Source organism: Genypterus blacodes, unplaced genomic scaffold (assembly GCF_046128005.1).
Source record: "Genypterus blacodes isolate CSIRO-AG114 ecotype Tasmania unplaced genomic scaffold, CSIRO-AGI_Gbla_v1 ptg000057l_1, whole genome shotgun sequence".
Lineage (NCBI taxonomy): Eukaryota > Metazoa > Chordata > Actinopteri > Ophidiiformes > Ophidiidae > Genypterus > Genypterus blacodes.
This window is the reverse complement of record NW_027466869.1, coordinates 2,475,768-2,547,856: the sequence shown is the minus strand read 5'-3', so window position 1 is coordinate 2,547,856 and position 72,089 is coordinate 2,475,768. Positions and strand designations below refer to the sequence as shown.

Here is a 72,089-nt window from a genome sequence, read left to right as displayed (position 1 = left end):
TACCTTTGATATGACCTGTAATGCATGAATGTAGACCGGATGTAACTGTAGTAAGAAAGCTTTGGAAGCTTAACGCCTAAGCTTTTGAGACAACAGTGACTAAAGCCTGTGCCACTAACAACCCCAAAGATGCTGCCTGCTTGGAAAACAACCTGTAAAGCAGCGTGCCCCCTGAGCCAGATGATGATTTTAGACAGATTCTTTTTCTCTTCTTACACGTGCCTGGAATGCTGCTTTCAGGTGAAACACTGAATACACTCTCAAACACACTGCGTTCAGCTTTTTGGGTGTTGCCTGAAGGTGTGTGACCCATGCGCTTGTGGCTGCGGCATCACAGCTCTCTGCTACCATTGTGTGGCCTAAAGATATTATTGAATCATCAGATGACAGCCGGCATGTGTGTTCTATGCTATGTACTCACTGAGCCCTGCAGAGTTTCTGCCAGGCCTCGTGGTATTTGACGGGCTCCTCCATTAGAGTGTTGTCCTCCAGGTCTGCTGAGTCTATGTACTGTAACAGGAATAAGCAGTATTACAGGAAGCAGGCTCGATCAGTGTCAGGACTGACAGGCTGACAAATATATCAATGTATGGCACTGTGTCGATGCTACTAGTTTAAACTTGGGAAACAATGCATGATGTCACAGTGAGGGAGAGATGACATACCTTGACTTCTAGTTTGTGATTAATGGCGAGGGCGGAGTGCTCCAGAGCCTTGATAACTGAGGTGTAGGCGTCTGATAACTTGGTGTATTTCCCCACCAGGGCGATGGAAACGCACTCCAGGAGACGGTCAGATCTGAGGAAGTAGATACATCACATCAACCCTCTGGAGTTCAGTTCAGTGATGTTACCTATGGTGCATATGAAGCAACACCAATATGCAGCACAGAAATAGCCCAGAAGATTTTTTGTTACCTTTCAGAAAAACAACATTTCTGATTTTCTACTCAAACTTTTACCGTCCACAAACAAGACGTCACAGCAGAAAATGGCAGAGGGCAAGACGATGTTTCTCACCTATCAGACATCTCCTTCCACTTGGACAGCATCCTCTTGGCCCTCACCTCCACAGGCAGGTTGAGCCGCTGGCAGAAGTAGCTCACCACCCCCTGGTTCTCCAGCAGCAGGGGAACTCTGTAGACTGTCGAGACATCGTGGACGCAGATCACCTGGGGAAAAAAACACAGACAACAGATGTTACTGTCTAATTCCATTATCTCCAGAGCTGTCTACTGTAGGCAGGCAAGCCATTTTGTAAATCATTGCACTTCACCTGTGTGGGCTCCACATGACAGAACATGGAGATCTTCTCCTTGACAGCTGTTTCGAGAGGCGTCACACAGCGGCACATAATCTAAGAAAAATAGTCCAAAGTGAGACAACAGGAAGGAGTAATGACTTATCTATCAAAGGAAAGATGAGAGGCACTACTACAGGATAATGTGCTTCATATTGAAATCTCAGGTGAATGTAAAGCTTGAGAAGAAGCAGCAGTGTGCCGAGTCTGACTCACCAAATCTGGAGACAGGCCCAGTCCTCTGAGTTCTCTCACGCTGTTCTGGGTGGGTTTGGTTTTCTGTTCCCCTGTGGTGCCGGGCTGAGGTCACAGTAAAGTCAATTCACTTTAACATGTGTAAATGTGAATGTGTTGGAAACATACATCACTAATCAAACTGCTTTAAATCTACAAACCTGAGTACATGTACGTGCATGTGTGTGTGTGTGTGTGTGTGTGTGTCCCGTACCTGTGGAACGAGGCTGACGTGGATGTTGCAGAAGTTCTCTTTCTTCACTTTGAACTGAAACTGCCTGAAGGCCTCGATGAAGGGCATGCTCTCGATGTCGCCCACCGTGCCTCCCAGCTGTTGACACAAAACAACCGCTCAGACCACAGCAGGGCCACGCAAGAGTCCTCGGCCCCCTGCAGCCCCCTGATCCAGCCTCGGAAAGGGCAGAAGTTCATCCTCTGAACTGGTTGAGATTTATGCTAAAGGTACTGAGGCGGAGTAATTCACCTTTGTTTACAAACACGCTTTACCAAGAGGCTGGTGCTATTTCAAGGTTCCCTCTACTGGCTGCTGTGTGCCAATATCTGCTGCTGTAGGTTGAATTCTCGTTTTGAGTTTGGATCAAAAACCTGCTCCGTCTTTCTCATATGCAGCAACACAAGATAGTCAAGTCACGTTCATAAGACCATATTTGAAATTGTAATTGACCACCAAGGGTAAACACCAGACTATGGCTGCCTTGATTATTTGTGTTTCTTTTTAAATTTTCAGGAGCATTTGGTATGAAATAATGCAGTCGGGCTCTGACCTTCCATGGAGTCCAGGCATGCGGAGGCGGCATAATCCAATAAAACCACTTACATGCCTTAATAAATCATTTTACAATCTAGGTCTGTTACGCGGCGTAGGCGGACTTCAACCGCATCAAGGAGCTTACATGCCGTTTGAAAAAGACGATTTTCTAACAATCTATTTTCAAGAGCATGTAAAAGTACTGACTGACAAGAAGTGAGTCCAGTTTACCTCTATGACACAGACTTGAGGCTCCACACTGTCACCATCTACTGGGATCCTGGCCTGCTTCATCACCCAGTCCTGGATGGCATCAGTGATGTGGGGCACAACTGCAAGTACAGACAGAAAAGGCAATTTAATGTGTTTGAAAGTTACAAGTTCAGTAAGTCAATGACGTGACGCCTTGAGCTCTTGCTCACCCTGTACAGTCTTGCCCAGGTAGTCTCCCTTTCTCTCTTTATTGATGACCGACTGATAGATCTTTCCCGTAGTAAGGTTGTTGTCTTTGGTGAGACGAATGTCCAGGAAACGCTCATAGTTGCCCAGGTCCAGATCCACCTCCCCACCGTCGTCCAGGACAAACACCTCACCTGCGCACACATATACTATTAATTTAGCAAATGACGATTCTGTGTGTGATGGTTCTTAATCAAACACTGTAGGCCTCAAACACACAGCCAAACAAAGCTGCGGCTGATAAAAGGCCAAAGTAAACAAGAGGCTGACTCAGGTGCTCACCGTGTTCATAAGGTGAAAAGGTGCCGGCATCGATGTTGATGTAAGGGTCTATTTTGATGGCTGTGACACGAAGGCCGCAGGCTTTGAGGATTGTTCCCACACTACTGGCAATGATGCCCTTACCAATCCCAGATATGACACCACCGGTGACCAGGATGTACTTCATCATGACAGGTGAGGACTGAAAATAAAACAAAGGTACATCAAAGTCAATCCAAACTGTTCCCTCCCAAATGATGTAGGAAATCTATAAGTCCTAAAAGAGCAGTGAGATTATGTTGTAACGACGGTAAACAATGTATAGGAGTCAAATGAGAGGCAACTGAAAAATGATCTATGACTGAGCAAAGTCTTCTTCACACAGACCTGCCCAAGGGTGGCAGGGTTTAAGGATACGACGGTGCAGCCTGGAGGATGCACATGGTGGCAGAACAGGTCCTACCAGGCCAGTATACAAGTACACGCTCTATAAACAGAACATGGACGCGTCAACTCCCCTGGTGTAGTCAAGCACATTTCCTTCAGTCTTTTCTTTTCAGTATGCTGATGATGCAAATCTATTTTGCAGGCAGGACATTTTTGGCTTGTGTAAATCATTCCCATACTCCACCCACCTGTGACACAACAGCATACCAAACTGAAAACACTGTTTGCACCCCTGTACATCACATTCTTGGAATACACTAACAAACAAATACAGTATGTGTCCAACTCAACTTGCTTTACTGACGTCTTACCTTGCGATGGATGTGTCACAATTTCAAGTTAATAAACTTCTAAATGTTCCCGATCTCTCTCTTAAAACCTATTATTAATACATCATTTGGACTTGGGCTCATTTCCCTCTTAGTACGAGTGTATCAGCAGGTCTGAACAAAGCAATCACACTCAGATATGAAACATAATATGAACTAGTTATGCACCAATTCCAATCATTTTCAATCTGATTCATGTAGAATCACAGATTATATGCTCACTAATATGCTCACTGTACCTTTGATTGCCATGTGAAAGGATGCTATGAAAAGCTAATATATCTGCCAACTGCTTAACTTCCTGTCAAACTAAATCAGATATACAGCAAAAGGAAATATCAACAGACAAATTGACAACACTGATAAACGTTAAAACGGCCCTGGTGATCTAACCAACCCACAGCAAGGCATATGGGTGTTTACATCATCATGTCTTCACTTGGGTCACCCACACGTCACCTTACGCGCGCAAAACAAATGGCGGGAAATAACATACGCGGACATGGACAAACACAGGAAGACTTTCTGTGAGCTGTGGCGCCATCATGGTGCTACATTTGGACATTGTGGCCAAAATGCATCATGACACACAGAAACACGTGTGCTGAAGTTTTAAGGACGGGAGTTCGGTGTCATTACGTCTAGTTTTTATCCAGCACATCAACACCATTGTGTTTACATGAACGTTTGTCAATAAGGCGATACGTTGACGTGTTGCTTCTGTTGCACACATAAAACGACACATGTTGATGAAGATGTAAGCAACAACAACAAAGGACGTCTTCGCTGTGTCGTAGTTACACGCATCACTTATGCTGTGCACAAACAACAGACACTTACCTGGCAGCTAGAGACAAATTGACTCCTTCTGGCTGGACTTGTGCGTGTTTTTTATGTCAGTGGTGGCGTTTGTCTTCTATTTACGGACCATTGGTGCTCGCCACGTTGTTCTTCGGTAATCGCACGTACAGCAAAACTCAACCGTCCTAGCTGCTGCTTCCTTCCGTTACAGCTGGTGGGTATTTCCTGCCCTATGTTTAGTCTCCCAGGCTTTATGTTTGTTATCTCTACACCGTATCTACCGTATCTCTACACTATACGAGACAACAGCAACCACGCCTTAATCATTTTGTATACTTATAGCGGCATTGTCTTCTGTTATAATTGTTGTGTGGAATGGGGAATACTTTAATTTTAATTTTATTTCCACAAACCACTTGTACCTTACATTTTTGTCATGTTTTTTAGTATTCTTTCATAAATATTACTTTGTCTCCTCGCACTAAATTAATATTACCAATAATAGTGTTTTTACACTCTCTGGGGTCCTCGGGGGTTGACCTGGAAGTCTAAACTCGGGACATTAAAGATCGTGGAATGTTTTAACCGTCATATGACATCACATGGAAAGAGCAATTTCAAGGTCGATGTAACTGCAAATAATGTTGTGGTACTGCAAGCAATTAATAAATCAATTACTCTCACGACATGTATCAGATAATCATACTCTCCTTCCCTCGTACAGCAGGTTGTTTGTCTGCCATTAATGTTACAGAGACCTGATATTAATCTGCCATCAAATCACCAGGACTCGCTTTTTATAGATTAAACTATAAATGTTGTCGTTTAATCTAGATATGTTAATGAGTTATCATCTTCAGAATTTAGCCACTCACAAGTTTTATACTCGTGACTTCAAACATCAATCACACCACTAGATGGCGTATGGGATCTACAATTTGGTGCCTTAGTAGTCAACACGTTATGTAGGCTGGATGGAGCTATCAATGAAGCTGTTCACATATAACAGATCTAAGGACATCATAGAAGGAGATAATGCACCAGATAGTGTTACACTGAGATCACATTAGGCATACTTATTACTGCTGGTATATGTAAACATACTGGTTACCTTGAGGTCTCGTTTGTTTTAGTCAGGCACCTCAAAATAGAGCAATGGTCCCTCAAAATCCCATTTGCGACACTGTCTCCAAGATATTAAAGTTTTCCTTCGTGTCTTGCTGCTCCAGTTTTGCCGTGGGTAATGAGAGTGGTGATTCTAATTCATTTCTGTCCATGATCTTGATCTAATTAAAGACCTCATCCCTGCCACCTCATTTTCATAAGCTGCTCCCTTCAATTACATCTGACAAGTGAGGACAGACACACATTAACCTCCTGCATGAAGAGGTACTATGCTTCTCTCATCTCTCGGCAATTTTTTAAATGACAGAGGGCAATTCAAAGGTAATTCAGCCAACAGGAATAAACCTTTTTGCTTTGGTTCACACATCAGTGTTACGCAACCACAGAATGTTCCCATTTTCTGGTAAAGATGACAGTTTGTCAGTGAACCACAGGAATACACAGTATTATGTTTTGCAGTGTGTTTTAGGTCAGATGCCTGATTGTGGCAAAAGTCAAACATGACTGTTCATGCTTTTCCGTTAATGATTACCTTTAAATGTGTGTGTGTGTGTGTGTGTGTTTAGAGTGAAGAGACACAGGTCAAGTCAGGAGAAATCTGAAATGGATGATGCCTTTCTCAAAATAATACTTGGACCTGATTGAAACACTGAAATCATACTGAGGAGATGACTTTGCCATAAGGTCATAAAATATTCAGCATTGCTCACCGGTTATACTGGCACCATCCTATCAGTGACTTTGAAAGATAAAATAGAGAGAAACAGGTTCATGGACACCAAGCAGTGTTTCAGTTTGATTCCTACTCTTCATAACTAAATTCAGTGTCCTTGTAAATGTGTGATTTTGTTTTAATTATGAAAGTGAAAAATAAACAGCAGATTTGAAAAAAGCTTCTTTCTGTGTCAATAATTTCACTTTCCAAGATGTTATTTTTCCCTCATGGTGATTATTGGCAACATACTCAGGTGGAAAAGGGCTGGTTGATAAATGATTCATCGGCCAATATGGAGGATGCCTATTAACAGACTCAACAAAATACTCAAGGTTTTAGAAATATAATCAGAATTGTGTGGGTCAGTGCCTTAAGTTGCTTTGAGAAATCCAAACCTAACTGCCCAGTGAAATGACATATCACTTGAAGCCGACGCTGTTTGCTTTACCTTCACCCTCTTCAGCTGTATTTCACTAGGGTCAGATGTCGCAAACTACGTCTCACTCTCCCAGAACTCCTGGAGGCAGGAGAGGCCCGGCTCCTGTTCAAAGGGATGAACACCTCAGACAGACAGTAGCCCACCTCCCCCACACACACACCCATGCACGTTATTTATGAATGGGAGTGGCGCCTTTCCTCTGTCCTGTTGTAGTTTTGGAATGTGTAGGATAGGCTGATTTAAGGTGGGAGCACAGATGGTTCTCGAGGCACAACACAGCACAGAAGTGTGCTCTCTGGCAGTAAGTGTCATTATGGCGGCTCCTGTGCTTGGTGGCCTGGAAGAAGAGTTGTGGTGGCTGCCAAGTATTTAGGCATATGGGTAGGTTGCATAATGATGATCACTTCTCTAACAAAGAGACCTAAGAACACACACTTGGAGTTAAACCAGGGGCTAAAAATCATTAAGTGAAGAACAGCGTTGAACTCTGCACATCATGTCTGGATATATTTTAATGAATTCACCAGGAAGAAGCTGTCAATGTCAGAATTCTATTTGTATTACGTGCAATAGTTTGAGGATATTTTATGAACACATTTACCAGTATGAGAATGGAGATATGAATGCTGAAAAGGCACAGTCACACACTTATCACACAAACACACACATGCATGAGCACATACATATGCAGTAAACACCCTGACAGCTACAATGACACACAATGTGACAACAAGGTCAGGTATGGTTGTAAACAGGAGACCAAGACAAACAATAGTCTCTCTGAGAAATCCAGCTCATATCCCAGGGGAAACTCGCATTGAGAGCTTGTTGTCATTGTCATAAACCCAGTTAATACTCTGTTATGCTCCTGCGTGCGTGTGTGTATGTGCGTTTGCATGTGTGTGTATGTGTGACATCTGCCATTCTGCTCTCGTTGCCTAAGCCACAAGTTATTGAGAAAACAAATGTCAGCTGAAGGGCGTCGACTCTTTCTCCTGCTCTCTCTCGCTCTCCTCCTTGCTCTGTTCCTCCCTCCTCCTGCATCTTTCCCTTTTCTCTTACGCTACCCCCCTTTCTTCTCTCCTCTATCATTGTTCACCCTTTCCCCTCTAAACTTTCTCACCCCCCTTCCTCTCTGCCCTCCTCTATCTTCCTCTCTTTTTCCTCGTAGCCAAAGCACAGCAAGTGGCTGGGCCTCTGCCACTGCCATGAAAACAGATGACAGTGTTGTTTTTTCCCCCTCCCTGCTGCAGCAGACCCCCCTCCAAGAGAGGTCTGTCCGCTTGGGAGAAGAGGGGGAAATTAGAAGCATTGATTAATTTAGAACGCATGCTCTCCTCATTTTTTCTCCATGAGCCCCCCCCTTTCAGGAGAACACGCTTGCTCAATAGGGAGACTGAGAGGAAGATCATGGGGGCGCATTCATCAAATCACATATTCCATTAAATATTATGTGTGTAAGGTGCCAACAAGTCCAAGTATTTGGGGTTGTGGCGTCTGACTATGTTTTGTTGTTTTAATTGAAGAGTGGTGACACGATCAATATGTCAAACCCAAGCTCAACAGAGAGGAAGCCTTTGTTGTCCTTATAAATAAGGATAAATAAAAGGCTTTGCGTTTAGTTAATTAATTAAAAACTGCATTGAAAGTTTCAAATGAGGAGCGTTAGCAATGTTGGAAAGGGAAAAAAAACCCTGCCAAGCAGCAACAAACACTAACACATTACTTGCTGTATTAAAGAAGAACAAGACTCTAGACTATTCATTGATTTATCAGACATATTTGGAGTCAAACATTTCTCTAACATTGCCTGTGTAAGCATCCAATGGAATGTTGTTCCCTAAAATAAGTGGCGTAATATTCTGAACAAATGCCTTGTACACTGAGTACTCAAGGATGCACCCTGATGCCTTGTGACCACGTGAATAAGTACTTCAAGACCACATGTCCCTCTGAAAGTCAGATGCTGTGCAGTGGTGAACAAGTAGCCCCTTTATAACTAATTCAGTTATTCAGTTATTTCAACCTCTTCATGCATTAAAGACTGTTCGGCTTGCTTACACCACTTAGCTGCAGCAACATCTTCTCGAGGCATGAGAGGCGTGACTGGCCATCAAGTTATTTCACAATCATATTGTTCCCATGTAGGTGATGATTACTGCTCTCAAATTGCTCTCAAACAGGCATATTTAACCCTACACCTGAAATGATCACATAATGCTGTCAGTGCTGGAAGATCATCATGGTGTCAAAGGTAATTCTTTCAGGGGGAATTATGTTTTTGACAGATCACAATCCATTTTAGACTTCTCAGTTTCTCATACTGACATTAGTGAAGGAACTTGACTGGTGCTTTATTTAAGTTTTTAAATATTACATTGCTAAAATGGATTGAAGAAGAACTAATATGATGGCAATATCCTATTTGCATCAGCAGACTTATATTAAACCCTACTTGAGTGCATTTCCACAAGCATATTATTTTGCCAGAATGAAGCCCGTCACCAGTTAAATCACTGTCTCCATTCCTGTCCCATACCTCATACGTCCTGGCCACTGCACGATGCTCACAAAGGCACTACAGTACTATACAATGAACTGTTCTATTTTGGTGGCCTTATCAATAGAGGATCTGTCTGTCTCAGTATCTGAACGCCCTGCTTCAACTGTGAGAAGTCATCATGAAGGAGTGCAAGGACAATGGGAGACTTGATTGTGAGGACACTTTAGATCACATGTGTTGAAGAATGCAGGAACATGCCCCAACCAGAACCAATGTGGTTTGGCCCTTGTGGATTTCACACTGTTTGGCAACAAGCCTGTATGTATCGGTGACTAGTTACAGAGACCAAAGGTTCACCATGGTCCAAAATGAGAAGTGGCGTGAAAGCCTTGTGTAGGTCATTCCAAGGAAAAAAAAACTCAATATGTCAATTGTTGTCTGTAGTGCATGAAGCATCAGGAACAAAAAGCTATTGACCGGCAGATGTGTTTTCCTGTCTGTGTTCCCTCTTTGTGACAGTCAACCTTCACACTTCCAGTACCCAGTTCTTTTTCTCTTCATGCATATTCTACATATAGAGCATACTGATATGTATGTCAGCCTATTCAGCTGATTGTCTTCCATCCAGTGGCTCCAGTGACTCTGAATAGGAATAAGTAGGTACACAGAATGAATCATCTTCAATCCACAGATTGCCTTTTTATCTCTTGGTCAATGTTTATCAAGGAATTCAGCACACAGCAGAGGGGATTCAATTTGCAAAGAAATAATCCACTTATCAACTGTTGACTGGAAGCATCATGGTAGCTCAGCAGGTGCTTCACGTGTCGTGAGTTTAAATCTGACTGATGACTTTTCCTGCATGCCTCTCTCTCTCCTCTCTTCTGTCTCTCTGCTCGGTTCATCTAGTGAAGCAGGACCGCCATAAAAATAACCATTAAAGAAAGATTATCTCCATCTCACCTCTCTCTCTCTCTCTCTCTCTCTCTCTCTCTCTCTCTCTCTCTCTCTCTCTCTCTCTCTCTCTCTCTCTCTCTCTCTCTCCATCTCTCATTGAGTTTGGAATGCACCAGTGCAATCACCCCCACTGAGAATAGGATTCATGTTGGGTAATTTTGTCTTACATAAGGGAGAGTATTGCACACAACAAGACATGTAAAAACAACATCAGGCAAAGCCAGAGGGAGAGAATGCAATCCTCAGCTATTTGTAATGGAGAACAGCGGAGGGGAGGGGGGTGGAAGATGGATGGGATTTCACATTAATTGTGTGGGTTCACAGGAGTGTGTGTATGTATGTGTTTATATGTGCATGCACATGGGGTAGGAGGTGTTAGTGGAATTTCTGAGAGCTACGCTGGTTTTACAGGCACGGCAGGGGTGGTGTGTGTCTGCGTGTGTGAGTTCATATGTAAATCGGTATGGATGCATGTGTTAACGCATATGTGCCTGCATGTACATGGGCAAACATGTGACTTTGTGTGTGTCAGTGTGTGTGTGTTTTCATGAATCAGCGTGTATTGTGTGGCTTTGAGTGTGTGTACATGCTGGTGTGACTTTGTGTTGTGGGCCTCCACACTTGGCTGGGGGTAGCGAGTGAAATTTTGAGAGTGTGATGTTAAATTTGCAGACTCTGTCGAGCCAGGCTCAAGCTGGGCAAACGTCCACAAATTAGCTGCTTTACAACATTTTTCGAAACAAGCCTAAGAAAATCATCTCAAAAGGCAGGTCAATGATTTAACTATATTTTGATATTTGTACCCTAATTAAATCAATTTAAAGTAGCACTATGTAACATTTTGACTTTACATACTGAACATTTAAGCTGGTATTCTTCCACAGCCTCAAATTCATCACTGACTATGTGAATGTGTTCACGCTGGCCTGGCGCTACGCAACGATGCCAGTTGCTACGTCGGCCGGTTTGTCTTATGTCCTGAACACGCGGGGCCATTCAATGCAGACCCCTATCAGCGCCGCAAATACTGCTTATGATTAGAAAGCAGCACGCTTTGGCAAGCATTACCATATCTAGCATCCATCACGCCATGGCTAGTTGCAAATTGCGACAGCCTGTCTTCACTGCAGATAGCTCCCTACATACACAAGCACTCTAAAAAGGCTTTTCACCCATTTAGTGAGTCCACATTACTAATATATCCGTAGAAACTTGAATTATTTTTCTCATTGCTAAATAATGCAATATAATATGCCTTTAAAATATAGCTACAATGTAGCTAGCTAGCAAATAAGCAAATCAGTGACCAATTAGCTTGCAACAAACAAGTATGTAGTAATTTGACTCTTGGATCATTGTGGTATATCCTAGCATACACACATATGTGTGTGTGGAGAGGTTGGAGTTTTACAAAAGCCATTTTACATAGCCAAAGTCAGTCAAAGCAGTCATTTACGTACATTGTGCTGCTATGTTGTGTAATGTTCCATGCATGCCATTCCTACCACGACTATCCACTAATACAGCAATAAGTGCAGTTTACAAGGTTACCAACAGGGCTGAGGTCAGTGGGCGAAGAAAATGTAAAGTTAACATTAATTAATAAATCATAATGACGCAAACACTCAAAGAGGAATGTGGCTAAGAACGAGGCTTGGAACTCATCAGGGAAAACACAACAGTTTGTGTAAGATCTCAATCAGGTATTGTGTCATTGTTTTTGTTATGGAATTTCTGTTATTATGTGAAGATAACTTCAATTATTTTTATCTACTGATATCCACCTCCCAAGTCCTGCCAAACTAATAGCTACAAGCAATATTTCACAAACTGTTACAATGCGCAACCCAACAATGAACAATAGGTACTTTTTGTGCACCTGCCAGGTGGAGGGATGAGATTAAACAGTGAACATTAGAATATTTGCCAAGTGAATATACCATATGAGCCACAAGTACATACTTTTTGTGAAAATGCACCATTTGAACTTAAGGCAATCATTTAAATTCATCATGGTCCGGTTTGCTCAGCGCTTCCTATCAGAAACTTGGCAGTGTTTCAGTTGAGACAGATGAACAACATTTGGTTTGAGAGCTTTGGCAGAAGACGCAAGTGTCCTGGAGATGAGCATCAGTCAATCTGGATCTATGTTTTGATTGAATGAAGTTCATAGCAGAGTTTTTTTTTTTACAGAGATAAGTGCTTCTCAACAGATGTGTAACCAGTGCTGCTCAGCCAGTGACGTTCTGTGAAGAGGAGGATATCACGATATGCTGCCTTCATGTTCGCCCAAAAAGCTCAGAAGTGACATTGTGAGCTTTTGGACTTGATCTAAACAAGACTGGCCAACCTGTGCCACTTTTGGACAGGATATTTTCTTTCATTCATACAAAGTCACTTTAGATTTTGTATTGTAGTTTATTACCATACAGTGATCTGGTGGTAAACTCTGGCACTTCAAGCTGACTGAGATGAGCACTAAATATCATTGTACCCGGGCTGACCCAAATACAGTTTGACCCAGTAAATACAGTGCTGCCACACATTTGTTCTCTGTTGTTTTTCACAGAGACATGGGAGATATTCTAACTCTCATAAAAAGGGCTATTCGGGCACCCAAACTAGGATGATAGCTGCGATATAGAAAACATAGTGTCATCCTAGAATTATACGTTTGTAATGGCAAACTTATATGGTGTTTAACAAATATGAACCAATAAAGCTGTAATTTATAGTGGGGTTGAATTTTGGACCCCCTGTAAATATTCTTTTAATCTGCAGTAACTGTCTCACAAGGGGAAACCCACTCCAATTACCATTGATCACATCCTCATTTTGCTGCTCTGTCACTGCTTAACTCATGAACTCCTCTCTCTCCAAACCAGATATGTTTTCATAATGCCCAGCCCAGCATTCATGCCTGATCTGCCACACTGACCTGAATTTCCCTCTTTTTTTGTTTCACCGTTCCTCTGTCACTGCGACCCCACCCCTTCATTTCCTCTCCCTCATTCTGTCCTCCCTCCATTCGTCCTTCCCCTGAAAGTGGACTGCATGCATAAGATGTTCTTGTTACTTTTTCGTGCTGCTTTTTCTATGATCGCTGCTTTTTCCAGATCTTCACCTGTTTATCATGGTCTTACTTGGTGAATAACACTTGTGTGCAGGGCGGGTGTTACCAAGGTTACCACAGTAGCACTAAATAACTGTGACAGCTGTGACTGGGGACTCTAGTCAAGCAAAACGATATTGCCATAGATACACAGTACTCGTAAACAACGACATATTCCCTGCGGTCTAAGAACAAACAACTGGCATTAGGAACTACAACGGGCATAGAATGCAGCCTGATTCCTTGAGCAGATGAAGCTTATGTCATGTGTTTGTGAGGTTGTTAGGTTATCAGAAGACCCTATGGTAAGTTGGAATGCTAGCCAGTGGCTGCCAAAGCCTGCTCTTTAGAAAAGACCCAAAACCCAACAGCGGTACAAATCTGTGATTATATTACATCCATGTTATGCTGAGAGGTTAGAATCAATAGAGAATGCCTGGATTGTAATCTCCACAGTAGTGTGTTTGTAGCCATCTGTGCCGCAGTGTTTGTGTGTGTGTGTGTGTGTGTGTGTGTGTGTGTGTGTGTGTGTGTGTGTGTGTGTGTGTGTGTGTGTGTGTGTGTGTGTGTGTGTGTGTACTGGTCTGCGTGATATCTGTTTTGTGCTCGTGTGGCTGGTGCTGCATTCATCTTTCAGTCACCCAAAAGCAGATGTCACCAGGACGATGGGGAGCGGCAGATTGCCGTGGCGACCGACCGGTGGCAGGTTGAAGGTGTCCCCGCCCCGCGGTGCCCAGCAGATGGAAGCTGAGGTCATTATCTGCTGCTCTGTTCATCTTTTTATCCCTCCTCCTTCACATGCTCTCTATCTTACTGCGTCACATTACAGCAAAGACGTATCAGCTCAATTATGTAACCCATTAAATCCAAACACATTATAAAGTGCTTTATACCACGCAAACACATTAAGAAACTTAAACTGTTTGTTCTGCCGTCAATTATGACTCATTATCACGCCCTCCTCTGCGATAGTGTGATTTGTAAATGATTTCTACCTGACTTCAACATCACGGCCATGATAACCAATGCTGTAAAGTGTTTCACAAAGGCACAGCAGTGAGCATTTCTGTAGAACCAATAAACATCAAAGTATCAAAACATCAAAAAGGTCACTCAGAACAAATAAACGGAGTCAAGAACTACAGGCAGAAAGTGGGGCAGCACAGAGAGAGGCATGGCGGGCGGCGGATACCGGTTTCTTATGCTGCCAGGATGATTGTATAATAAACTGTGTGGACACTATGGAGGACATTAGTAAATCCAATGTTTACATGCCTGGTGTCATGTCCTTTCTGTGTGCCATGCTGCAGACAGCTGTCAGTAATACAGGGTTACCCTTTCCACTGCAGCAGCAGCACAGAGCGGCTATCTAGCGAGCGAGGAGTGTCAGCAATTATCCCTCAAACCGCCTCAGGCTGCAGTATATTGAGCAAATTTCACTTCCTGTGTGCCTGCTGCTGTTGCTGCTGTTGCTGTTCAGTGGCTCTCTGCTGTTAGTTTTCTACACTCACAAATATGAGCCAGACACAACCTCCAGATGTGTGATGCTGTGTATTATAGAGGCCAGAGAGTATTTTGTTTGTGTTAGTGCAATTATGTTTGCAGCTCTGGCGTCGGTTCAAATGTGCTGAGTTATTTTTGGTTGTTTGCTCTCTTGGTTAAAGCATGCATCGTAACTGTTTAACTGCAAATTGGCAGCACTCTCTGTTAAGGACTTAGCAGTGTTTGGTCCTTTTTACAGCCTTTGCACACATGTGGCGCACAGACGTGTCTAACACTTGTTTATTGGGTCATTGCTTTCTGACCATAAGCTTTATTTGTACTGAGATACTGGAGTGATCGAATCAAAGATGAGAATTGTGTAAGATGGTTTTGTGAGGAGTTTTTTTTTTCATTTCATTTTTCTATGTGAGTGGAAAACAGTCAGTGCTTAATTTTTCACACATCATGTACATCATGTACAACATCACAAACAGATTGAAGTCAACACAAATTAGAGTAAATGGCCAGTGTATCATTGGAATTCCTAAACGAGACCTATTGCATAAAATTCTGTGTTGTGATTCCTTTCTGAGTGTGTTTAGATTGACAGTCAAGGGCAGGAATTGTCATGGTGATCACGTCGTCCTCCTTGAGCACAATCCTCTTGTTTTTTCTCAAACAGGATATATAGTTATCCATTGCTGACTAAGCACCAGCAAACTAGAGCCATATTTCTACAAACCCCTTTCTTTGTTGGAAATGAACTTTTTTTCTGAGTAGACAATAGAAAGGTGTTCAAAAACAAGTTGTGAAATTTGTTTTATGATTAACAATCCATAGCTTTACAACCTGAGTAAGCAATCTCTGCATGCATTTTCTCACCTGGTGGGCTTCCTCACTGAAGACAGTTAACTAGAGAAGTTCTGTATATGCAGCTAACAACAGAATCCTATTAATTACATCCATGTAGTGAACATGTGAATGTGCATCACAGTATAATTGGTGTAACACAAGCACTTTGAAATGATAAACCTGAAACCTTTTTTTGAGTGCCTGAGGCTCTATAACTTAATTCTTTAATAAATAATATAATTGGGTGTTGATTTATATCGTGGTTCAATGTCTTTATCACTTCACATCAACAGCAACCAGTTAATTATCTTTACAAACACAACACTCGACGCTCCATTACCTTTGCTGTAGTTAGAATGTGTGCAGAGTTATGGACTGCAGATTTATTTGTTAATGGAAAATTCTAATGATCAGATGCTACCTTGTTATTTATTCAAGCTTGTAAATTAATATTAATTTTCCTACTGTGACAGATTCACTATGGCTGCAATTCAATTATATACACGCGTCTAAAATTATCTGTAAATAAAAATAGACTGATGATCAGGCAGAAGCTCAGTCCTTACCATAATCCCAGGCTGGGTGGCACACTTCAGTCTCCAGTAAGGCTCCCATGTTCCCTCCTCCCCCCCAGAAGAAGATCTCAGGGAGCCATTTTTGGCTCTGTAGCATTTCAGAGGGTAATCGTGGGGCTTTGGAGCTCTCAAGCCTACATTTACATGTCAAAACCTCCCTAGGCTCTGTATATAAGGGACCCAATTTGGAATGACAAAGCTGGGCTAGAGACAGCTGATCCACAAAGGAGGCCTGGTTAAGTTCTTCCTCCCAGTCACCAGCTGCTCCACTGACCCATAGCACCTCCATTCACCAGACACACAAATGAGAGCATGCGGAATGCCGCCACGCGCACCCACGTGGGTAGCAATAAAGCAAACAGTGAAGGGTGCTTTATTTTTTGTAAATCAATTGGCATTCGCAGTCCATTCTGGCGCTGTTATGAGGGCACGTTGATGATTCAATGAGGTATCAGAGCATGTAGTAGGACCATTGTGTAGCTGTCCTCAACATAGACAAAATTAGATTCATCCAACTGTTAAATTTTTAACATCGTACACAGTTGCAGAATGAATCCCCTTTTTTCCCAATTTCCAAAGTGCTTTTATTTGTAAAAACAGGTCACACAAACAAAGTCTTCCCTAGTTGGGTCTTTGGGATGTTAAGCTGTTCTTTTTTATACAGAAACAAAGCATAGAACATCAGGTGAACTGAGCTGTCATTGATTATAACACAGGCCTCCATGTGTAGCATCTGTCACATGGAGCACCACTCTATTTGTGTCAACGTGTGACACAAAGTGGCTTAGGGATTTGTCACATCCCTCGCTGCATTGTGGACGGGAAAGACAGGATACGAGCTGAACCTTGTAGACCACACCCAGCGTGTTTTTCTTGGATTTGGGCAGTGTTTCCATTTGGGATGTCAAGTACTCCCAGTTTCCAGTACAGTCACCTGACCTCCAAGAAGTACAGGAAAAGGCCTAAGTTGGCAGGGCAACAGGAAAGATGACTGGAGGATGAGTTCCAGATGGTAAGGTATGTCCAGAGCGGAGATTACATAAGAAGATTTAAAGCAGTGAAAAGAGGGACATGTTTCATTAGCGTCACAAGTGCCGGATCTAAATTTGGAGCATGAGCCCACTGAAACAGAAACAGGATGAAAATAGCCTTTAATAGCCCAGTTTAGGGAGCTTTATTCCATTCTACTCTCCTGCCACAAGGATAGTGACAGACTGGGCCCTCTCCGCAGAGAGCAGCTCTCCTCACCCAATCACAGCGCTCTCACGGGCAGGGAAAGAAGGAGGAGAGTGTGGGAAAAAAAGAAGCCAGTTGGGGGATGGAGATAGAATGTGGAGACAAGAATGAGCTTGGAGCTGTGTGAGTTTGTAGGAGTGATCCCCAAAAAGAGCTGAGTAGCGCTTCCACTATGAATATTAAACACAGGAGAGATTTACCTTCACATAATCTACTTGGGAATGATGTTGCTGCATAGGCAAGGCATTTTTATAATTCAATAGAACCTCATTTATCATCTTGTGTGTGTAGCTGTCAGTGGAACTACTTAATTCCACACCATTCATTACCCAATATATTATCATACTCTCATTTTTCTACTCCTAATTAATACTTAAAAATTCACTTACAAAAAATAAAGTTCTTGGCTCAGTGCATTCCTCTCATGCCCAGACATTAGTGTAGCATTACAAGGCATTTTGTATCAACAGTCCAGAAGCGACCAGACCCTCAGATGGACCCTCACAGTCAATGCTGCTGCAGATGCATGGGGGGCTGGGCAGGAGTGGGTGGTAGAAACCTGATCTCCTTGTATTGGGTGCCCATCGCCCCCAGAGAGGGAGACAGAAGCAAGAGGCCCAGCTGTCCTTAACAATGGACCTGCCCCTCACCAGCCAGGACTCTAAAGGACTCATTCAGTCCCCAGGCTCTGCAAAGATGACTCCGCTTCCAGGGAGACTAGCCAGGACATGCTCACATTCAAGGCAGACATGCCTCCTTCACTCTCCAGCTCGGACACATAGGTGTGTTTGTATGTGTTGATGCATGAACAAGTGTGTATGTGTATATTCATGGGGATTTTCAGTAGTCAGAAAACATACACTATAATGTAAAGAAACTTTGATTATAAGTGTGAGGTTGATTCTTTTAAATGTCACGGAAATGCTGTACTGCAATTGAAATCAGCATAAACTGATACACTCTTACTCTGATTAGCAGGCCGAGATTATGCAATTCTAAATAGATTTACTCAGGCATGTAAATGTCACAGTTGGAATAAGCAACCTCCATGTGCATAACACGTCAGACTCTCAAACTTGGATTACGCAATGTGTCATGCATATTCAGAAAACCACGGAATTCTATTAATTACATCCATCTCACTCACATTTATGCCTTAATCACAGAACAGACGAATAATAAGGAGAAGAAGACGGATAAAAGTAATTCAGTCTAGTGCGGTTTGAAATGGGCGAGTTATGCTCATTTTTATATTTACATTCCTAACGTAAGTGGACAGACTGAGGCACGGAGCTGATTCATTGTGAGACTTCCTGGCACTGAGAGAGGATATGTGCACACTTTCATTCTGTGCAAAGCAGAAAGTTCCAGAGAGCTGCGTGACATGTTTATTGACATGACACTTTATTCAGTTAAGATCTGTCTCTTACTTCTTGTGGTAATCTCCATTTGAATTCATGAATACTGTTTTGTCCCTCTACAACACAGCAGGCACTGCCATATGGGCATCAGGTTCATTAAGTGCAGGTAATTGCCGGATATATTCTGCTATTGATTTAACGCCATTTGGGCTGAATCAGACCCAGTCATATGGTAATTGCAGGTTTCCGTACATGCCAGGCTTGTGTGTAGATAATCCTCATTGTAAGTAGCTGTATTTATGCACTTTCATGTATATGAGGGAGACAAGGTGATCCGCTGTGAAGTCTAGCATATAAAAATTGTTAATTATCATGTGCATTGGCTGGATGTGCCTGTACATGTATCAACAGGCACAGGCTCATTTTCAAACAGCAGAGGGTACATTTCAGACATTACCTGCACAGAGAGCTTTTTATATACATTGATGAAAGTGACATCATGTCATATTTTATGCACCGAGGTTGACACAATTGTAATTTTACATACAGAGGTCTGGGAAAAGAAAAAAATCACTGATATTGTGAAGAGAAGCATCTATAGTACCATCAATCATATCTCTTATGTCATCTACATTCCCATCCCTGGCTCCACTCAACATATTTAACCCTTTCTTATCATGTGGGGGAAGGGGAGAGTAACTGAATCTGCACTACTAGGGATGGCAGTTGGTCTCGCCCATCCCAACACTGAAAACCCACGTTACGACTTCATTTGGCTCCATGAAGGCCATATGTTATGATGTTTCCTTCTCTCATGTTACGTGTGCATCTGTTAGGCCGACACCAAACCTAAAGGTATATGAAATACATTTAAAGCTGGAGCCTCATTAAAAGTCGAAAGCAAAAGTCTGTTCTCATTATTAATTGATGTTTCAGATGAAAGATCAAAACAGAGTCCAAGAAGAAAAGGAATAAATTACCTGATAAATTAATAAATTACCTGACAACTGTTAAAACTATATTTGGCATTTGCTCAGTGTCTTTCTCGTGAACAGCCCTTCAGCTGTCTATTCATATTTGTCTTCTTACTGCAAATTGCTGAGGCAGATGATGTGCCTGTGATATGAGTGGCAGAGAGTTCAGGTAAATGCATTGGGGAGAAAGATGTGTGAGTGAGACAAAGAGAGGACAACTTGTGTGTGTGATTGTGCTTTGTGTGCATGGTGATCCCCTGGGTATTCCCCAAGAGAGGGGCCTGCTTTTTTTTCCTTTGCAACACAAGAACAGCCAGTGCTCCGCGGGGGAAAGCACCAGTCAGTCAGTTCTAGGGCTGAGAGTGAAGACTTCCCCTCCCCCATCGCAACGATGATCCTCTCACACACACGGACAAGGGCATGAATGCACGCTGCACATATGCTCACAGGAATATACTGTATATACGGGGGCATGCTTGTACACACACATGCAAAGGGCTGGTTTCTTTCTCCTTCACACGCTCATTGGCCCCCAGTGCCTTCCCCCTGTTTATTCATGGTGACCCCAGAGCTGATACCATCTCATTCTATCTGAGCCACATCAGCCAACTCCCTGTCCTCCTCTGCAAAAACAGCTTCTCCGTCTTCCCTTACACTTAGACTTAAACCCTCTGTCAATATTTTCTGTCTCCTTCATGCAGAATTTGGGTTATAGACCCAAACATTCCTCACCATAACAGTCATTCACAATATGGGTTTAGACAGCTGGAATTGAACCTCATGCGGTAATTTTACATTGATTCTCTGCTTGTTTTATTGATTTATTATTATGCTGCTGTGTTTACTATGCAATATATTGTAACAGGCAATACATATAATATTACTATCTATCTATCTATCTATCTATCTATCTATCTATCTATCTATCTATCTATCTATCTATCTATCTATCTATCTATCTATCTATTTATCTATCTATCTATCTATCTATCTATCTATCTATCTATCTATCTATCTATCTATCTATCTATCTATCTATCTACCTATCTATCTGTCTATCTATCTATCTATCTATCTATCTATCTATCTATCTATCTATCTATCTATCTATTTATCTATCTATCTATCTATCTATCTATCTAACTATCTATCTATCTATCTATCTATCTATCTTTCATCAGGTTGGCTCTTTGCATGTTATGCCCCTGCCATCAGTATATGAATGGATAAATGTGAGGTCATTGTAAAGCTACATAAGTACAGAGCATTTAACATTTATATCATTGATAACAGAAGGACAAGGGGAACAAAAACACGCTCCATGGGATATGGAAATGTTGCGCAATTACACTCACTTACATCACTTCTCTGGGTTACGCAAAACAATAAGCTCTCTTGTCACACATAACACGCTCAAATATTTGTAAAGCTTAACATGATGTAATCTGACAAACATCAGATACAGTGTGAAATATTAATTATCACCTGTACGGTGTGTTCATGCTTATTTGTTCTTATTTTTGTACAGGAAGCCTCAGAAATTATTCCTTCAGCGTGAACGATTGTTAAATATTTCTTACCCACTGAGGTATCTCATCGTCTGTGACAACTCTCAGAATGGCAAAGAGGATTAGAGCCTCAGCGTGTCATGAATCACTTGTACAAATTCTCTCATATTTTGTGTCTTGCTGCTGAAATCAACATTGTCAGTTATTATAATCTATTCTATTGCTAACTCCTCTGTAGACTATTTCATCACAATTCCAGCACTATGTATTAAAAATGCTAGTTCATATTCCTGCTGCCTTTTATCACACTTCTGCTACTTTCTCTGGGCTCTGCTGAAGAACTGGTCTTGCCTTTCCCACACAGCTCCGATGAACAGCCTTTTCAAACAGCCACAGAAAGATCTACTTCAAAAGTACAACAGTAAAATTCACTGTGATAGTGATGTGACACTTTCTAGTGTAGTAGTCAGTAGTCCGATTTTCAATATTTGCTTTTTTTTGTGCATAATTTTACTATTTGCTCATTCATCTTTGTGTTAAAAGAGAGCAACAGAGCGCTAGGTGGCTTCTCTTGGATTAAAACACGCTCACACATATGCCGCAAAATTTAAAGTCTACCACTGAGCTGTAATAGCAGTGCCCATCCAGTTCCTGTGACAGACAATAACAGGAAGTGATTAACAAGGTCTCTTACAGCCATCCCCAGAGGTGGAAATGCTGTAGTTCCTGATGGCCGGTTCAAACTAAACTACAGGACACTCCTCCAAGAAATATTTTGTCCACAAACAGCCGGATACAAACTCTGAACAGCAGGAAAAGGTGAGGTCTCACTTTTGGCTCCATGTCACCCAAGTACAAGTACAAAAACACGATGAGGAGTGTCTGGCTTAGTTGGCGTAAAAGACTCGTCTATCTTAATGTGTTTTCCACAGTTTGCTGAGCAAATGCTTTTTTAGCAACACTGCACTTCATATTCATGCAGTTTTACACCTTCACACAACATAATTTTTACACTCTGTAGGTTTACACACACATTGTTCTCAGATTTCTGTCTGCACTGCCTTAAACCTTGGGATGTAGTTTGCACTGTATGGATGGAAATAACAGGATTCAGTTCAATATGAATATGCAAAGCAATACATCATTGTTTATGAGAAGAAGTAAGGCCAGAATAATATAAATGGTACAATAATAATATATAAAAAATAATATTACACCAAAGTCAGTTTACACCAAGTTTGATGTAATTGCATATATATTTCATATTATGTATATTATGTATTCAGATGACATTTGAAAACAATTTACAGTTAGCATTTTTCTATTTAATACATGTAACACCACTGGCTGCAAACTAAAACAACTGCAGTTGTGGATCCATTCTGTTGTTTGGTGGTGTATTATTCTTTGTTCTTTTTTCTAATAACGTGCCAATTGGTGTGGTGTCATATCTTGGTGCTACACTGGAATTAAACCATCTGTTCAAACCATCAGAGCTTCATGTCAGGCCTTGGTGCTAAAATCATAAAGTGTCTGCAAACACTATGTTCGGGGTCATTTCAAGAGTCTCACAGGGAAAACCTTCATCATAGAAGAGGCAGCAATACCAACATATCCACCGGCAATAATCTACAGCTAAACTACAACTGGCTCAGACCTGAAAAGCAATCTGGGAAATGTAGGAAGTGATGTTCTCACTAATCCCAGTGGAAGTAATTAAAGATCCTAGCAGCTGTCACCCATGATTGTAAATAACATCAGACATGTCACACCAAATGTTACCAAATCATTCTTCACCACAAATAGTCTATACAGTACATGTGAACATTCATGTTCGTGTGCTCTCTAATTTCCATCCCTGAGAATCCTATACAAGATCTTTAATACTACCATGTCCATAGATCTAGTGAACTATCTGCCATCCTTAATAAGCATTCATGTGTGCAGCTACCAAAGAACCGATGCTACTTCTTCCTCTCTCTCAGTCTGTAATTAATGTTCTTCAGGGGATGTGTAAATATAGTTGCTCAGTCTTTTAGCCAATTACGCAGAACAAAGATGGTGGATGTCAGCAGAATCCTCTGCGCTCTGGGAGCTCCCAGCACAACCAAGACTGACCTTCAGACTTTCCCTTCTTTGCTGCTGCTTATCGGCATGCCTTACTTTGTTATTGTCATCCAGACTCACACTGTCTTCCAAGGACAGTGTGGGATATGAATCATGCAAGAAACAAACTTTCTTATTTCAAAGTTCTCCTCTGTAATTTACTTACCGAAATATTATTGTTAGTGACATTGTCTTGTATGTGTTTCTGCTACTGTGTTGATTTGATCATCAACTCATTTGGACACGACCCGATGATCAAATATGTAGGTATAATAATGGGATTTATCAATACTACTTTAATATGTCATTTATCAATACTCCATTTATAAAGGCTAGGTGAGCCACACTCGGCAACAGTGATATATTATTACTCATTACAAATGGGCCAAGGTCCATTAACCGACCTGACCAATGTTGTATCTCTTCAGGAGGGAATTTATTGATGTTATGGACAGTAAAGCTACAGTTAATGACCACTTGATTTATCTAAAAAGGAGCAAGAACAAGAGGGTATTTTACATGGAACTAACATTATTCTGTGCAATCTTGTGGCTTTGTATTGATCTGTGTAGTGCTATGTTTGCAGACTGGACTCTGTGAATGTTGATTCCCAAATTCACCTGTGACTCACATGAATGGTTTAAATGCAGGTTGAAGTTGAATTCACTGTCATAGCCGGATTTCCTGTATTAGCGTCCACTATAAGAAAAGACATTGAGTTGACAGGGAAAAGAGAAGGACACGGTGACCCTCTTCGCTCTTGTCACGACATCACTCTGCCCTGATCCATTTGTAATTTACCTTCATGACTAAAGATGATCTTAACACAATGACACAGAGTCAATGAGCATTGGAAAGGCTTCAGCCCACAGGAGTCATAAGAGGAGTGCTGTGACCTGTGATGAAAAATCAGACGAGACAGCTGGAGGAGTGGCTGATTGCCTACAGGATTTCTGAAAAATGGGTCACACATGTGGGAGGACTGATCTTTGTGAGTGGAAAACAAAAGAATTCATGCTTGCTATAGTGTACACAGAGACTTCCACTCCCTGAGCATTGATGGGATGGCACATGGGGGGGGCAAGGAGCATTGGTGGCCTTTTTTTAATTAGATTTGTCCATGGTTGCAACAAAACTGATGGGGGGATGAATGTGCTGTGCAAACAAAGTGGACATTCATCAGTGCTGCCAATCACACCGGACGTGATTAAGTTACACACCCTGTGGCCCCAGCGGTGGGGCTAACATTACACTGGTCGCTAAGGCAAACATAAGCACACTGCACTCACAGGCTCAAAGGTCAAAAGGTGTTGGACTCTGCTTTACATGACTACCCAAAGAGGTCACATTAACATCTAAGTATTATACCCAAGGTAAATTATCATGTAAGTGCCATAACCAAGTGTGTGTGAAAAGGTGAGACTAGTCAAGTGAAGAGTTTGGAATTAATACAAATAAAACACTCTTCACATGACATGAGTTATGAGAAAACACATAAGCTGCAAGAAAATGGATCAGAAAGCAGCAAGTTTTCCAAGAAGCCTGCTTCTGTAAACCATGGAATTGCAGGGAATACATCACATGGACTGATCTTTTTTGAAACAACTAAAACTCTTCATTCAACTCCTCTACAAAGGGAGATAGATGGCTGTTAAACACCCGTATCTTACACTGCTGGAATTGTTTACGGAAATCTTCAAAGACCTGAGGTCTGTTACGATTACAATCAAATGTTTTCATCATGTGTGCAGCGTAAAATGTTTTCTACATAGCTAATTTCTCAAGGAACCTCCTTTAAAATAAAGTCCTTGTTTTCAGATAGGCAGAGTCTCTCAGGATGTGGTGACGTAAGCATGTGCTGGCTTTCAGTCAGGCAGAATTGCATCAGTCGAGCTTAATCGCTTTCAGTATGAACTGTTTGGATCGCATCCACTGAAATCAGATTTGCATCATTTGAAAAAGCTGTCAGTCTGTTTGCAACACTCTCACCACACCTATTTACTATTCACTGCACTCAAATTTTAACATTTAACATTACAGCTTAATCTGGTATTTGGATGATTATGAAATTGAATTAGATAAGAGGTGACTTTACAACATCTCTGTTGCAAAATAACATGTCTTTAGAGATTTAGACAAGCCAACCCCAAACCAAATGGCCCTCTCCTCTCCTCTCCTCCTCCACTTGTATCAAGAGTAAACAGGAAGCGTGTGGCATGTTATAAGAGGGGGAGGGGAGACACATGCTTAGAAGGAAAGCAAAAATGAGGGAAGATAGATGTAGGAAAGGAAGAGTGTACCAGCTACACGTTTCTACATTGTTATTGTATTCTTATCCCTGTCCGGAGACAATGAAGATATTTTATATATTGAATTTGAGCCTTTTCTTTTATTTGCCCTACAAAAACAGTTAATCATAGAGGTGGTGAAGGTGACTGTAACTAAATTCACTTTGGCGGTGTTATATGTACTGACAAACCATATTTGTGATGGATAATACTGCTATATATATTTTTTCTCTTATCCCTATGGGATTTGAAAATAATGCTCCATAGAGAAAGAGAACAACACAAAATGCAACACCCTGTCACCGATCTGACACGTGACACTGAAACAGCAGCGAGCAATGTACGAACACACCAGCATGCTTGTGAAGAGAAGATAGAGACTATAATTGAAACAATGAGTTAACCAAGTCCCCTACTGTTCTTATTACCAATGCTGTTTGCAGGATTTACATCAGTCTGTATTTAAAGCTTAAACATAATGACTAAAACTTATCAGATCAACAGTTCTCATAATAAAACTAAAAAGAGTTGTTTGTCGTTTGGACACTACATGTAAATTTCATGACCACAGCTCAATCCTGCTGCCAATTCTTTGCTCTTAGTCAGATTCAATGAGACACCCACGAAAGGCAAAGGCATCCATCTTTTATAACGCTGTTTTTGTCTCTATTTGGTGGCTGCAATTAAAGATTTAGGAAGATGCTTAATCGTGTCAGTTGAGTAAGGTAGACGGATACTGCTGCGGTGACGAGACCTGCAGTGGAGGGATGGAGGGAGGCAGCGTGCAGACTGACAAGCAGACAGACAACCATGGCTGCTAATATCGCAGAGAGGGAGGTGCCGATGGCCTGTTGCCAAGGTGACACGGGCCAGCCGGGTTCTGTCTCATTTGCAGATGCAAACGAGACCTTGCAGCTCCAGCCGACGCTCACTAAGTCTCCTCTGGAGATACAAAGTGAACCCTCCTCCTCCCAGGAGAACAGCTCCTGCATACACCTAAGCTAAGGGGAGAGGGGATATGCAACTATTTATTTGCTTTTCACGTTTGTCTGTGACGTGCCTCCTTTGTGCACCGTCTGTCTTGGCCCCTTTGGGAAGGAAGGAGTGCTCATAGTTTCTAAGTGTCCAACAACCCCCATATTGACATCCTCTCTCCTTGTGTCCTCTCCTGTTCCATTGATTCCCTGTGTTGAATTGGCCTTTTCAGAGAGGGGGCTGATAGTGGTGAGCACTGCTGAATAACAGCCTTCCACCGACGCAGCACTCCGCCCCAGCGACAACAAAAAGCCAGACTCCTTTGTTAGGCTAGAGGTAAACAGCTGGGAACAGATGATGCTGGCCGGGCTGATTTACGTGGCCATAGCTACTGTGGTGACAAGGCTCTGTTGTGATAAAGGACACATGGATGAGGGGAGAGGGATGGAGAGTGTGAGGAAGTCAAGTCAAATCTAGATAAAACGGGAAAATACTGAAAAGCACTTTGCACACTTGCGTGTGCTTGAGAAAGAAAGGGTGATGAAAAATGGAGGTCTCAGCAAAATGTCACAGAGGTTTCAGAAAAGACAGCAAATTATGAGAAAAGCTTCAGGCAAAAAGAGAGAACACTAGACCTATTCTTTGCATTTGGGTTTTCTCCTTTCAACAAAAAGAAAGATCATTCTGACTTGAATTATAATAACTAGTCAGAACATTTGGGTGTTGTGTTGTGATAATTCGAAGGTACAAAAGTACAAAACAACAGCAATAAAACTACCATTAACAAGTGTGGCTGCCGTGCGCCTATGAGAAACACCACATATGCCACACAGACCAAATCCTGAATGGTTAAATGGTCATGAATAATTAGGGCATTCTCTCACTGAGCAGATGTCTCTTTCTGCCAAACACTGCTTCTCGCAAGAATGAACGGCTGGGCTAGATAAGCCTGATGGAGAAACAGAGGAGGAGAAGGGAAGAAGCTTGGACACTGCAGTCTGTAATACAATATAGGCTACCATGTGTGCACCATCACACAGGCATGTGCATATATACATGCAAACTCTCACAATATGCACTCATGCACTGATCAATGCCTCAGGCCTCCCGACCCTCCCCCAAAACACATAAGGACTAACATTATTTACGAGCATTCCCACTTGAAGCCCCTGTAGTGAGCAGAGCCAATGATGGCAAGGAGCCACTCGGCTACATAGTCATTGTATCACTGAACCCATAAATTATTCACCTTGCCCCTCAAATATTGATATGGAAATCAGCATCTCATCAGCTCGACAAGGAAATGTATTTGGAGCAGTTTCTTTACTTTAGTCCTCACAGCAAGCAAGTTTATATAAGACAGCACCTTTTCTTTCAGGAACAAAGATGTCTCAGTTGTTTCGTCACATAATACATTATTGCATCACACCGTTTCAGAGAGGGGAGTGGTTTTACCCGTGGAAAGTTGCCAAAGTCTTTTATAACTCTTTAACTGTTGGTCAGACTGTGAAAGAATCCCACTCCTTTATGTGACATTATTTGACTCATTAGACTAGAGCAAAGTGCCCTGGGCTCTTGGGGTGCTTTCTCTTAGTTCCACCCCATCCCTACCTATCACCCCTAACCCCAGTCTCCCTTGACCCTCCTTCCTCCCCCTGGCCCTTCTGCCCCAATTTGTATAATAATACGAATGTGAAACGAATTGTGCTGGGATATAGTCATAGTTTAATAACAAAGTATGGCTATTTATCTGTGGCTGTTAGTAGCTCTAATGGCCTGCTCATCCTCCTTGCAGTTAGCTGAACTGTCAGGTGGTTGTTTGAAATGAGGCACACATAAGCAGTGTCTTTGTTTAATAAGATGGTAAGTGTTTGTGTTCACGTTGAGTGTGTGGACACCATATATTAGCGTTATCACACTGATAACATGAATGTTTACCTGTGACCTGGGACGACTCCAATGACTTTGTTTGCTTCATGTCGTGTTGTCTCTCCTCACAGCTGTCATTTGAAAAGTCGGGTAGCTGTTAGCTGTTTGAAATTAAACCCATGTAGACATGTTTGGCCATGTTTGAATAAAGAGTATGGAAATGGAATAATGCGTCTTTATGTTGTTAATGAGGGACAATCCAGGGATGAAATTAGCCATGTACTTCATTCTAGGCAATGCTTTTTTGGATGGTTTATATATGATGATTACGTTAGGTAATTCTTACCTGTCTATTCTGGAGATTCATTCGCTTGAGCCAATCCGTTGCGCTTTGCATTGCATCTTGTTGACAGTGATGTTTGCTTCCTCTTCGGAAAAAATGATTTAGCTTTGGAAGTCGAATGGGGCAGCTGGTTTTCCTTCACGCCTGTTCCTTCCAAAGTCAGATGGTTGTTTCAAAACAGACACACATATTATGTGGCCCTGTGTAAGTCAGATGATATGTGCATGTGTTCAGTACAGTGGACATCATGTTTAAACATAGTCAATATACTGATAATGGGGTTTTACCTGTGGCCTCAGGCGACTTCAGTGACCTGACTCGATTCATTCTCTGGCAATTCTCGTCATGGTGCTCAGCAGAATAGTCAGATAGCTGATAGTTGTGTGAAACGAAATATTTCAGTTTTGTTTAAGGCTTTGGGGAAATAAATATATCAAAAATATATCACAGCATTAAATAACTATTGTAACTAAATAAAACAATCATGCCAACGCAATAATGGTGTATGCCAGACCTCATCTAGATGAATTATTGATATGTTTGCATACGGTAGTTTTGAATAGCGTCAATAGCTACCTTACCTAATGTGTCCAAGTATGTATGACAATAAAACATGAAGTTACACACTGTAAGTCAGTCTGTAGTGAAGTTAGTTTAGAATGGTCAGTACATTGTTGGCGAGCTGATTCTAATAATTTCCTAGCTTGTACATTAGCTTGCTTCTACCATGTTTGGTTTCTTGTTTGATATCAAGCTAGAAAGCTAATGATACAATAACAAAGAAATGTTCTTTGTATGCTGTTCATCATTCGTTAGATCCCACAGCTGCCTGCAGTTTGTGGCTATCTGTCAAAATGTAAACTTTGGTCAACAGCATGATCTTTGGATGTAGCTAATGGTTAGCTACAAATGCTATGTTAGGTGCTAACATAGAGTACCAATGCTCCACACTATGCTTCTCCTCTTGTTTTGTCACTTCTTCTTTTGTCACATATATTCTCTCATTGGTTGTGTGTCAGAAAGGTCACACACAGAAACACACTGAAGGCCAGAGCAGCTATAAACAACTACTCTCAGCTCCCAAGTCCTAAGTGACGAGCTGTATTGTAGCATTTCACGGCCCAGTGGTTTATCAGGTACTAACGCATTAACAGTACTTAAAGGTCACGACATGTCAGGCTGAAATGTATTCAGAGGTCCAACACTACTGACTGCTCAGTCTGTGGACAATGTCATCACACAGACTGACTCCACAACAGTTGACTGTCACAAGCCACAAATGTGTTTTAAATTGCTTAATCTGTTATTGCACCACTTCATTTCACACACACACACACACACACACACACACACACACACACACACACACACACACACACACTATATAAAAATTCAACCCATCACCTGCGAAAGTCATTCAAGGCAAACAACAGTTGCATCGATATATGGATTTGTCTGTATGGAATCAAATCAGGGCAAGGGGACTTGAACAAAGGGACTTGAAGCTAGGGAAGCAATAATTGTTGTTATTAGGTAGATTGAATTACAGAGATGTAGATTCCGGCCGATCAATGGGCAGCAAACAATTTAGCACTTGAAACTTATTGATTTCCACAGCTTCCCAGATATGCTGTAGGGATTTTGAAAAGCCTTGATGGATCCAGGTATAGCTGTATTATGATAGGGAACAAAGAAGTGAGTCAGAGGGGATACAGACAAAGACTGCTTTTTTTCTTCCCTTGTTGTAGAATCAGGAAAGCTTCACTAAACAGCTGCTCGTCTACTGCATCATCTCTGCAAAACCTCTTAGTGAATCTGCCTTTTCAGAAATGAAATTGTTTGACAGAATAATGCGGTAGATACTCCTCTTTGTCATAGTTGAGTTGACAAGACAGGATAAAGGAGACGAGTTCTACACTTGATTTCATATTATTTTCTATTGAATGGTTTCATGCCTGCCACCCTCAATTTTACATGTTAACTCATTTTATCACCACTTGATGCCTGTAGAAGAGAACAGCACACTGGGAGCGTATAAATCAAGACAACTATTATTGATTTCGAGTTGATTTTGCCACTTTGTTAATTTGTTCATGACTCAGACCCTCATGTGCTCAAGCTCTGACATTTAGTGGCAGGACAATCATGTTTTTTGGCCGCTGAAGGAGGATATTAGTCCTTGAAAGCCCATTCAGCAGGAGATGGTATTCGTGTGTTGCCACATCTCCAGGAAATCCCCTTAGGAGGCAACTTGTGGCACCTTATCCCCATGTCAGTACTCATGTTATCATTGTGCTTTTGGTAACAGATGGTAATAAGCTTTGCTCTGCTCTTATGCTTGTCTCATTGCCATAGCCAGGTGAGAATGTTAATGTATCCGCTGGACTACTATATCCACAACAAATCGATCTTTGATTTCAAACTTCTTCTCATTTCTGTATGTGTGTGACAATCTAAACATTGTATACAGCTCTAAACTATAAACCTTGAAGCTTGTCCAACTACCACATCAGTATTCTTTGTGTGGGCATTTCAGTTCCACATTCTTATGAATCCAACCTGTAACCATAGAGACTCTTAACCACTACGAACCTTTGCAAAAGCTGAACCACCCCTGTAATCCTTTTCTTATCATAAGTATTCTCCACTTCTCCGCTAAGCATAACCATCTCCAGGAGGATACATAAATAATATAGGCAACATGCCTCAGTGATGGAAACCCATCCTCATACATTATACTATATTGCAGTAGTTATATCCTTTCAATATCCTTTCTTACTTACGTACTTAGCACTGACAGACATTTGTGTGCATGTTAGATCTTCAATACTCCAATTAAGGAAAATAAATCAATGTTACTAATGTGTAAACACCATAATTACTGACTGAAATCTCAATCTCCATTTTATTCAATTGTAAATTAATTTACTCTGGCATGTATGGAGTGATCCTTACCTGATGGACGCCGATTAAATCTGTTGATGTGTATTTCTAATTCATATTTTCACCTTAACTACAGTAGAGAAATTCTAAGTATAATGTGAATATAATGAGTTCAACACTTCAGGATTCACCTCTAAGCTCGCTGAGGGAGCGCTGGTGAAAGCTGTTATATTTGACTGTGACAAGAGTGTGAAAATGAGATGTTATTTTTGTCATAAACCAGCCACTCTGCCTATGCAAACATGCCAATTCCAATTTCAATGAATAATTAATTCATAATAATTAGTAATATACTGCTGCCCTATCTCTGTCATTGTCAGAAATTGATGGCCGTCATACTGTGAGATTACTGGATAAATGTGAAAATCTAATTATATATATATTTAGTTGCAACACTGGTTGCAGCACTGTCAATGCTTAATCTGTTAAAACTGCATTAATTTGATTTTACTTGCAAAATGAAAGCATTGTAACCTTGTTTTTTTGATTTGGATATGCTGTTTTCTCCTCTCACAACACCATACAGAAGGGTGGAGGTCAAGACAGAGGCAGCAGATAAGAGGGACAGAGGGACAGAGGGAGAGGGAGAATGGAGGAGGGAGAGGAGGGCGTACTCCCTGACCACAGAGCACAATGTCTTATCTTGTCCTCTGTCCTCCCGGTCGTTATCTCCCGCACATGGATGTGAAGACTGTACACAGATGTTTGCTGCCCGCAAAGATGGAAAGCGTAATGTTTTACATAAAGTGCTGCATCATTTACATGAAAACTGACAGTTCTGTCATAAATAATAGCTGTAGAGGCAAAGAAGTTGTCAGTAAGTACTTATTATTATAATTTTATTTTCTAATCATTTCTACAGACTTTTCGCCGCTGCAAAAGTTCTTCCTCACTGCCCACTTGCATAATTTATCTTGGGCACCGAGGTTTAAGGCACATACAGTAAATTCTGAATGTTTGGCCGTGCATTTAAGCAATGCCTGCGGAGCCTGACAATGTTATTTGTCATATATTTGCATTTTTATTTGTTATGGTGACACGGCAAAGGCCCTGTGGTTTGTATTCTGTATCTTCTCTTCTTGATTCATGGCTTCAACAGCAATATCCAGGGATGAGCCTAGAGTGGATCTTGGATAAGCCTCTACCCTTTCTGCTTAGGTCCCCACCCCCATCTCTGTAGTGCTCGCTCTCCTTCTCTCTCTTTTTTTCTGTCTCTCTCTCTCAAACGCACACATCTAACACCACAGACACTCTTTGCCAATTTAATAAAGAGAGACTTTGTCATGCGTATCTCTCCCACAGCTTCCTGGCCAGAGTGACAACAGTGTGGGTGAGTGGAAAAACAGGAAGAGGACAGGCAGACTATAGACAATTTTAGTGGGCAGTGGCCTGACCTTTGTGTGTGTGTGTGTGTGTGTGTACGTGTGTACGTGTGTGTCTGTGCAGAGAGAATGTCGGCTGAAGCCTGGACATGTGTGTGTGTGTGTATATGTACTGTATGTTGTAGCCTGCTATGCTCACAAGGACGTTGCTCAATGCTTAGATATTTAGAAGCAGTGGCGGCGTAACACAGATAGACTCTCCTGTCAGGAAAGAGAACTTGCTGTTTCCTGGCAGGGACCTCTATCTGTCAGCACCATGTAGGAGTGGGATATGACTCTGCCATTAAGAGACCTCATGATGGGAGCACCTAGACCACTGAGGGGACTGCACCCTGGTCCATAGCTTTTGGGGAAACTCAATAATGCATGATTTGTATTTTTTGTGGTGGTACAGCATGATTGCTCAGCTGAATGTCCCTCAGGGGGATGAGTATCCCTGAAAATGTTGACATCCCTCCAGTGTCATTCAATAAATTATATAACAATCAAACCTAGTGCCTTTTGGAACGTCTGTACTTTTATTACTACCACATTGACTAAAGGAAACCTACATTATTCTACCATATCATTTGTATTACAGTTTAAGAGTTAACAAGTCCACTGGTGTATATCCACAATGTTGCTGTGAACTACAACTTAATCTACCGTCCCTCTAAATAATTGTGCTGCTGTCAATGATGTTGTAGCCAGTCGATTAAATACAACTGTGTTTGTCCAAATAGATATCTGCTGTGAGTGAGTCATTTGGTAAATATAGGGAATGACAGCGCTGACTTTCAGTTTGGGCTCAGCTGCTCAGCTGTTTAGCAGTCTAGTTAGAACACACAAAGACACAAATAAGATGACACACACACAGCTGTCAGTGGTTTGAGCACACACAGAAGACAAATGATTCTGCAGTGCATACATGCTACAAGAGAAATTGCAGCGTGCAGACACAGCATGATGCTTTATCTAAGCTCAGCTCTAAAGAATTAGGTCATATTGTAGGTTGTACAACATTTGATCTACCTTAAGTGTTATTGCTCCAATGTATCAATAGACTATACTTGCTGTAGTTTGACAGCCCAGAGGCTTCCCAGATGATGAAAAGTATTATTATTGTGACCACAAATGCTTGTTATTTCCTGGTGTTTCAGTTATGGCAGCTCACTGTCATATATATGCCTTGAGATTTATTTTGGAGAAGTGAACAAAGCCCACCTCCCATGTCCCTGCTGAGACAGATCTGTTTACTGAAGAGGTGTGTTTGTGTGTGACGAGGGGGGTTAAAAAGGGACATTGAAGCCATGGGTGCATGTGTGTGCGGGCGTGTCTTTGTCTGTGCGTGTGTGCATAGGTGTTATGTGTTTGTGTTGTGCAGGGGAAGAGTGTCACTGGGTGCTTTAGCTCTGCCACACAGCAGACTCCTCCTGACATCTGTGAGTCAATTAGCTGACTGAAGAGAAAACATCCCTGCCCCCTAACCCCCACCCCCACCTTCCCCTCCCTGCATGCATCCCTTCCTCCACCAAGCAACTCTGAAACCACCCAGCCAGCCAGCCAGTTAGGTAGTATAGCGTAGCAACTCCTGTCTGCCCCGGCTGGTGTGAGGCACTGGGGGAGGGGCGCGAGTCAGTGCTGGGGGTTGGAGGGTAGTGGGGGTGATGAGGTTGGATGTCAAGAATGTGGCTCATGGTCTGCTCTTTTGTGTGTTTTGTGGAAGATGAATAGGCCCACGGCAGGCTGGGGTGCGAGCTTCCCCATTGACTTGTGTGTTAGGAGCGCCTGAAGGCCCTGGCCTGCCCCTCTTGAAATGAGACAGACGAATAATAAAGGCTGCTGGGTGAACAACTTAAACGCCCACTACATATAGACATAACTCCTTATCAATGTGTTATTTCCTCCATGGCTCATTCTGGTCTGGGTGTTGTGTACAGCTTCATTATCTTTCTCCGCTCCCTTGCTCTCTATCTCCCCATGCCTCCCAAAGTCCCCTATCAGAATAGTTATTGTTTGCTAAGCTGGTTGTGGGGGCTGTTCTTTTTGTGCCTGGTGCATCCCATATTCCCTTCCACACTCGTCCCCAATGCCCTCCACATCCTCAGGCTACTGCTATGGAAATATGCTTCAGTCACATTGCTAATTATTTAAGAGTCGTCACCTCATTAACAGTGCTGGGAGATAATGAATGATTAATAGGTCATTCTTCTCATCGTCACTGTGTTCACTCACTCTCTCCTCCATTATAAGTACTTGTTTGACAGGTTGTTCTGGCTCTGGTTGTCCATTTTGCCTGTGTATCTCTAGCACTCCTACATGGAATGTGTTCATGATCCTTGAAGTAACTGTGTGGAAACACTGTGGCTGTAAGGCAGGAAATGCAGCGAAGGGGACATGATTAGTGTTTGTGTCGACAATGATCCCCCAGGCTAGTAAATGCTGAGGAATGGTGTTGCCTGCAAATGCAGGCACTGGGTTTGTGGTGCTGTCTGTAAATGACGGATGCTGCTTGGTAATAAGCCAAGACTGGATACATGAAACCAGGGAGAACTACAGTCATATTTGTATATCCTGGATTAAGTCATCATTGGAGGGTGTGAACACCTGCAGGCACTAATACTACTTATCATGTCTTTGGTATTGTGATAAGTATGCTGGGAATTCTCAGCTGCAGCGTGGCAGAACAGCTGTTTCTGTGGTTATCTGGTGCCTCAGACAATCCTTTTATACTTGGTCTGGACTTTCTCTGCTGACAGGGACTTTACATTCATTTAGGCACACTGCCTTGCCTCTTTTGACAACTCGGCATCGATCTTCGGAAGCAGTTTACTCCTCTTGAAGTTGCATGATTGATCACATTTCCTCCACAACCAATAAATACACTCCATAAAAGTCTGTTTTTTCTGACTCAATTTTAATCCCAACAGTGGAGCTGGTAATAATACATCAGCATCAGCGATAGATACAGTATCTGATTGTCTGACTTGACTCTATCTGTAGTTTGTTAGAAGTCTCAAAGGAGGTCTAATGAAAACGAGTGCAAAGAAGAGACACAGTGACCAGCAACAACAAAACAAGTTCATGGGGATCACTTCCAAAAGCTGTTGGAAAGTAATTTAAATTTGCTACAAACAGAACATCCCTCCCCGCCCCCCTGCCCCCCCAACCCCCCCGAATCACTACTTTCACTCAGGTCCCAACCCCCCTTCTGGCCTCAGGTCCTTGAGTGGCAGTTGCCAGGGTTCCTCCCCCTCCTTCCTTCCAAATTCCCTAACACAGGTCTTCAACCACAGAAGGTTTGAGTCAGACCCCCCCCCCCTCCTCTCCCTCACACACACCCTGCCTCCCCCGTTAGCCTTGACTCAGGCTTATTGCCCTCTCTGAGCTGTTGAACTGAACAGAGGCTGTTGATTGGTGGTTGAGATGGAGAAGGAAGCCTTGGCAGTATTTATAGACTCTCTCATTTACCAGAACAATAACAACCCTCCCCCACACCGAGAGAGACAGAGACAGAGAGAGACAGAGGGACAGAGAGAGAGGGAGCGAGAGAGAGTGACAAACTGACTTTTGGTTTCAAGTCTCAGAGGAAATTAGCAGGCGAGGATACACTTTGTTCTATTGAATAAGGCGACTGTAATGTTTGGTGCCGATAACAAAATAAGTTAAATGTTAGCAAAGCTGACAGCTCGTACTCTTATTTATAAAGGTCATAGTTCATATCTGTTTTAATTTCAGAATTAGAGCTCAAACAAGTGTTCATCTCCTGGGCAGGTAGTACTTACTTAATCTGATTGACTTTAGTTTGTGCGTTATAAGCAAAAGCTCAGAGTTCACAAAAATAGGTGGCGATGGTAATAACTGAGGAACATATGTTTACATTCTCCTAAAACAGGTTGATTTTCAGGGAGTAAACCTGTTAGTTGTAATATGTGACATGAAGCTGCACTCTGGTTTATCAGTGACCTGGTTTTCAATTGACAGCAGCCAATCCACTGACACAAGAATACAATCATTAGTCATAATTCTGGGGCCTGGGTTTGGTCTCTATGGGCCCACAGGTATTTATCAGCCATGTGGCTCTATACAAGGCTACCAATCATTACTGGCAGGGGAAGCATGGGTAGGATTAGTCAGCTAGGTAGGATTGAGTCAGCTGGACCCAGATCAGTGGCTATTAGCTGCAGAGAGCGATGGAGACGCAGATTAGAGATGACTTGGCCGATCAGTTCAATGTCGGCTGGCAGCTGATGAGCCCGTGCTGTGGAGGGTAGCTGCCCCACAGGCTGACCATCTCATGTTCTGGTACTGTAAACACAAGATAACTCACTCATCTCATCCTGGAAGCTGGTGCACAGTGTACCTTCAGCTACTGGGCTGAATTTAAGTGTAAACTAAGACACTTAAATGGAGTTAGGCAGAGTACATTGCGAGTAGTTCTGTTTAAACAGCTTTTAATACGACACACAAGGATTAAGTAGACATATTGTACTTTAGGTTCTCCATATAATGCACACATTCGGCAGGCACTGGTCCAAGACAGAGAAGATAGAGAAAATAGAGGATACAATTAGCTGCAGGAAGCGTTGGAGGAACATATTATTCTTGTTACGTTGAGGAACTACAAAAATAACCTTTTTCAGCAGCAGTTCATTGCTGGCAGAGGACATCCACTTCATCTTGAGAGGCTGTAAGTGACTCCATCACTCTGCTAAATGGGAGTCGTACACACTGAAACTGGAGCAAATACTTTGCTGTTTGTGTTAGTCTACCCCTGCTGATTAGTTTGGCTAAAACTGAAACGCTCACATTACCATAGTAGCCAATTAATGCTATTTGAATGGTGATTCCAGTAATGGAGACAATGGCCTGAATACACAGATATCAGTGAAAGTGATGCTTCAGCTGGGCTATTTTTCTTTCTTTTTTAAGCCTTTGGGAGGACTGAGCGGCAATGGAGATGGATGCATCAAACAGTCCCTCTGGAGATAGTGGAGCTTTCAAACAATCCTATTTATTTGTTCAATGGATGGCAGTTGTACCTAGTAAAACACTCAGGATAGTCATTATGTTTACATGCACACTATACTCCAGACTATTTGTCCTTGTTGTGATAAAGCAAAAATGTAAGTAGCAATCCTTGTTTCCCACTCTGACCAACTCAGAGAACCATCGGCACGATGACAGCCAAAGCATCATCCAGAGATAGAACACCTTGACAAAGAGGAACAGACGTGCCCTCTAATGTAATGCAGTTGAGGAAGCTGGAGGTCTTGTTGAGTCAAGGAGCAATGAACATTCTCATCTCATCTGCACCATAGGCACTGTGACAGCTCCCTCAAGGAGGCAATCTGTCTGACATTGGTGGGCCTGGAGGAAGGAGGTAGAAAGTTTTCAGTGGTGTTTACTGTCAACTTAACAAGAGCAAGAAAGTTTTATGACAAAATAAGATAGACGATACAGACGAGTAAGATACACGTTTAACAGTCGGCATCATGAGAGAAGAGAGGCGAGCAGCTTGTTAATTCCAAAGTCATCTATCTCACGTCTGTCTTGATCACTGTCAATGTGTGCACATTTCAGTCTGACTTGTGCTTAACATGCTCTTTATGCAGGTACAGTAGCTGCAAGCTGAAGGTTTTTAATTATGCATATACCTACATGATTGAGTATTAGGCTTTGCTGAAGGATCTGTATGCACAGCAGAAGTACTGAATGGATCCGGTGCAGAGACTGAACGCTGGACTTGCAGCTGTTGCTATTGTGACGTTGACATGCTTTTCCTACAAAGCCTGTGCTACACCTTGTCTACGCAGGCTGTGTCTATCACACAAGGGCAGTTCCCAGGAGAGCTGGTGCCACGCTCTGCATTGTTGTCTTCACAGAAGAGTGCCTCTGTAGAGCTCGCCAGAAGTAGTCAGTCAGTTTTGGGAGCTGACGGTGGTGTGCCTAGTGCCAGGGCAGATGCTATATTGATAGAGCAGGTCAGCTGTGGTGACCGAGCTGGGGAAGGAAAAGCAGAAACAGGCACCAGCCTCTGAGGAAGCCAGAAGTGGTGTCATTTGTAAAGACTGAACTGTAGGCTATGGTGTTTTTATGCTGTCGCCAAAGAAAAGTGATTGAAGAGTGAGGAGGCAGCTGGCCTTTTATAGGGACAGTGCCCAATAGGTTGAAAAGGCTGATACTGACTGACTGAGCATTTTTAAAGATGCAAATTTTCTTTCAGTGCATGAACATATGATGATAAGTGTCATAGCCTGTAGTCCCATTAGATTCATTGCTCCAAGTGCAACACTTTTATTTAATGTTTTATAGGGGCGTGCTCAAGCTGGGAATTCAACCAACACTTGCAACCAATTGCTGCTATAAACATGAACTCACTCTTGTTTTTTTTCTCCCTAAAATGCAAACACACACACACACACACACACACACACACAACCACACACACACACACACACACACATTCTCAAACAGAGAAGAGATAAACAGAGAAATCAATAAATCGCTCAAGGCAAGGTATTTGGCAGCTCCTCCCAAAACCTCCAACCCCAGCCAAAGATGTAAATGAATGAATGAAACATTCACAGTAATGCAGGAATGGAGTGAAAGGCATGTAATGTGTCCATGCAACAACACAGAGTTCATGAATATGAAGACAATCTTATCTGATTGGGATTGCATGCAAATATCTTTGGTCTCAAACAGATGCAACACTCAAATGTGCGAGTTCCAGAAGGTTTGGACTCATTGCCTGCCTTCTCGTATGCAAACGACTCCATTTAATGCCTGTGGCCCAGGAATGGAAATAAACACAGTTGTGTTGCATTTTAAAATGCTTCTCTGGTCATATTGTCACTAAATGAACTGAACCTGCACTGAACACTGTTCTACAAAGAGAGTCCCCATCCACAGCAGGGATGTTGATTCTGTGTTTTGTTTGGACTGACTGGCTGGGTGAGTTTCTCAGAAAGTGCCCACACCTGGGAGTGGCTTTTAACACCAACTCAAAGTGGCCGGCCAATGTCAAACAATGGCAGATGCCTGCCAGTTGTTGTCCATTTATAGGAGAATTCCCTGAACAATAGATTGGCTCGCTCGCCTAAAGTGGTTCCATTCATTTGCAATTGCAGGCAAGAGGTCCTTGTCCTGAAGTAGGCAATCAGACATGTGCAACAGCAGTGCGAAGGTACAAAGACACAAACACACACATCCAGGGCTCTACATGTGCGTTAAGTGAAAACACAAACATCTCTGCGCATGTCGTGCAGTAAGTTACATCGCTGCTGCAGCTAGTGAGGCCTAGAATAGCTCACACGCTACATTCCTCTGCCCTCTACTCCCTCAGTCAGGCCGGCACACACACAGCTGACTGGTGGGTCACATGGACCAACACAGATATCTTGGGAGACTCTTGAGTGTGTGTATGGGCTGCTGCAGATCAGTCGGGTGCAGGCAAACTTGTGAACAGGAAACAGAAAAACTACACGAAACACACACACCTCCAGACGTAGGCATGCATGACTAATCATGCAAGCTGACTGCAATCAATCAGTCAACCAACAAATCAACATATCTCAAACTCAAAAGGTACATTCCATCTATCTATCTATCTATCTATCTATCTATCTATCTATCTATCTATCTAATCAGACGCAAACTCAAGAGCAACAGTTATTTCTGAAGACAAAAAAGGTGCACAAATATTCTCTCACAAAGAAAGAAAGAAAGAAAGACAGAGAGAAAGAGAGAAGGGGGGGGGGGGGTATTTAAATCTGCTACTGTGTCACAGTTCTCCAGCAAGCAGCCCCCTTTTTCCTACGCCCATGCACAATTATATTAAGTAGGGCCAATAGGAACAAAGAAGAGGCAGGACCGAGGCTCCACCTCTCTCCGGCTGCCTTCCTCTGAGCTTTTTAGATGTACATAATCCCTGAGTTGACCCAGAAAATAGGCAGTCGTTTCAAGATCTGATGCGGCAGTCTTTGTGCTCACCGTCCCCGTCTGAGCATGAAGCGTAACCCTGTGGAATACACACTGTAATCCCGAGGAGCTTTTGCCTGGTAGAAGAAGAACTGTTTTAAAAGGAGAGAGAGAGACGGAGACGCTGCAAAGTCGCGCAACTTTGTGAAACGTCGCGTTTACGGGTAAGCGATTTTTATCGGATTTATTTGTTGCGAGAGATTTGGGGGGGTTTGTACTAGCGTCTGTGTGTGTGTGTGTGTGTGTATGGTGGTGGTGGTAGTGGTGGTCTCTGGGGCTGCTGCTCCATTGTTTGCATTGCCGTGTTTCAAACTCGGAGGGGTAAGAAAGGGGGGGACTGGGCATTATTGAATACAAACGCTTAAACGAGTCGATGGGATGTAATCGGGGGAAAACGGGAGGATTTGCTGTATTTTCCTGCCTTGTGTGAAATGTGGTGATTCAGCTGTTGGGGAGATGTTGCATGATGTCAGTGTTCTTTGTTGCAACCTTACGTGCGTAAAATGTAACCGCTTCCCTCTGTCTCATCTGACACGCAACACAGATGATTGCTTAAGTGATGCGTTATGCGATGCACGTTTGTCTTATTTTCTCCTTTTCAGTCACGCATGAATTATCCAGCTAAAACGCATCCAAACAGTGTAGGATGTTAACCGGTCGTACCAGTGTGAGCTTTCATTCCTGGGCACAAAGAGGGAATGATCTGGACAAACTAGACACTGGAATTTCATTCATTTCGAGATTTTTTTCTTATTGTTCGCCCGAGAGGCAAAGCAATCCTGCAGGGTTGTTTTTGCGGAAGCGTATCTGTGGTTTGACTTGAGGTGGCATTGTGACCATGCTGTTAAAATGGTATCTTTGTTTGTTTTCAGTGAAGATGTAAGGAGAGTGGAGTCAGTTGGCTGCTATAGAATAGGGTTAGACTGCATTTGCAGTGAAATCTCCTACTGCAAATCACACATGGCAACATCATCACTATTGTTGTGCTGAAGATTCATTCACACATGTAGAAAGGGAGGGAATATCAGGAGGAACACCTTTAAATATAAGACAGGAAGGTGCAACATCTCTGTGTTTAGTGAATGCACAATGGTGCAGTTTCAGCATAATACAAACAAACATAAGGTTGCCCAAGATGGGATTTGTTGCAGGGCTTCCGTGTCTGTCTTCTGTCAGATTGCTCTAGATTACATGCGTGTGCTAAATCAATTGGTAACTCATGCATGACATATGTTGCTGCTCCCTTAAATGTCCCTACTGCTGCAAACACGGTGCCCCCTGTGTTGTCTGACTCTTAACAGTGTCTTCTCTTCGCATCTAGACAGGAGGCATGGCAGACCATCTGATGATGCCCATGAATCACAACTCAGCGGGCGCCAATCTCCACGGCTACAGGATGGGCATGAATGGTGGCCTGCAGGCAGGTCACCAGCAGCATGCCAATCAGCAGGGCATGCGGGCACTGCCCAATGGCCAGATGATGCACTACGGCGGCGCCCAGGCCAACATGGAGACGGCCATGAGGCAGCGGCAGGGTATGGTGGGTGGGCCTATGAATGGACAGCTGAACGGGGCCCAGATGGGTCACCACCAGATGACCTCTGGTAACATGATGTATAATGGCCAGCCACAGCAACAGCAACAACAGCATCATCCTCAACAGCAGCAGCATCAACAACAACAACAACAACAGCAACAGCAGCAGCAACAACAACAACAGCAGCAGCAGCAGCAGCAGCAGCATCACATGCATCCACAGCAGCACCAACAGCACCAGCAGCACCAGCAACAAGCCCAGCACCCTCAACAACAACAACAACAACAGCAGCAGCAGCAACAGTTCATGAATGGAGGGCTAACATCCCAGCAGCTTATGGCCAGCATGCAACTGCAGAAACTCAACACTCAGTACCACGGACACCCACTTGGGCCAATGGGCGGGAACCACATGGGACCAACAACCCAGTACCGCATGAACCCAGCCCAGCTTGCTAACATGCAGCACATGGCGGGGCCGGCCCTGGCCCTGAACGGCATGGATGCAGACATGATAGACGAGGAGGTCCTGACTTCGTTGGTCATGGAGCTGGGCTTAGACCGGGTCCAGGAGCTGCCTGAACTCTTCCTGGGCCAGAACGAGTTTGACTTCATCTCAGACTTTGTCAGCAAACAGCAGCCCAGCACCGTGAGTTGCTGAGAGGACCTAATTTGTAATGGAGAAGGAACGAAACGGAGACTGAAGAGTGAAAATTATCCGTAACGGATGACACATGCTCATCTCTTCGATTTTTATTTTGCGAGCACCTTCCAGTCCAACTAAGCCAAGACGCAGTGCAGGGTGCACAGATGAGACCTCTGGATATCCACAGCCAAGGCACAGTGTTCAAGTCTCACCCGTGCCTGTGGCCAGAGGGTGGTTGGTTGGCTGAAGGCCCGAATTTCGCCGCTCCCATGTCCTGGACATGAATGTAATAAAGTAACGATGACATTTTCAAAAGCCACTCTGAACAATGCTATGACACTGTGTAGCCTCCAATCTGGACTCTAATGGCTGTCAACAGTAAACAAAGTTGTATTTATTTATTCCTATCTGAGAGAGTTGATGCAGAGAATGACCACCCACAGGAATTCTCAACTTTGGGAATCAAGTATTTTTTTTCCTTTTTTTGCCTCCATTTCTTCTATTTTTTTTTGAGAGGAAATGATGCGAGAGAATTCATCATTAAGGCCTCTGTTTATGATTTTTTTCTCCATTCTTTTATTTGGGCTAGATAAACACAAGCTCAAAGGACAAGGTCATCTATGAAAAGTCAGGATTTTATACTGCAAAAGTCAGAAGTACAATGTTCTCTCCACATAAAATGGTGCACTTTAGGAAGAGTGCTGCCTTTTGAGATATGATGGTCTGAAAAATCTACTGCTTGTACTGAACGACGCTGTAAAACTCCACAAATGTCCACACTGTTTGTGTTCTATTGGAGATGTAGAACCGCCTTAATCACGCAGATTCTTATTTATTGGTTGTTTATATATTGTCCCCCTTTTGTGGTCAAGATGGGGCTGGGATGGTCTCTGTGAAAGGGGTTTTGAGGATCAATAAAGATGGCCTGGATAGAAATGTGGCCTGCTTTTCCATTCATTGCACAGACAGCTCTTCCCCCAGGCAGCACAGAGCTCACAGAGTGCCTAGGTTTGCCTGTGGGTGAAGGGAAACCTTGAATTCTTTAAAGTCACGGACAGAAACGTTTAAGCCAATGCAACATTTATGGGTTTTGGTAAGGATACACAGGAATCCAGGTTCTCTGTCTCTTATACTGATTTGTATCATTGTGTGTGTCATTGTTCCTCTGTCAGGTAGTTGAAGGGAGCTGTGTGTGTTTGACTAATGTGGATATACATCTTATACTGTTCCTCGATTTTACTGATGATCAACAAAACATATCCTATACCTCCACAATAAGAGTTGATCACAATACTCAAATAGGTCGACAAGCTTAAACCGCATTTGAATAACATTAGTTTCCCTACAACGCCCCAAACATTTGTTCGTTGCTGTGTGGGTGGGGGAGGTGAACATGGCCACAATGTTTACTCTCATGGGGGTTGAACTGGTTTGTAAGCCCTGATTTGGAGAAGCCCGGTGACCTTTTTCCCCTCACCACTAGTTCTATTGCAGAGTATACAGAATATTGACCATCGTGATCTCTAAACAAACAACTTGCGCCGAGTCAAATCACAAACTCTCCATTAGAACCAAAGCAAATCAGTTTCCTCTTATAGCTGCAGTCATTATAAAAAGGAGGATGGTTATTCTCAGGGGTGGCAGGAGTTTGTTAGATTGTTCAGTGCCTCCAGGCTGTGAAATGCTCGATTAAGGTCATGTTTGGGAGCGTCACCACCACATTTAGCACTTTAACAACAAAGGCATTCTTAGTAACATGGTGAGTAACAAGGCATGATTGTTGCCTGCACCCAGGAATAGTGTTTGCTGATTGCTCAATTTTTGTCTCGACCTCTGTCCTGAAGGCATCGCCGTCTATTTCCATGTGTCTCATTGTGTGTGAGCTCTGTGTGGTCTCGCTGCCACACGTAGCCACCGCATCACAGAGGGTGCGTGATCCAAACTGAAATGACTTTGACGGTAACAAAGATCGCTTAAGGTTACACGTGTATGTCTTGATTTGACTGTCGTATAAACGGTTCATAAGTAGGCCAGCAGCTTTGGCACGGGGCTCTTTATCGGTTGCAGGTCCTTCATATCCACTGACAATCTGGTGAGACGCTCTTTCTGCCCGGTAGCACGCGGGGTTCCTGGCACACCGTCAGAACTCTGTCTCCTTGTATATCTCATAATTGTAAGCTGTGTGGCAAAGGTTCTTGTTTAGTGCCAATTAAATGCAGAGCTTTGGTTTGTTTCTTAATTGTGACTCCACAAGAACAATGGCCGACGATGCGGAGCAGCCCTGTTTGCTCTCCCAATCCCTTGTTATGACTGCCTAACGGGCCGGTCTAGACTGCCCGGCCTAAGCAGGGTGGGACGCAGGAGACGTTTGCTGTTGCTTCTGTTATTCTTTCTCTCCTTCTCAGCCCACCCACAGCAACTGCTGAGCACAACACTGTCTTCCTGTGGCAACTTGTTGTTTCTCTCAATATAAGTCAGAGCAAAAGCCACATTCTGATAGAGGCACGCAGCCACAGTGAAAGAGAGAGAGCGAGAGGGCGAGGCTGATGATGAAGATAAGAGAAAACGCTAGGATCCCTTCGGTTTGTAGACAATTAGAAATTAGGTGGAGGGAGTTTTTCATTTTCAGGCGCTTGGGGGGTTTCTTCTTACTTGGGTTTTCCCACAGTACTTTGATGGTTCTGTTCATTAAACTTGCACAAGATGTGAACTGAAGCTGCAGCTCACACACACACATCCTCCTCTTCTGTCCCACGCCTGCGTATGAACTACATATATGATCCAAATATGTCAGAGCGTTGAGGATGTTCGCTTGTCCGGTTTTCCTATTCCCAGCCTCGCCTGAGCTCTGAGTAATCTCAAGCACCTCACACCAGTGACGGATAGGTGGTCATTTGCTGTTGTCACGCATGGCCAGAGCCTCACACACAACACACAAGCGCACACAAACAGGCATTAGCACACAACCTGATCAAACAGGCGAACTGGGACACCTCAATATCGGTGCCGAGCCAGGGAACGATTGCTGTGTGTCTGTGTGTGTGTGTGTCATCTCTGTGTCATCTCTGTGTCTCATCTTCACACCTACGCACACGTATGTTTACAGACGATGTGTCCTTCATCTGTGTAAATTCTGAGCAACGGCCACGTGTTTGCAAACAGATTGCACAGCGATTGTTGTGAAATGAAAGTTTAGTGTAGTCATGTCAAGAATCCCCAAGTGGGGAAAAGTAAAGCAGAGCGCGAACACATCATGAAAGTGAGAACCCATGTGCGACTTACTAATTTATAGAAAGAACATTGTAGAAAGAAAATACTTTCCCAGATGAGTGGATGAGTTATTTATCGATACTGGTAACATGTCTGCATCTGAATCAGTGAGGGTGAACATGAGGAAGACGCGTGTTTGAACTTGTCGACTTTCTAACAACACCACTGAATGTTTTGAAATGTTTCTGGTGCTAGATAACTTAAGGTCTGTGGTAATCTTTGAACATGTGTGTGTGTGTGTGTGTGCATGTGTGTGTTGGCAGCAGGGGTGGGTAAATAAACAGCAGATCCCTCCAGGCAGGGTTCATTCAATGGACATGTCGCTCGAGTCGAACTTCCTGATTTTCAAGCTTGAACGGTCGCCTCGTGTCTTGGCCTGACGTGTCTCAGGCTGCTGCTTCCTCCCTCCTCTTCCTCCCCCCCTGTTTCCCAAAATATCACAAATGCCTCTCTGTAAATATATCAATTGTTGCACTATTGGATTCAGCATCTCTCTCCCCCCTGCGGCTTGAAAAGCAAAAAGCCTCGGTGGCTGGGGAACGACACAGGCCTTCTCTCTCTCTCTCTCTCTCTCTCCCTCTCTCTCTCTCCCTCTCTCCCTCTCTCAAAACAAAAACAAGAAGCAACATAATCACATCACGCATCTTTTCCCAGAGCCACATAGTTGAGCTTGCGTCTCTCTGTAATTGTTTTGTTTTTCCATATAAAAACCTGCTGAGGAGGCTTTTTAAATGCAGCCCTGCTCTCTTGTGCATGCAGCCTTCCGGAGGTAAGTGGCTGATTTTAGCATGTTGGGGCAGGTGACACGGAGGTTGCCTAGTGACTGGCGACTCCTCCTTCAGCAGTACACGCCCGCCCCCCCCCCCCCCCCCCCCCCCCCCCCCCCCCAACACACACACCCCCTCCTCTCCCTCAAAAAAAAATCTGTTGAATGGTTTTGCCAGCTCTTTGAAGGGAAGGGAGGGGGTGGTAAATAATTTATATCCTTTGCACAAAGCTGACACTTCTCCTGGGCGATGGCTCGACCGCACCGAGGTGTCCCAAACAAAGTCTAAAGGTGGTAAATATTTAAGAGCAGTGTGATTTACATCGTCCAGAGCCAAACTTGAGCAGAGCTGTGGTTTCTCAATAGTGGCTGAATGTCCACCTAACCTAAGTTGACCGTCGGGATCTGGGATCTGTGGCGTCTTCTTGAAATGAGCAAAACAAACTCTCCATAGATTATTGTTACACGGGGAGGCAGTAGTCGAGTGGGTAGAGCTTCCGCTTAAGAACCGGAGGGTTGCCGGTTCGAGTCCCTGCCGAGGTACCCCTGAGCAAGGCACCGAACCCTCAATTGCTCCCCCCTCTGCGAAGGGTGGTAATATAATGTAATGTAAGTCGCTTTGGATAAAAGCGTCTGCCAAATGATCGTAATGTGTCAAACGGAGCTGCTGTTTTTAGAATGGCAGCTTTTCTACGTTAGACCAGGCGGCGGGCGAACAGCGAAGGCCGTTTTTGTGAACAAGCCTTTAAGCCCGTGAGTTAATCTGGTGACAGTGACAAGCACGAGCTACCATGAAGAGAGTAGGTGGCTACAGACGCAAGGAGCAGGGAGGGGGGGGGGTCGGAACTAATAGGAGACGGCAGCTATACACGCTCTCCTCGAGGCTTTACGAGAGCTGCGTAATTCTACATCTGCTATCAATGTGTTCTAAGTGTTTTTAGAGGAGCGGAGTGTGGAGAGGTTTTAGTATTTTACGTGTGTGAATGTGAAATATGTGATCTATGCCTCTTAGTGGAGTTTCACACTGCCAGAGAGCTAATACCCGTAATGCCATGTGACCAACTTTCACATTCCGCTCGTCATTGCATTTACTTCACTGGGAAGTCCTAAGATTAGCCTCCAAGCCGTCAGCAGGCAGGTGTGTGTCTTTGTGTGTGTGTGTGTGTGTGTGGATTACCATCATCTGATACTGTATTAGCTCCTACAACAAAAGTCACCAGAGACTAAGAAGTGAAGGAGGTCGATGTTGTTTGTGAATTGAAGGGGATGAAGTCAGCCGTTGGTTTCTGAAACGTTACGGCACATTAGAAGTAAGTCTCAGTGGTGTGTGGCAAAGCTTAAATTGAGTCTGAGCCATTTAACAACAACGCAACACAGGTCAGAGGTTATCCACCGATCAGCATGCTGTGGAAAAATGTAATTGTGAAACTTACACATTAAATTCATGCTACGCCAAAGGTTTGCACAACTTCCAGTGCTGAAGGCCAGCAGGACCTGAACCCCCAGCTAAAAGCACACAAGCTCACCTGAAACCCCAAAGGCATGCTGGGAATTCTGGAATGATTGACTCAGCTGGAGAGGAGGAGGAGGCGGTAGAGCGAACACATTACTTTTTTGGATTGGTTCTTCTCCAACTGTGCCCACACTGAGCACAGTGCAACACACTATGCTGGGTAGAGTGTGTGTGTGTGCCCAAGTGTGATACCGAAAACCTGAAGCTAAGACCGTCCTCACCGGTATGACTGATGTGTATGTCTCAAAACTTCCTTTCACACATACTGAAACTCGTTGTGTGGTATACGACTGTTGGGCAAAGACAGTTGGCTGATTCAGGCGCAAACCACAACATTGTTGGTAAATATCAAAGGCAGGATTTCCCATCAGCGTAACGAAGTTTCAGATCACTCAGAAAAACACAGATCATCTTCCTGCTTATGTGTTGTTAGAGAGCACAGTCATAGTCCCTCTCTACTCCATCAGCACAGCAGAAAAGGTTGAGAACAGCAAAAATCTCCACATGTTGTTTGGAGTCTGAGGTCAGTGGCCGAGAGGTAAAATGAAATTCCCCTCACAGCCTTTGCAAACACAACATGCAGCGCGAGGCGCTGTTACTTCTATAAATAGCCCCGACTGCATGCGTTACACTTTGTCTACTATTACACATCAACAAGCACAGACATCACCCAGGAGCTCGTCAGACCGTATGTGGTGGAGCACGTACAGATCCCCTGTGCTCATGTGCTCAAACGCACGTTCTCTGACATATCAGTTACAATCAGTGGCCTTGGCCAGTATTTACAACCCAATGCTACCTTTTCCTGTTTTCACTCAGAGGATGTGGTTAGATTTACTGTATTATATGTTGCACGAGTTGTGTTAAGGTGATGGCTGGTCTCGCCCCGCAGGCCTGATCGTCCTCTCATGTCCCGACCGAGCAAATCCACAGCCGTATTCACCAGAAAGAGAGGACAATTAGTGTGCATGACCATAACAGAACCAGCATGGAGGAAGATCCGTCCAATAAAAGCTCATTCATTACACTACAATGATTATGGAGCAAGGAAACAATAGCATCCATTTTAAGTCCTGCTCACACAGTATAAAAATATCACAGAGATGATCATGCTGAGTGTAGCAGATGGAGATACAGCCACCCATGGCACCGCATGTCAGAGTCCCAAGGAGAAACAAGAAGGAGGCCGGGCTGCTCAGAGAGGCGGACACATGCTGCCCTCTGCTGGAGGACGCTTGGAAGTGTACAAGTTGGACAAAATATGAAATACAATGGATGCTTGCAAAGATATTGTGTAATGATTTGTAGAAAACATTAAAGGGATGCCAGAGTAGAAAATACATAGCAATTTACTTCTTACATATTTATTGAACAATGTTGAATATGATAGGGCTCTCCAAGTAGGAACTCTAATAATATAGTATAAAAATTAAAAAAGTACAAATTACAAAGACGAGACAAGGCATTGTAAACAACATCCAGAACCAGAGAGAGGAAACAGATTTCATCATAGCTGGATTTTCAGAATCCTTTTTTCATAAAACATGACATTTCTCCTCCCTATAATTAATAATTTCATAGCTGCAAAACCTTACGCCTCATTCAGAGACATCCATCGTATGCATTCCCAACTATTGGGATGAAATGTGTGTGATTTTTTCCTTCCTTTGGGGATTTTCTTCTTTTAGTATATCCAACACAAACAAAAATACAAGTCCATAAATTCAGGAAGTACAAAATATGAAATGTACAGAATAACTGTAACAGTATATGAACAGGTTTAAAAAAAAAAAAAAAAAAGAGGCTTTTACAGTTAAAATTGCCACATCTGACTCTTCAAGTTATACTGAAATGCAGAACAGATGATAAACAGATACGTGAGTGATCCTGCATGTCCCATGCTGCCTTAGGGCTGGATTGTGCTACACAAAATAAACATTCCTCATTGGATGAGGTCAGGATGGGGGTATGCAATACCAGATATGTGATCTGATGGAAGCTGCTACATGTAACTGGTCAGCTTACAGTATGTCCAATATGTAGTGCATGATATACTGACACCTGGAACAGGGAGGAGGGAGAGAGTTTAGTCCTTTGGAAGGCCGTGGGATCCCAGACCACTTCAAGGCCGTTTGAGTTTGTCGATGTGAAAGGTCAGTTTGAGGGCGGGGCCGAGCTTCAAGCCCATGTACTTCATCATCATGTCGCTGCGCAGCAGCAAGAGCGCTTTGCCATCAATCTCCTGTAAGAGATGGATTTTAAGAATAGTTAAATTATGGAGTACAGTCACCAGTCATGTACTTTAACTATAAATGGACTAGATTTGTCTAAAATCCTAAAGTTTTCAACATTACGCATAAACATTAAGTACAGTCTAGAGATAAGTTAGAACATAGAACATTGTATTAAAACATTTCAGAGAAAACACATATTCTAAGTGTAAGTATTTTTATAATTGCAAACACTTTCATCATAGGTGCATACACACATGTTTTCTGAAAAGGTCCGCATGTGGGGCCAGCACTGGATCTATGTCTCTGATATACTGCATAACCTCCTCCACCGTCCACAGGTTAGGGTCCTGGCCGCTGGGCCTGGAGCTCTCCAGGATACTGCCTGAGCCTGCAGGAACAGGAGCAACACGGTCATAAGACAGCTTCTTCATCTGCCTACACTTTCAAACAAGACGACCCCGCCTCTGTAAATAGTGTCAGAAAAGCACCTTGACCAAGTTCTGTTCTTGGTGCAGCTGCAAAATCATAACATGACAAGAATGAAATATGTATTATTGCCATCTCATTGTGTAACTGGGCCAAAGCTGCCCTCTGCTGAGTGATGGAGCTGAACAAAAAGACGTCTTCTTTGAGAGTTGCAGACCACTACAGTGACCAGAACATTGATCCGTGTTCTATTATGCATGCGTGAAATTGGCAAGCTGCCATAGTGTGTGGCTCTACACGGCCGAACACACACAGGTTTGGAGTGCAGATCTAATTTCCGGTCAGCGTGGCGATGCTTCCAGCCGTTCCTTTGGAGCCCGCAACTGCTGCCACAGAGTAGGTCAGTGGCTTGCATGGTGTGTGAATGTGTGTTATCACAGATTCAAAAGGGTTTACAAGATGGAAACATCAACTGTCAGTCCTGTACCTGTTGAGTTGTTGTGATTGAGCAGCTTGGAGGGAGAGCGCAGGCCGGGGGTTTGTCCCGGTGACTTTGGCGAGAGCGGGCTCTTCTTTAAGTGCTCCGATGAGGCCACCACACTATTCTCCATGTAGGACTCACCTGAGGACAACACAGAGCCAACAGTCAGGGAGACGATAGCAGATAAACACAGCACACACTGATTCACACTCTGGCATTCCGTGGGCATTCCAAGTTCATCTTTAATAGGGAATATTGGCTTTTAATATAAACCTGTTCAAATATTCCATTAACTTAAGTAAAAGCTAAGGAAATTGAGCTATGATTAAATGATCAACCTTGTGCCCCAGCAGTTAATGATGCCCACTCTTGGCACAACAGCCTTGGATTTAACTGCATCGTATTATGCGATTATTGGACGATTTACAGCAGTATCTGAATTAAAGGTGCTGTATTTATGTGGTGCATCACAGACAGAGGATATATATTTTACATGCAGGTGGAGCACTAATTTAATGACTTTCTATAATTCAACTTGATTCCATTTTTACATCGCAACCAACTCCTGGATCTGTGAAGCCACTGTAACAGACCAATTCAAAGGCACTGCATCTTTGAATCATCACTAGTCCACAATATCCCATCACTCTCATCTGCTGTCTGATTAAGATCCATTCCCATCATTCATAGCAAAAACAACAACATTCAAAGCCATTGATCACTCGCAACGACTCAGACATTTTGTGGCCCAGAGCAAAATGTCTCACACTGAAAATGGACATCTTAGTCTAAATGCAGGACACAGCGGTTGTAGGAGGTTGATGTATTATCCTCCATTAAAATTGAAAATTAAACTCTTACTTCTGTAATAGGGCAATTATAGCTGTTCATTACACGCAATATTAAAGAGCCTTATTACAGTGAGCCGTTAAGTCAGAAGACCAGACTTTCTGCTTTCTCTGTCCAAATATTAACGGTTCAACTCCTGACTGAACATACTGACATCCAAAGTCAATGTTTCAGTCCATGTTTCCTGAGCTTTGAGATATTTGTCCACTGGATCAATGAAGCAGCTTAAGCCAAGAGCACCGCTGGCAGAAGCTCCTCCCCCTTTGACGACTTGCATCGTGTTCCTGGGTCTATAGCTCTTCCAGCGTGCTTGTGAGAGACGATGGTGTCATTAAGGTTAGAGAGAATCCCAGCCTCTAAACCCCAGTCCCTGTATATTGTATTTCTACAGCACGGGTCATTCATTCATTCACCTACACAAAGTCACATCGGCCGCATACCTTCAATAGAGTGCCGGGAGATTTTGGCCAGTTTCTGGGGCAACGGGCTGTTGTAGGAGTCCTGGACGAACCGCTTGGTCCCTCTGCCTGGGCCCGTGGTGAGGCCTTCCCCAAAACCTCTCCTGTCTGAAATCAGCACATGCGTGAGACGGAAGCCAAGACGTACGGCATGGTGAGTGGAAGCAAAGCGTGCAGATGCATGTGGGACCTGTGTGTGCGGGGCTGTCGTAGTGGAGGCCTCCTCTGGCTACAGGCTGGCTGCCAAACAGAGGGTCGCAGTGAAGGTTGTGGCAGAGTTTCTCCAGGAAGCGCAGGACGTACGTGACGCTGCTGACCGTCGGCAGCGTCAGAGTGTGCTGCTGCTGGTCAAAGAAGGCTGGAGGGGACACACACAGGGACAGGCAAGGTCAAAGGTCAAAGGTCCCTCAAAGATGGTGTGCTGTGCTATCCACTGTTAGATATGGACATTTAAAAAAACTCAAATGTGATCAATGTGATGTGTTATGAGGCACATGGACAGTAAAACATAAATAAAGGAAAAAAACAGGAGAACAAGGGGAAACATTACCCAGAATGCAAAGGAACCAATCATTTATTTGTCTTAAACTGCCCCGACATTGTGTTTCTGCAACACATGTACCGTTGATCTGAATGAGACCTACCTGAGATGACTTCGCCCCCGTGGCCGGACTTGAGGCAGGAGAAGACGGTGCTCTGGTTGTGGGCGGAGTCCACACAGGCCTGGACGCACTGCTGCAGCACCGAGGAGGCCCGGCCCGGCCCAAAGTGGTCCGGTAGCTGCTGGATGCGGCGGTGGTCCAGATGAGGGCCCACCTTGCCGTACTTGTTCAAATACACGCACACTGGAGGGGAGAACAGCTGTTACGACTTAGCTGACAGACGTTTTTACAACAGAGGGCGATGTTCATAAAGCACGTGAGGCCACGCACCTGTGGGAGCCTGTAGTGCAGAGTTGGGGATGGTGGCGTTGTCCTGGGGCACAGTGCTGGTGTCCGGCTCTGGGGTGCTGCTGGTGGGGGATGTGGGGACTGCATTAGGGACCACACGTGGTTTTCTCTATGTTCAAACACACACACACACACACATTCAGCAATTTTACAGCTTTTTCCATTATCACTTGTACAGTAGCTGCTGGTTTGAACAAGACCAGTAAACTCTTTAACTTTAATATTAAGCAGCAGTGTGTGTGTGTGTGTGTGTGTGTGTGTGTGTGTGTGTGTGTGTGTGTGTGTGTGTGTTCATTTTCAAAGGCGAAAAATCACATAGTGCCAAAGCCACGTCACCACATCCGCTTTTGTGCCAGATGATGCGACTGTTACCATGGCTACACTAAGCCTCTTAAAAGGAGGCAGTTGCATACACTGTGAGCAGCGTGAGGTTATTAGAACACTGGGAGTCCCAACACTTAACAGCCAACTAGCATGCGTCAGTGAATTATGTCCCTGTGTCCATGTAGTGTAGTGTCCAATATGATAAGAAGAGAAGATAAACTGAGTCAATTCATTATGGCACGCTGACAAGAATACCATGTGTCTTTTCCCTGTTCAGCGATGCCTGTGTGAGTGTGTAAGTGTGTGTGGTGGAATCCTACCTTGCTGCCAGGCTTGGGCCCCCTTTTCTTTGGGATTTTAATGGCAGCAGACTCCGCCTGAGCCTGGGCCTGCTGCAGAGCCATCCTCTGCGTCCAGTTGGCCGGCAGCCGGCCCCTGGGTCGCCCCGGGCCCGTCACAGGCCGCCCTGGTCCAGCCATGGCCCCTTCCAGCCAGGCCGCTCTTTTGGCCCAACCCAACTGCTGAGAAGGGAAAGTGATGACAATGAGGTGCTACATCAAGTCAAACATGTCAAGTAGCTGTTACGACCAAGTGGATCGTTGTCACTTTGCAGCCTGATCCCATGCTCTGCTAAGCCACATCACGCTCACCTTGCTGCCAGGCTTGGGCCCACGTTTCTTGGGTATCTTGATGGGCTCCAGGCCTTTCCCAGGCTGGATACTCTGCGGCCCCACCGAGCCTTTCTGACTCCAGGTCACTGTTAGTTTGGTTTTCCTGCGGCCTGGCTTACGCCCTCTTTGACCTGGAGGTTTGCCCACCGCGGGGGTGGGGGCCATGGCTGGACTCTCCACGCTCCCGTCTGTCAGAGGCCCCAGGCTCTTCGGCAACACTACTGCCAGAGAAGAGAAGGGGGGGGGGGGGGGGGGGGGGGGGGGGGGAACCAGAAAACAGAAGTGGATATAAAAACAGGAACAGGGGGAAAGGCAGTTTGAACACACACACACACACACACACACACACACACACACACAACACACAACACACACACACACCTTTGTTTTCTCCATTATTACAACATGCATGATCATCTCACACCACTGTTTGTGTCACGATCATTGAAGCTGAATCCTGATTTCCCTTTGCAGGGCTTGTAACTGCAGTGCAGCTCGGGGGAACGACACTTCCACAGCACTCAAGGTCACGAACGCTCAGCAGTGGAACAGTTTCTCTCTTGTGCACTTCCTCCCTGCGTTATCATGAGCTCGTCTCACTGGCTGTAATTGCAGCGGAGGTAAACTGGCAGCCTGAGGACTGCGCGCCGCATCGATCAGGCTGCTGTGTTCTCACCGGGAGAGCTCAGAGTGTCTCGGGGCGAGAGGTTACATCAAGAGGTGTATTCATTAATGTGCTCGGCCATGCGGCTCACTTGGGTGAATTTCAAGCTTTGCCACGAAGCTGCATGAAGACATCAGGCAGCTCTTTGCTTCATAAGAACAAGTGCTTTTCTATCTACTGCACACATGAACAGAAGTGTAAGTGAACGGCGACACAGTGCTCCTCCTCCTCCTCCTGCTCCTCCTCCTCCTCCTCCACAGAAGATACAATTGTCCTCACACCATTTCTCTCGGGGCAGCCTTTCCCTCTGACTTGGAGTGGATAATGTTCCTCGACCTGTCAACACGTCGCAATCAAGTCAACCCGTGTGAATTAATGATGCAAATTGACACGTTTAGGTTTTCTGACATGGTTGACAGTAAAGGGACCAGTGATCAACGTGGCAGGTTGGATTCATTCTCCCGTGTTTCAGGATTGAGTGACATTTAAAAGAAACGCTCATACATGCTGATGTGCTCCCAATACAACAGTGACTGATCAACAAACGTTCCTGCCAAACCGCTGGTGTTTCTCTCTTCACTCGCTCGGAGTAGATGTGTGTCTGGGACGAGTGTGTTGTGCGTTTCAACAGAACTGAATAACAACTAGACAAATATTGTGACTGCTACTGTGAGAGAAGGGAAGAAACGCGGCGTGAAAGATATCAAAATGACATTTTCTAAATGGGACAATGAATCAAAACGTCTGTCTTTTAGACGCACGTCAAATCCTTTTTGGCTCCAATTCAAATGAAGGAATGAGTGAACGGCTTTAAATGCCTACAGAAGGAGACGAGGCCCTAATAAAGAAGCGGGCTGCTGACAGCTGCGAGACTCTTCAAATGTATCACTGCAACTCCCACTCGCAAATGTCCTCTTTCTTTCTAGAGGGGAAACGTTGCCAGAGTTTCATTCCTCTGCCTGCCACCAGCAGTGAACAACGTGCATGTGGTCAAATCATTAACACGGCCTGCTTTCAAACACACAACCAAATAAACCAGGTACTTCAAATCAGAGAACACGGCTGGAGTTACTATGACAGCGTGTCTGTAAACACAACCACAAAGAAAAATACAACCATGGCATCAGGAAGATAACTGGCTTTCCAGGCACCTGCAAGCCTACACACACACACACACACACACACACACACACACACACACACACACACACACACACACACACACACACACACACACACACACACACACACACACACACACACACACACACACACACACACACACACACACACACACACACACACACACACACACACACACACACACACACAAAACTGCAATGGTATTTATCCTGGATCAGCCCTGGGCAGATTTAGGAGAGGAGTAGTCCCATCATCTTCCACAGGTCTTGGCATGTGCTGCTGTGTTTATTAAACACGTTAACATCGATGCACAGCCTGAGTCAGCGGGCCGCCGGCACCATCGAGCGGCAGAAAACACAGGAGTCCTCTGTGATTGTCCGCAGACTGGACAACGCTTTAAAAAGGTGTGAGGAGCCAGAGTTGTAGTGTTTGCAGCGAACAAACGTGCAACAAGCAAACTGGTGTTTTTTCCCCTTGTTCTCTTCTGAGTGCAGTGAGTTCATGGAGTTCACCCAGTCACCACTGCCAGCTCAGAGCTACAGGGAGACAACTCCTCAGAAGCTTCAAGGCTGCCACCACCAGCACATTTATGCATTTCCATTCATTTTCCACTCACCTCTCCGGCCCAAAGCAAAGTCAGAAAAGTCTGCAGCTGTCCTCTGCTCCTTCCTCTCCCACTGCCCTGTCCTCCTCTCCCACTCTTCCTCTGTGATGCTCCTCCTTTCTCCCTTTCTGCCCTTCTCCGCTTCCCTCCTCCCACCATCTGCCGACAGTGTAAACAATCGTCCTCTAACGGCATATGTCTCCCTTTTCCGCTTTGTTCCAAACCTCTTCTCTTAACCCGGTTCTCTAATCGGACCCTTTTGGCCAGAATACCAACAAGAGGCCTCTGTAGGGGCATGTAGGCTCCTCTCAACCACGTCATGCCCTCTGACTGTGCCAACTGGTGGAGCGCCAGGCCTTCATAAAACACAAGCTGCCTACAAAGACATGTCCTGCTTTCCCCCTTTCCTTTTCCACGCCTTCAGATGTTAAGTGTTCTGACCCCTGAATGGTTGTGACCCTGTGACTGATAACCCCACTTCCTCTTGTTGCTCTTATACTTCAAAAGGCTCGACCCTTAAGCAGAAGGAGTTCACATGGCTACGTCGACTGTAATGTTACTAACTGTAAGGAGTTGCTGGAGTGTATTTAGGAAACACGCAAAAACAAAAGAGACGAATCAGCAAACCACAGGCATTTCACCGTTATAAATCCAGATGGAGGCGCCACTATTGCAAAACATTGTTAAAAAAGGACTAGAATGTAACAATCTGAATTATTGGTTGCTGTTGGGTGCAAAGGGGTTCAGGGCTCTGACCTTTGGTGCCCGGCGGCTGCAGGTTGTCCCCCGTGAGGGCACACCAGCCCACTGGGAAGATGTCGCGGGAGTCGTATCGGCAGTAGTAGTCGAAGGCCCCGCGCCAGCCGTCGAAGGTGACCAGCACCTCGACGCCTCGCAGCGCGCCCACTGTGGCCGGGCAGATGAAGTGGGGGTTTTTGCGGTCCACCGCCTCCAGCTTCATGCCCACGTGGAAGGAGTTCTGCTCCGGGACGGGAGGCTCCTGCTGGGTAACAGGGCAGGAGAGGAGAGGGGGTCAGGTATGAGGGTTGACAGGAGTGAGTGTGCACTTGTGTCGTGTTTCAGTGTGCAGACATGCGCTTGTTGAGCTTGTGAGCCTTGTACAGGTACCTTGTGAAAGATGCGGGAAGGTGCCATCTCTGCTCCATTCAGTGTTTTCAAAAGGAACATGGGCCAGGAGGAAGCATTGAGACGGAAACCTGAAGGAGAGAACATCTTGTGAGATCGACTCCGGCTTCGATGCCTCACGGCTCGCCAACGTTTCACTACTGACTGCCAATGAATGAATAAGGCAGGAGCAGGATCCATGCTCATTTACGCAAAACGTGTTATAGGCTCTAAGGAGAAGCTCACCAAAACATCAACCAGTCTGTTACGGTGGTTTGATTTTATCTAGTAGATCGTAGGCAGCAGCAGTAGGTAAGCAGATTATACAGTGACCCTGTATTCAACACTCAAATATCCCAGGGAGAGACTTTGAGCTGTGCTAGTATCTTATTTATAGTCATTAGTGTAATACTATCATGGTGACATTCAAGGATGACAGTCACTGACACCTAGTGGACAATATTAGCATAACACAAATGCTGTAAAGTCATAGGTCCACTTGTCAGACAGCTTCTTCACTGTAAAGCTTTTTGTTTCAGATGCTTTTGAGTATTGCGTCGGTGTCCTCACCCAGAGGCGGCTGCAGCATTCCTCCATTCTTTTCACAGTTGCCAATAGGCTGAATCTCAGAGGAGTCCACCAGGCGCCAGAAGTCGTTCTTGTTATCGGAGCCGTCCAAGCGCAGCCGCAGCCGCGAGCCTGTCAGGCCCACCACAGTGGCAATGCAGGTGGAGGTGGTGTTCCGTGGATCCTGGGCCTCCAGCTTCATGCCAGCTTTGAACTCATTAAGCGGAGGTGCGGGGCTCTAGACGGTGACGATACACAAGCGTTAAGATTGGTGACAAAGATTGACAAAAGGAATTTGTCTGGTCAAATAACCTTTGAACGCAACAGAAAGACAACACATGTCTTTGATGAAAACTAAACGGAGCAAGACCGTGTGAGGACCCATCAGTCTCACTCACCTGCCTGAAACAAGACGCAGGAGCAGCGGTGGCGCCCGTCTCCTTCAGGTATTTCTCCCAACTGAAATGCCCTGCAGGAGAACAGAGAGAGATCATAACATCAATTTATCAGCTTGCATGTTATGTTGTCTGAGTGTAGCAACAAGGAAGGTTGCTGCAGATCCAATACTTACCTTTTAAACTATGAGTAATAAAACAATGCGGAGCCAAATCCTCGGGCGCTCTTTCCTATTTGAACAACTGTCAATGGATTATTTACCTTGGTACAGTGAGGGCACCCGGGAGGGCCGTCCACTTCGGGGATGTTTGATCCGTCTGGCATCTTTCCACTCTATAGCTAGAAGAGTCGACATAGGGAGAGTAAGCTGTCGTGCATGAGCAAACACCATCCCTGCTCCAAACATCGTCTGGGATTACAAGGCTATTACATGATAACATACCCTAAATATGCCACGCAACTGGTTCAACCTGTAAGCTACGACAATGACCTACAGATATGATATGACACCCATCCTTACCTTTCTGTGGCACAGGTTTCCTCATGCTCCAACAATGCTGACCAAGCTCACGACACAACAGTGGCCCGCGCTGTAAAATCAGTAGGGAAGAACACACAATTAGAGAACTTGTGTCTTGAATCTACTACGGGATTTACTGTTACAGGAGAAGCAACTTGATTATATAACTTGCAACAGTGCATTTGTTTGTCACAATTATTCAATAATCAAACGTGAAGGAGCCTTAAAAAGTGTTTTATGAAGGTTTATGATCTTTTTATATTAACTAAATACAAAAGCCATATAATACAAAGGCCATTGTATACATGATTTTATTTTCTTTCATACGCAAATATCTATCTGGCTCAAAAATCTTTTATCTTACTCATCTTAAATTTGCATCACAGCCAAGCAACTGAACTTTCAGAGTTATATGCCAACAATAAACAGGTTGCTCTGTCCCTTATCCTTCTTTTTAAGCCATTTCACAGCACCAAGTAATGCCAAATACTCAAGTTATATCAGCTGCAATCAATTTTCATCCAGCATTGTGCATTATTACTCATAGTTTTGCAGTACCTTGATGCAAACTCATGCAAAGTGAATTGGCACAAACGCAATAAGCACTTTTGCATGGCACATATGTACCTAAATGAAAATCCAATATCGGGAATTGTGCAAAAATAACATATAAAATAAATATTATATAAATAATAGATTGTCCCCCCTCTATGTTTTGTGAGATAGACGTGTGTGACTTGGTAACACCTGTAACCTTGATCTTGGCCTCACTACAAGCCAGACACAGCACAAGGGTCAACGGGTCAAACTACTCCAAAGCATATCCTTCCACACTTTAGTTTCTCTGCTGGTCTGGTGCTCACAGTCAAGGATCACCCGAAATAACCTTGAATTTAGTCTAATTGTGATACAGCCCCACAGGCCGTTCACACAAAAATGACACACTCCTGCTTTAATGATTTTAATACGCTTAATCTATCCTGCGAGAAAGTTAATTCACAAGTTTAATATTGACACACAACAATCAACAACAAAACCAAGCGACTAAATATTTAAATCAGAGAGGAATAAGATCCTAACTACACCATAAGTAGCTTTAGTGAGAGGACGGAGTGTGTAAGTGTTGTGTTGTTGTGTAAACAAACCTACCTTAAAACTTCATAACCGTTTAGGAGCGTTTGTTTCTCACGGCTGATGTTCTTTTCAATAGAAGTGCGCCTTTTTCCTCCAACAAGGGGGATGGCGTCCAAATTAAAGCGACCCGCTCCCGGTTTTCCGTCTGGGAAAGTGACAGGACAACACATCAGGCAAAACCTCCCTGCTGCCGGGCTGGAAAGTCGGCGTCTACCTACAGAGCTGCTCGCCTGGCAGTGGCGTCTAGCGGGGCGACAAGTTTTCCATTTAGAGCCCAAATATCCCGTCCCGTCCCGCGTAGAGGAAATGTGTCGCGCTCCATTCAAAACACAAAGCCGACACATGGGAGCTCCCCCCTCCCTTCCCCCGCCCGCCCCGCGTCTCAGACACATTTGCATGGACGCTTGCGTTAGAAGCTCATTTAACGTCACTTTGGCGTTAATTGTGGCGTTCGCGAGTGAATTACCTGCCAGTGCTATTGAGTAGCGAACATAAACACACCACAGAGAGACACAGAAAGGTGGCGTGCGACCGCTGCAGACCCGCACACACATCCAGCATGCTGCTAAATAGACATGCCCACTGCCAGGATGCTACATTAGCATGCTAGGTGGCTCGCTAGCTCCTTGACCTGATTATAAATATTAGCATTAGCAAAATGGGAGCGTACCAGCGCGCGTGAGCTAGCCAGTGACACTTTGGGCTCAACGGTGAAGCCGAGCCTACACGAGACGCTGCTGGGTATAGCCGAGGTTGTTTACCTTGCTTTGTAACGTGTGTGTTTGTTTCAGATGTAGATTTAGCGCTTGTCCGCCATTTTTCCCTCCACGATGGGGAGGGGGTGTTTTGCCAACATTTCTTGTTGGGCAGACAGGCGGGCAAGCTGGAATACTGGCGGAGTGGCGGGGAAACAGCGACCCCTGGTGGCCTATATGGTGTATTTAACGAACGAAGGCCACTATAATAAAAACGAATATTTCTGTAAACGACCATTACATTAGGTAGTTTAAGGATATAAGAGACTGTGTATTGAATTTATCTGAACAACAATATGTTTATTTATTGCTGTTGGGTAGGATATGCGAAAGTACAAAGTGTATTTGTATAAGTAAATGTAAAAAATAAATGTAAGCATGCCATGCAGAGAAATGGTTTGTATCCATCTATCTATCTATCTATCTATCTATCTATCTATCTATCTATGTATAGCAAATCCAGCTCACGCAAAACAAGGCCAAGGTCTGTAACCCTCTTTTGTAGTACAGGAGATGGCTGTATCCACAATCAGCTGCTACAAAATCTGGAGAATTCTGTCATCTAACATGCATGTATCATTGTATGCTTGTCACACTTTAAGACATTTTACACACCTGCAACAGGAGCCAACAATTTAGTGAACAAGAACAAACCAATTTATGGATCACACTCACAGCAGACATGTTGACTTGTCAAAGCAGGAAATGCTTGGGTGTAACTAATAACATTTTTGTCCTTTTAGGTGTTTCAGTTGGTCAATACACACTATAGAGCCCTGGCACTAGGACACATAAATGGAATGCAGCTATTAACACATGGATCAGTCACACCTGTCTTTGACAAGACAGACTGTCTCCAGTAAAAAAAGGTCTGTTGAGGAGCTGGCAGAACTTCACTACTTGGCAGGAATGATAGAGAAGGGGGCGGTGTTGAAAAAGAAGACTCCAGCAACTATTAAGTACAGTTAATAACACGTTTGTTGTTTGTTTAAACCCACACATTGTGGCCCACATCTTTTCACAGGGTCATCACAAAGAATGTGTGAAATAGAATCAATTTAGTATTATATAAAAAGACACAATTTCTCTTCTCCTTTTTCAGTTTGACCAAAATAGAAACGACACAACACAATACAACAAAGATCATGCTGTGTTTAAAATAAGGGCTGAAAACAATAGCCTATATAAATCCATAGAAAAAGCTAACTTATGATAAGGAGACTTTTATCACAATATTAGTAAACACATTCAATTTGTGTACACAATGATTGTAAGTAAAATGGTTTATTTTCCAATATAAATAAAATGGGAATGCTTCTCATTTCAGTAAAAGTTATTACTGCAGTGAAACGGCACAGAGATTTAATTCAGACTGGATATCCGCCTCCAGCCCAACTCGAATCAAATTTGATCATCCAAACAGATTATTCCAAACATAACTTAGGCCACACTTCCACAATGTAACCATGGCAAATCATCAGTAAAATACAGGATGCCTGCAGTTGTGTAATAAAGCGAGAAGCAGAGTACAATGTCTTGAAAGGTATTGCAGATGAATTGTGTAGGAGTAAAAATTTGAAATAGAGGCCATTTGGTGATGCCATGCCAATTAGACCTGGATAGCAACTGTAACTATGTGATTTGGAGAAACACCCAGCAGTTCAATTGTCTATAATGGTCACCTGGCAGCACTGCTAATGCCCATTTCAGCCTACGCTGGGCAGGCCATGGCCCAGTGGCCCCCTGCACCCCAGGCAATTATGTTTGGTTTCACACGGTGAAAAGGGTTAATTGGCAGCACCCACGCGCCTGATTGGACCTGTTTCACGCCTGTCGGCCTTCATCGCATCAAAGGAAGCCCCAGTCCACCAGGCACACGTACACACACACACACACTCTTACACACTCTTACACACTCAGATACACACCTCACACACACCTTGTGGACAGACTCTGTACTTAAATCTAATGTTCTAATTACTGAATGAATTGTGGGGGAATATAGGCACACACTTAAGATGTGACACACATCTCCGTGAGCACTCCCTATCTAAACACAAGCGCGTGTGCACACACACTCTCGCTGGTGCCTGCTGTCTTTTTCGTGCTCAGATACTGCATTCAAGATGCCACAGTGCTCATGCAGAGACATAGGTGTATTCACAAAGAGAACTGGAGGACATGAAATCCTGGATGATGCTCAATATGACCACTAGGAGTCAGTGTTGTTTTATACAAAGCAGGTACAGTTCTATCGTTCACCTCCTTCACTCCCTCTACATTCATTCACAGCAATCTTCATATTCTTATGTCCCTTCTCCCCTGCAGAGGCGAGCAAAGTGCTGCTTTACCTCTGCAGCATATTGTTCATCAGCGCTTTTCATTTTCCTATTGAAAACTCATCTTTTTTATTCCATTGTAATGATGAATATGGCTTCTTCTCTTTCTGTGACATTTTTTTTCAGCAATATTTTAAATGATTATATCAATTCTAGAAATCAATATACATTTTGTCCACTTCTGTTCCAGCTCCAATCCTTTTCCTGCCTGTGTGAGATCGTTATTTAATGAAACCCACGCCATCATGCGGTGAGGCCTCCATTGTCCGTCTATTCTCCAGTATCTCCATGTGGTTCTTATCCTTCATTAATAAAGTTACAACCACTGAGCTAATGACAGTCAATGAAAGTCCATCAGCCATTATATAAGCCACTTAGCCTGATATAATAGCAACGACTATATGATCCACCCAACATGACCGCACTTCTCTCATCAAATACCGTCTGTCGTTCGTGCTCACCTAAGATTAATAAAACTGACACTCAAAGCTCTGCGTCTGTGTTTTATACTGTATAAGCCCATAGAAAGAAATCTGTTAAAGATACAAAATTGACAATATTTGCCCGAATGCGCATCATTGATAAAATCCCCAAACCCCCCAAACAAATCAATATAAACACACACCACACCACTTCAAAGAAGATTAGGATATTATGAAGAGCCATAATCTATTTCTCACTGTGCTGCCTCACCATGAAAACAAGCCTTTGACAAAGGTACGATGACAGACAAGATTGGCAAGATAAGTCAGGCTTCTTTCTTCACAACCTGTGGGGAGTTGGAGGACATAAGAAATGGTGAACAAAAATGTAACCGCACTCACAACCAACAACTCATTTATACAAAGTGGACAGATCCGGATTTGTTTCGAAAGCTTTAATCTACAGAAGTCTCGCAAGCTAATTTCCTCTTATCTTGTCAGCAGGAATCTGTGGGTCCATATTATACGAAGCACGTTTAAAACGCGCAACCCTGAGACGTAAATTGTCATATTAGTGTTTGCTCTGTTCTGTTGGCAGCACCGTCAGATTTTTGGGCCTGTTTGTAATGCCTTACTTGCTCTCTTCGTTTTTATCTTACTAATTGAATCTGGCTGTCTGTGTGTGTGTGTGTGTGTGCGTGTAGCTGGCAGTGTGTTTTTTTGGAATTCCAACATGTTGCTGTAGGTGTCCATTAGCCAATGGCATGGCTCCACCGGCGAGCTCTGTTGCTGTACGTAGACAGTACAGTAAGAAGCTTTTCCCAATGTGCGTCCTTGTCACTTTCAGCACACTCTGGCACACTCTCCACACACACACACACACACACACAAACACACGCACACACACACACACACACAAGGAGGCATATGTGCAAGTGTATACACAGTGAAAATAAAATTGTGTGTGTGTTCCTTTCCCGACTATGCCTTGGAGGACTCTGAGCGTGTTCCACCCATGCACACACACATACACACACACGCACGCAGACAACAGCACACACACCCACAGAGAGAGAGAGAGAGAGAGAGTGAGAGAGAGTCCTGATACACACTTCCCATCTCTGCTGGCATCCTGGGAGGGGAGTGCAAGAGAGAGAGCGAGAGCATATGTTGGATAGACGTTTGTTGCGGGGGGATATTTCTCTTTGGATGTTGTCTTACAAGCTCTGACGGCGTGGCGCAGAAAGAAGGCATTTTTTCGTCCAATTTATTAATCCTTTTAGGCAATGTTCTCTGTTCAGAAATGCAAATTGAATCAATCTGAGGCTGACTTTAAGACTTTTCAAGTGGGATTTAATTAGAAGCCAGGGCCTGCAGTTTTTAATGAGAGAGGGGGTGGAGATATGGAGAAAGAGAGAGGGAGAGGGAGAGAAAGAGAGGCAAGGGGAGGGAGAGTGGGTTGCGGTTTTGATCTGGGGGTCCTGCTGGAGAAGGGATACACAAGCGCCCGCAACACACATATAAACACATACAGACACAAAAATGCACCCTGTGGAGCAAAGTATGCGGTGGATGCCCGCTGCTCGGTTTCTCTTCACTTCCTTCATTTCATCTCGTGAGAGTTCAACCATAGATCTTGTTACTTCAGTACACATCTCCAAATCTCACACCAACCCACAATGTTTTGGCGTAGACGAAGTGTAAGTTGCAACGTTACAAGCGCTTTCCTGACAGATCCGAGCTGCGTTCAAAACTGGTCAAATCTCAGGCGTGGAGACGCACAACAAGATAAAATATGAAGCAGGTTCAGGCAGAAGAATATACACAGCTTATATTGTAATATGCTACACCCCGATGACAGGCCACACACACCTGCAGCTCTTCATTCACACCAAGTTAGAATAAAATCATATCTCAGCCACCATTTATTTCTTACTGACAACCAACTGCACGCACACACACACACACACATGCTGCATTTGGATGTGTGTGTGTGTGTGTGTGTGTGTGTGTGTGTGTGTGTGTGTGTGTGTGTGTGTGTATTTGTGTGGGTGAGCATGAATGAGGGATGTGGGTGCCAGCACGTTTGAGTTATTTTTAGTTATTATAGTTATTTCTACTGTTATGGATCTTCCTGTCCCTCCCTTGTAAATGATCCTAGCAGACAGCGATGCCCGTACACACACACACACACACACACACACACACACACACAAAACCCCCACATTCCCTCAAGAGAAGAAAAATCAGTCCCCAGGATTTATCAGGGATTTCGCTGCCATTTAGGTGTCACATGCTACGTCTGATACATTTTGGGGAAATATGGCGCTGTTAAAAGGGGTGAAGTCGGTCTGTGGTGGTGAAGTGCGGTTTCAAAGCTCACGCTCACGCTCTGCTCCTCTCTCTCTTTCTTTCTCTCTCTCCCTCTCCCTTGCCCCCTCCGTCCGTTGTCGCTCACTCAAATTGGGAGCAAGGATGTGGAGAGCTGGTGTGTGTGTGTGTGTGTGTGTGTGAAGGGGCCTGTGTGACAACTTCAACACCGCTCACGTCACCAGTCTCTCCAACTGCCTTTGCTGACTGTACTCTCATATTTTTCGCAGTGAAAATCCAAACCATTCCAGCCGGATGCAGCAAAAGAGACAGAGGAAAAGGGTTAAGCTTGTTAGTGCTTGTTAGCGTTAGACCAGAAATCACAAAACGGTTCAAATGACTCCACAATCTTTCCAGTAATCTTATGTCTTAACGATGTTGTGGTGGAACACGTGCCAGAAATCACTGAGATTTAGCCAAACGAGGAGGCGCCGCTTGTTGTGGAGGTGCCATGTGTATTATTTTGTTCCAAAAAAGAGAAGAAAGAGGTAGAAATGAAGCACATGGAGGAGTTCTCCTGATAGTTTTGTCACTTCCGCCTCCTCTCACGCTCTCTACTGCCGTGCGAGGGACCTGTCCTACATCTGCTCACACTGCAGCACCAGCGTCTCACATTCTGCACAGGAAAATTTCAAACAAGCTCGAAACCATCGTCCTCCACCCTCATTTGACCACGTCCGTCCACCACCGACGTTGTCTCTCTCTCACCGCCTCACAAGGAAGTCTGGGGTTTATTTACGTACCGAGGAGCGGAAATGATCCACGCAATAATGTCAAGCACATATAGCTGAATATAAGGAGGGTTATACTTTGAAACGATATGCACAAAAACAACAATTTGAGTTGTCAGCGGAGTTGATGTACAGTATTGAAGAGGATGCAGAAGGAGGGCGAAGACTTGAAGAGGCGACTTTTAGGCTGCCAGGAGAGACGTGAATTTACCCATTAAAGTGACAAGTCCAGTGTGTGCCTCGTAAAATTCCTGACAACTCGTTGATACTGTCAATGTTTTAATAATACTAATGAATCTCCATTATTGAAACATGTTATTAATCCCCCCCTCTCCCCCTCTGTCTGTCTCTCTGTCTCCCTCTGTCTCGCATTTACAGTAATGGAACATGAAAGCCAAACCCAAAGAGCAAACGCTGTGCTGTGGTCCTTGTGGGAAGCTCGTTGGGGGACTCACATCAGAGAAGAAGACATGTAAAGGGAAAGACGGGTGGACATGTTTTGGCAAACAGACAGTTGGTCCCAAACCCCTTCTCCTCCCCTGTCTCTCACTCTCTCTCTCTGTCTCTCTGCTGTGTGTGTGTGTGTGTGTCTTTGAACTCAGGCCGTCATTATCAATCTGCTGATTAACAGGCTTGGGGACGCCGGGATTGGGGGTTAGATGGATCAGAGGAGGAGAGCGAGAGAGTGGCGACAGACACACAGACAGACAGAAAGAGAGAGAGAGACTGACGAGGCGAGACGAGGGGACAATGGCAAATGGAAAAGAACCTGATGTTAGAAAGAGTGAGAGCTCCACTGATGGACAGAGAGAAAGAGACAGGCTGACAGAGGGAGAGAGAGAAGGAGAGGGAGAGAGGGAGAAGGAGGGATGGGCCTGTTCTGAATTAATGACTTCTCTCATCAGAAGATGAATGTTCTCCTTCTCTCCCCTCGGAACCGAGCTCACAAATAAAAAAGAAAGTCAGCCCAACGAATAATGAATACACAAATAAATAAATAAGCCAATAAATAAATGAATAAACGTGATAGAACTCCTGAAAGACAGATTATGATTTATGTACAGTCTGCGGAATACATTTGCATGTGTGTGTGAGCGCGAGTGTGTATGCTTTTGGAAATGCATGGTTACTTTTGTGAATGTGTGAATGTTTTACTGTTGCTGTTGTCGGTGTGTGCATACATGTTGCTGTCAACGTGTGTGTGTGTGTGTGTGTGTGTGTGTGTGTGTGTTGGATAGTGCCTGTGTGTGTGTGTGTGCAGCATATGATGCAGTTGTCCATTGTGATTGTCGCATGTTGTTTGTGTCCACGCACATGCATTTGTATGTGAATATTTTGCTATTTACTTGCATGTGGGAGAATCCGACAATGTACTTTTGAGTTGGTGTGTGCATGTATTCATTTTTGTGAGTATGCATCTGTGTGTGTGTGTGTGTGTGTGTGTGGAGGGCTCTCTGGTGAGTCTCCTTAACATCAAACAGCTGGAAGTAATAAAATATTTAGGAAGCACTGGGAGTCTGTGAATATTAATACTGCCTTTTCTGTCTCTCAAACATCCCTCTCTCTTTCTCTCTTCTTTCCATCTCTCTTTTCTCTCTCTCCCGTTTTCCTCCCTCCCTCCCTCCCTCCACGTCGACGCGCTCAGCCTGTGTGCCTTCTCCTCGGCTTGTCCTCACTCCCGCTCTCCGTCTCGCTCTGCTCCCTCTCTCCTCCCCTCCTCTTCTGTCGACCTTGTTTATGAGGGAATCACAGTGGTTTAATTGGGAGTTCGCTCTGCTGGCCCGCACTGAGGACGATGGAGGCGGAGGGGAGAAGTTGACCTGTGCCACGTCTCTCTCTGTGTGGGGACAAGTGGTGTCACCGGACGTCTGCACCGCCCGCCAGCCAGCATAGATCACCATGGGGCTCTTTACCAGGAGGACAAACGGACACACACACTGCCACAGAAATCATTTTGTATACTAAATCCTCTGTGTTACACCAGTATTTCCTGACTCCACTGATGTCCTATAGTGTTCCATACTGAAGCCGCTACCTGGAATCAATCAATATGTCAACACTTATTACTTACAATTTAATTTATGCGTAGCCACAAGTAGGGAGATGCATTACGTGACTTGAGGAGACACAGAATGGTATATAATGTGTGCGTAATGAAGAAGTGCATCCATCAGATTGTCCAGAATGATGAAGAGGAGAACGTGGTGCCTGTTTCAGCCCTCCAGATCCAGAATGACAATAACATGGGCCTTCAAAAAGACTTAAGAAGATGAGCTCAGGACCACCAAGCTGGAGAAGCTCAGTGTCGGGCGTGAGGAGACTGTGGGGGTCCTCGCCGATCATCTCAGCCATTCTTGCAGACAAACAAGGAGTCAAACAAGGTCTTTTGTTTGGTGCTCCCACCCAGGGCTGCCTTGCTTCTGTCTCTTGTGGTGTAATGCATTCTTGTGCATGTGTGTCAGAGGAAGAAACAAATTTGTAATTGCAGTACTTGCTATGTGGCAATTTAAAGATTTTAAGAAGAGAAACAGGAAACAAGACTTAAAGAGAGGAAGGCAGGTAACAGGTTCACAAAAAGGATTCCGGAATAAGACACACACGGACTGACGGAAAGAGACAGCGAGACATGCTGTGGGCAGGCAGACAAAGAGATACAGTCATATAGAGGGACACGCAGACAGGAGGGCTGGCTGTTGTCAGCATCAGTGACAACAGCAGGAGCAACAGCAATGTAATTATAGGCTCTTTGATTAGAATCAATCTCATTTCTGCCACTCAAAACACTTTCCAGGCTGAAAACATCTCTGCCTCTCTGACACGTCGGCTGGTAAAAGAAAAGGGAAAAGTCAAACTGGACAGATGGGCAGGAATTAAAAAGACTAGAGGACCACAATGGCCGTCAATGCTGGAGTTGTGATTGCTATGGTGTGTTTTTGCACCGCACTTCTTATTAAAGATCACTTAAGAATCAAAGAATCTGGAAAACTGTGAAGAGCAGCTGCATTTTGCCAACTTAAAATTGAAATATGTAAAAGGACGATTTCACACAGGCTGCAGCCCCATGCAAGCTTCTGTTCCTGCTTTTCCCCTCTCAAAAGTGCGGCGCTGTGTAAGGTCAATCTGTGGCCTTGCCTCCCTATCTCTGCTGCAGCAGGGAGCTGGAGTGACGGGCCGCATCTTTTATGTGTTCCAAGGTCACAGGCGTGTGTCGTGTTGGTGTCACGGCGGGGAGCGCGTGCATCTGGTCTCTCACCCTTAACCTTACAGAGCCGTTTAGAGGGGAAACATGGTTAAAATGTAACAAAGGTTACAAATTGTAGTTCTAATATCACAAGAAGAACGCCCCAAACATTGTTACCCAGCTTATGTGAGTGTCAGGTCTATACAGCATGGAACAGCCAGGCTTAGTGGGTCTGTGCAAAACAATGTCAGAGAAATTTCAGTGCTGACTTCACAGGGACGATTGGGCAAGACTGAAGCCTGTTAGAAGTTTCAGAATATTGCATTATGAAAATTTGCTTTTCCCAGCTCGAGAGAAAAACATGCAAAAAGAGAAACACAGAAAGAGAAGTAGAGAAAGCCAGATTGTCACAAAGACAGAGAGAGAGAGACAGAGAGAGGGAGAGAGGGAGAGAGGGGGGACAGGGAAAAGAGAAACAGAGGGAAAAAGAGAGAGGCGTCATTGTGGAGAGGATTTATGAGTGGGGCCTGTCTGTTGGCTACAGGCCTCGTCCCTCTGTGGTCCACTCCTCTGTAATATTCACTGCTCCTCAGGCTCCCATGTGTCTGCCTGGGGCCACAATGTACACTCACACACACACACACACACACACACACACACACACACACACACACACAGCGCACACACACACACACACACAGCGCACAC

At 44.0% G+C, this 72,089-nt stretch overlaps 3 protein-coding genes across 6 annotated transcripts in view; 1 reads left to right on the top strand and 2 right to left on the bottom strand.

Moving 5' to 3' along the window:
• LOC143002534 (CTP synthase 1-like) overlaps positions 1 to 4,800 on the bottom strand; it is an 8,704-nt gene extending 3,904 nt beyond the window's left edge. Inside the window, exons 1-10 of the mRNA XM_076152685.1 lie at positions 4,639 to 4,800; positions 3,044 to 3,224; positions 2,725 to 2,895; positions 2,534 to 2,634; positions 1,748 to 1,864; positions 1,516 to 1,599; positions 1,276 to 1,356; positions 1,020 to 1,171; positions 666 to 798; positions 422 to 510 (exon numbers count right to left, since the gene is read on the bottom strand). Coding sequence (XP_076008800.1) covers positions 422 to 510; positions 666 to 798; positions 1,020 to 1,171; positions 1,276 to 1,356; positions 1,516 to 1,599; positions 1,748 to 1,864; positions 2,534 to 2,634; positions 2,725 to 2,895; positions 3,044 to 3,212 — 1,097 coding nt within the window. The 5' untranslated portion in view covers positions 3,213 to 3,224; positions 4,639 to 4,800. The remainder of the gene's footprint in view (positions 1 to 421; positions 511 to 665; positions 799 to 1,019; positions 1,172 to 1,275; positions 1,357 to 1,515; positions 1,600 to 1,747; positions 1,865 to 2,533; positions 2,635 to 2,724; positions 2,896 to 3,043; positions 3,225 to 4,638) is intronic.
• Positions 4,801 to 41,229: 36,429 nt separating this feature from the next.
• cited4b (Cbp/p300-interacting transactivator, with Glu/Asp-rich carboxy-terminal domain, 4b) lies at positions 41,230 to 44,204 on the top strand. Its single transcript, XM_076152732.1, has 2 exons — positions 41,230 to 41,470; positions 42,628 to 44,204. Exon 2 carries the CDS (start codon positions 42,637 to 42,639, stop codon positions 43,501 to 43,503), a length of 867 nt encoding a protein of 288 aa, XP_076008847.1. The 5' UTR covers positions 41,230 to 41,470; positions 42,628 to 42,636; the 3' UTR covers positions 43,504 to 44,204.
• A 6,646-nt stretch (positions 44,205 to 50,850) lies between these two features.
• Positions 50,851 to 62,456, bottom strand: LOC143002584 (polycomb protein SCMH1). Of its 4 annotated transcripts, none has more exons than XM_076152751.1 (17): positions 62,345 to 62,456; positions 61,599 to 61,728; positions 60,450 to 60,519; positions 60,191 to 60,268; positions 59,932 to 60,002; positions 59,537 to 59,771; positions 58,970 to 59,058; positions 58,598 to 58,844; positions 55,410 to 55,651; positions 55,080 to 55,280; positions 54,418 to 54,544; positions 54,130 to 54,330; positions 53,676 to 53,843; positions 53,468 to 53,593; positions 52,185 to 52,319; positions 51,526 to 51,659; positions 50,851 to 51,279 (listed from the first exon to the last, which is right to left on the bottom strand). In XM_076152751.1, exons 3-17 carry the CDS (start codon positions 60,472 to 60,474, stop codon positions 51,160 to 51,162), a joined length of 2,199 nt encoding a protein of 732 aa, XP_076008866.1. In that variant the 5' UTR covers positions 60,475 to 60,519; positions 61,599 to 61,728; positions 62,345 to 62,456; the 3' UTR covers positions 50,851 to 51,159. The 4 variants fall into 4 exon arrangements, with proteins under 4 accessions (XP_076008866.1, XP_076008869.1, XP_076008867.1 ...); XM_076152754.1 differs by having other exon boundaries at positions 55,080 to 55,277; XM_076152752.1 differs by having other exon boundaries at positions 55,410 to 55,648.
• Positions 62,457 to 72,089: the final 9,633 nt, after the last annotated feature.

Bases quoted from the DNA above. Each gene is read 5' to 3' on its own strand.
- cited4b (XM_076152732.1), top strand. From the start codon at position 42,637: ATGGCAGACCATCTGATGATGCCCATGAATCACAACTCAGCGGGCGCC.
- LOC143002584 (XM_076152751.1), bottom strand. From the start codon at position 60,474: ATGAGGAAACCTGTGCCACAGAAAG. The intron at 59,772-59,931 runs GTGAGTGAGACT...GTCACCGTCTAG, and splicing joins CTGCGTCTTGTTTCAGGCAG to AGCCCCGCACCTCCGCTTAA. The intron at 52,320-53,467 runs GTATGCGGCCGA...TGTTGTCCTCAG, and splicing joins CTCCCGGCACTCTATTGAAG to GTGAGTCCTACATGGAGAAT.